The sequence below is a fragment of the Saccopteryx leptura genome, chromosome 1 (assembly GCF_036850995.1).
Source record: "Saccopteryx leptura isolate mSacLep1 chromosome 1, mSacLep1_pri_phased_curated, whole genome shotgun sequence".
Taxonomy (NCBI): Eukaryota; Metazoa; Chordata; class Mammalia; order Chiroptera; family Emballonuridae; genus Saccopteryx; species Saccopteryx leptura.
In genome coordinates this window covers 304,276,930-304,337,877 of record NC_089503.1, presented here as the reverse complement: position 1 = coordinate 304,337,877, position 60,948 = coordinate 304,276,930, and the positions used below count along the sequence as shown (strand labels likewise).

The following is a 60,948-nucleotide window of genomic DNA, read 5'->3' as shown; positions in this document are numbered from 1 at the left end:
TAAGTATTACATATTTTTAATATTTAAACTAAGATTTTAACATTATAGGGCTATGAAACAGTAAACAAAAAGGAGAATTGGCCCTAGCCGGTTGGCTCAGCGGTAGAGTATTGGCCTGGCGTGCAGGAGTCCCAGGTTCGATTCCCGGCCAGGGTACACAGGAGAGACGCCCATTTGCTTCTCCACCCCTCCCCCTCTCCTTCCTCTCTGTCTCTCTCTTCCCCTCCCGCAGCGAGGCTCCATTGGAGCAAAAATGGCCCGGGCGCTGGGGATGGCTCTATGGCCTCTGCCTCAGGCGCTAGAATGGCTCTGGACGCAACAGAGCTACGCCCCAGAGGGGCAAAGCATTGCCCCCTGGTGGGCATGCCAGGTGGATCCCGGTTGGGCGCATGCGGGAGTCTGTCTGACTGCCTCCCCTTTCCAGCTTCAGAAAAATGAAAAAAAAAAAAAAAAAAAGGAGAATTAACAAAAGACTTTTAAAATAATATATATTTTTAACATAGAAAATAATTTTTATACAATAACAGATTTTTGGTAAAAAAGGAAGTTTTTGTATTTGGCAGACTATATAATTTTATATGCCTTATTATTAGTACAAATTTAGTACAATTTATAATAAAAGGATTATAAACTGCTATTCTTAATGAACTATTGATTTTCAGAAAAAAATAAGGAATGGTCAAAATGTAGTTACTAATTTATGGCTATCTAGCTGGCAGAGAGATGCTAATTTTCTTTTTGACTTATAGAGCTTTACAACATTAAGTCATTATAAGGGTCGGGGTAGTAAATTTAAAGAACATAAATTTTCAAAATTTATTTTCTTTTTTTTTTTTCTTTTTTTAAATTTTTTTTTTTTAAGATTTTATTTATTCATTATAGAGAGGAGAGAGAGAGAGAGAGAGAGAGAGAGAGAGAGAGAGAAGGGGGGAGGAGCAGGAAGCATCAACTCCCATATGTACCTTGACCAGGAAAGCCCAGGGTTTTGAACCGGCAACCTCAGCGTTTCCAGGTTGACGCTTTATCCACTGCGCCACCACAGGTCAGACGCAAATTTATTTTCTTAACAGTGGGGTATTTTAGTTTGTATGAGGTCCTTAATTTTTTTAGAAACATAGTAATTCTATAACGTTTTTTTACAATTCTTGACTATTATGGCTAAAGCAATGGGTTTAGAAGGGGCAGTATTATCTAAATCTTCTCCTTTGGTCTGGCTCTAGGTAGGAGGTGGGGATTTCCCCAAGCCAAAGCATAGGAGGGCGGGGGCTGTAGCAAGGAGATGATAGCCTTTAGTTTATTGTGTTGTTAGTTTTTGCCTGACTAAGCAGTGGCGCAGCCCTTAAGTTAAGAAAGAAGTTTCTTTGTTATATATTATAAAGGAATCAGTCAGGGTGCCTGGGATTTTTGGTACCTAAGGGGGGGGGGGCAGGTTCCCAAAACTGTGAGGGGAGCTTGCAGCTCCTTTTTTTTTTTTTGGTTGCTTTTTGTGCAGCCAGTTGCAGCCTGGCTGCCTTTTTCCCCCTATTTCTGCTGCCATACTCGGCCGCATCCCGACTATGCCACCCACCTGTGGGTGCGTGCCAGTGATAGTATGCTAGACTGTCTGCGTTTTTTCTGGGTCTAGCAATTTTTGATTTGGCCAGTTTGCTTTTAAGTTGGCCATTTTAATTTATAGAGAGTTTTTAATGTATTTTTTTCATATTAATTTTTATTTTGTATATTTTAAATGGGTAAAATTTTAGGGGGTCAGTAGGTGGATAGTTGAATATTTGAAATTAGTTTTTATTTTATATTTTTAAAAGTATTTTCTTAGGTTTTTAGTTAGTTTTTATAATTTGTGGGCTTGTTTATGAATTTTTAAAAAAATTTTGTCTTCTGGCTTTAAGCCAGAAATTTTTAATTGACATTGCCTTTTCAAGGCTAAGTACTTCACACAAGAGGAGAGATAGGAGCTAATAGAAAAAGCAATTTCTTCAATGGGGAAGTCAGAGAACCTTAAAACTAGAGGTTTTGGATTCAAGAAAAGAGATCAATCTAGTGGGTCTGGAGAAGGTGGCTTCAAACCAGAAAATGTCATGAGAGATTTCTTTGATGAACAAAGAGAAGCTTTAGAACAGACAGTTTAGAGGTGTCTTAAAAAAATCCCAAGGCAGAACTGAATTTTTTACTAATGTTTTGGTCTTGGGGAATTTCAAATTGACTAGTCATAAACTGAAAAGCTAAAATTTAGTAAAGCAAAAGATTGTCTTATTTATTTTTGGAGGTCAGCATTTATACTTTTTAATTTTGCTGAATTTGGGGACTGGGGGTGTCTTCTGGGAAGTTGTTTGAGACCCACAGGAAAACTGGAGCCCTGGCACATCTTAGGGGGCACCTTTTTAGAGATTTAGTGGGGTCAGGCAACCCTTTGGAGAGGCCGACCGGTCCGGGTGTCTAGGACGTCTGAAGATGACTGATTGAACCTGATAAGCAAGAGAGATATTAATAGATTCCTCAGAAAGCCAGTTCCCTGGGTGGGGGTGTGCTGGCTACTTTAATTTGCACAGAGTGCGTAGTCTCCTGGAGCTAACAGTTGCTCCGTAGTCAGCAGCTTGTTCCTTGAAGTTCTGGAAATTATTCAAAAACATTGAAGCAGCGTATACTTAGCATACGAAGCAGACTGACCTATATTGACGGACTTGACGAGGTCTAGACTGAGAAAGACAATTAGACAACACTCCGCTGAGAATGTATAGACAGACAAAAAACAAATCTGGGATCATTGGCCACTGTTGTGTGCCAGGTTCTGGTTGCAGAGGTTATGCTGCGTTCAGCCCTGCTGCCGACCCCCTGGGGCATCCCAACCTGTCTGGATCCTGTTGTTTACCGGTAAGACCCTGTGCAGCTCAATATTCAATTGAGTGTCACCTCCTGCCTGGGGCTGAGGAATGTCCGGAACGTCCCTCAGAGATTTCTCCCAGGCAGACGCTTCCTTGGTTCCTCTGCTTCTGCCTGGGCTGAGGAATGTCCCTCAGAGATTTCCCCCAGCAGGTGCTTTTAAGGCTCTGATTATACCAGAAAAGTTTGGTAGATCCCAGATGAGCCCCCAAATGTTGTGGTGCACCTGCAACAAACCGGAACTGGAGCTCCAAACTGATGCAATTAATTTGAGTTTTATACACTGGGCAGTGGTCTGCCTGCTGCAGCTCTCCCCCTGAGCTCATCACTGTCCGTTGGGAGAGGTGCGGCAGCCACCTGCAACCATGAACATGAGTGGTAGGAAATGAATGGATTGTAATACATGAGAATGTTTTATATTTTTAATGTTATTATTATTTTTATTAAAGATTTATCTGCGAGCCAGATGCAGCCATCAAAAGAGCCACATCTGGCCTGACCAGGTGGTGGCGCAGTGGATAGAGCGTTGAACTGGGATGCAGAGGACCCAGATTCGAGACCCCGAGGTCACCAGCTTGAGCATGGGCTCATTTGGCTTGAGCAAAAAGCTCACCAGCTTGGACTCAAAGTCGCTGGCATGAGCAAGCGGTTACTCAGTCTGCTGAAGGCCCACAGACAAGGCACATGTGAGAAAGCAATCAATGAACAACTAAGGAGTCGCAACGAAAAACTAATGACTGATGCTTCTCATCTCTCTCCGTTCTTGTCTGTCTGTCCCTATCTATCCCTCTCTCTGACTCTCTCTCTCTGTCTCTGTAAAAAAAAAGAAAGAAAAAAGAGCCACATCTGGTTCGCGAGCCATAGGTTCCCGACCCCTGGTTTACATAATGTCTGTGGCTACCTTAAATTATTACAGGGGAGTTGATTAGTTGTAGCAGAGACTATATCGTACACAAAGGCTAAAATACTATTTGGATTTTTACAGAAGAGTTTGTTGACTACTTATTTACTCTAATCCAATGAGCCTTTATATTATGGGGCTTTATACACACTGTTCCCTCTGTCTGAAATGCTCTTTCCTCAGATCTTTTCATGGCTCAGTTCTTATTATCATTCTGGTTCCTGCTCACAGTCACCTTAGAGAGGCCTTCCCTGATCTCATTAGTTAGAATATTCAACCCTTCCCCAAACTCTACCAATTATGTGCTTACCTTGCTTTAGTTTTCCTCGTAGAATTTATTACTTCTTTCATTAGACTATAAGCTTTATGAGGGTACTCCTTGGTGCCTATAGAGGCTGCCTTATAATAGCACTTAAGAAATATTTGAATGAATAAATGTGTCATAGAGAACTACCACATCTTTCCATATAAAATAATTGTATTTATTGCCCATAAGTTATTGTATTAGAGGAACAATACTTGAATAAAAGAACAATATGTCTGATTCTTAGCATGATCTGTATAAGTGATATTTATGTGTCATTTACCTCCATGGTATTCCCTAACATATCAAACTGTGGAGTTACACAGGGCTAGAGAGCAAGAATGATTGAAAGTATTTAGATTTGTTTTCTAATTCTGTATTCCTTTCTGATTTCTTCTTAAACCTTAACTGAAATCCAATTGGCAGATACTAACATTGGTTATCTTTTTCACACTATAATCAACTTCTCCTGATCCCGTGAGTTCTGAACTTCTTGATCTGTCTACTAGAGAAACAATGTAGAACAGAAAAAAAGAAAGAGAGGTTTGGCATAAAAACATTAGTCATAGGTCAGCTCTAGCACTCACTAGCTATGTGACCTTAATAACATCACAAGATCTTGGCCTGACCTGTGGTGGCGCAGTGGATAAAGCGTCGACCTGGAACACTGAGGTCGCCAGTTCGAAACCCTAGGCTTGCCCAGTCAAGGCACATATGGGAGTTGATGCTTCCTGCTTCTCCCCCTCCTCTCTCTCCCCCCTTCTCTAAAATGAATAAATAAAAAATTAAAAAAAAACCCCACAAGATCTTAAACCTTGATTTCAGATATTTGCCTCACAAAGCAATGTATGTAAATAATAAATCCAAATTATTTAACATCTGCATGCCAATGTCTGATAATAGAAAATAGATATATTAGTCTCTGCCCCAATTTCCTGGCTCAGAGCTGCTAAAAACCTTGTAATTTCCTAAATGATAAGAACACTAGGAGCATCTATTGTTCTAGTATTCGTCTTTGACCCCATCCTTGACATAGAGCTCCTTTTAGGAGTAAAACCCTTGTAAATTCCTAATGATGAAAACACTAGGACCACCTTCTGTTACAATGAGGTGACTCTGGGAGGGCTCCTGGGTGGCACCTAGATGGGGGCTGGTCACCAGAAAAACCAAGTCATGTTTAGAAGCTTGGAATTTTTAGCCCTGCAGCCCATCCTCCAGAGAAGAGGGGTTGGATGTGAAGTTAATAATTGATCTTGTCTAATGAGGAAGCATCCATAAAATCACAATAGCATGAGATTCAGATAGCTTCCAGCCCAGTAAACAAATCCACACAGGGAGGGTGAAGTATCTCAACTCCATGGGGACAGAACCTCCTTCCAGATCTTGCCTTGCCCTCTGTAGCTCTTCATCTGGCTGTTCATCTGTACCCTTTATCATATCACAGCTGTCCTCCGGGACAACACCAATTTTTTATTAGATAATGCATAACGTACACGGGTTGTGTATGGCTCTCATGGAATTACATTTTAAAATATGTGGCGTTCATGGCTCTCTCAGGCAAAAAGATTCCCGACTCCTGATGTAAACAAATGGGCATGGTTGTGTTACAATGAAACTTTATTTACAAAAACAGGCAGAAACCATAAAAAGAAAAACAGATAAATTGGGCCTCACCAAAATTGAAAGCTTTTACTTGACAAAAGACCTGGGGAGATGATGAAATGACAGGTTACAAAGGAAGTATTTACAAACCGTATGTTGACAAGGTTAGACATAGGTGAGTGGAATAGAACTGAGAGTCCTGCAGTAGACCCCACATGTCCATGTTCAACTGATTTTCAACAAGAATGCCAACACAATCCAAAAGAAGCTTTTCAATAAATGATACAGAGAAAACTGGATAGCCATATACAAAAGAATGAAGTTTGATCCTTATCTCACACCATATACAAAAAATAACTAAAAAAAAATACAACAAAACCCCTGCCTGACCTGTGGTGGTTCAGTGCATAAAGTGTCAATCAACCTGGAATGCTAGGGTTGCTGGTTCAAATCCCTGGGCTTGCCTGGTCAAGGCACATATGGAAGTTGATGCTTTCTGCTCCTCCCTTCTCTCTCTCTCTTTATCTCTCTTTCTCCACCCTCTTTAAAAATGAATAAATAAAGTCTAAAAAACAACAACAAAAAACACCCCAAAATTTTAAAGTTAATTCAAAGTGATCAAAGGCCTAAATGAAAGTGCTAAAACTGTAAAACTCTTAGGAGAAAACATAGATGTAAATCTTTGTGATCCTGGGTTGCACAGCAGTTTCTTAGATATGGTACCAAAAATATAAACAACAAATAAAAAAATAGATATATTCAATTTAAGATTAAAACTTGAAAAAAAATTTTGAAGATTAAGAACTTGTATTTCAAAGGACACCATTAACAAAGTGAAAAGATAGGCCCTGGCTGGTTGGCTCAGTGGTAGAACATTAGCCCAGTGTATGAATGTCCCAGCTTCAATTCCCAGTTAGGGCACACAGGAGAAGCAGCCTTCTGCTTCTCCACCCTTCCCTGTCTCCCTTCTTTTTATCTCTCTCTTCCCCTCCCGCAGCCATGGCTCCACTGAAGCAAGTTGACTCGGGTGCTGAGGATGGCACCATGGCCTCCTCAGCCTGAGATGCTGAGGACCCTGGTTCAAAACCCTGAGGTCACTGGATTGAGCATGGGCTCATCCGGCTTGAGCATGGGGTCATATCTAGCACCTTAGTTGTTCATTGACTGCTTTCTCATATGTACCTTGACTGGGGGGCTACAGCAGAGCAAGTGACCCCTTGCTCAAACCGGCGATCTTTAGGCTCAAGCCAGTGACCATGGGTCATGTCTATGATCCCATGCTCAAGCCAGCGACCCTGTGCTCAAGCTGGATGAGCCCAAGCTCAAGCCAGTGACCTCGGGGTTTTGAACCTGGGTCTTCTGCACATTAGTCCAATGTTCTATCCACTGTGCCACCACCTGGTCAGGTGAGGGTGATCAGTTTTATCATATGTTTTTGAGTGGTTGAGTAAAAAAGAATAGAAAATTAATCATTGGATTTGGAAAGATGAAGTATGTTGATGACCTTGACCAGAGTGGTTCAAATAAACCAGGGTTCCCCAAACTACGGCCCGCGGGCCGCATGCGGCCCCCTGAGGCCATTTATCCGGCCCCCGCCACACTTCCGGAAGGGTCACCTCTTTCATTGGTGGTCAATGAGAGGAGCACATTGACCATCTCATTAGCCAAAAGCAGGCCCATAGTTCCCATTGAAATACTGGTCAGTTTGTTGATTTAAATTTACTTGTTCTTTATTTTAAATATTGTATTTGTTCCCATTTTGTTTTTTTACTTTAAAATAAGATATGTGCAGTGTGCATAGGGATTTGTTCATAGTTTTTTTTTATAGTCCGGCCCTCCAATGGTCTGAGGGACAGTGAACTGGCCCCCTGTGTAAAAAGTTTGGGGACCCCTGAAATAAACCAAGTAGCACAAAGCTTAACTGGAGAAAGTTTAATAGAGAATGGTTTAAGGAATTGGAGGAATTTTACTTTAAAGAGCATACAGATATAGGGTGCTCATCTTTAGAGGGACTTAAGATCAATAGAAGAATTATTTCTTTCATTTTTATTAAGGAGTGTGTGTGTGTGTGTGTGTGTGTGTGATAAGAATTTTTTTTTTAGTGAGAGGAGGGGAGGCAGAGACAGACTCCCACATGTGCTCTGACCAGAATCCACCTGGCAAGCCCACTAGGGAGTGATGCTCTGCCCATCTAGGGCCATTGCTTAGTTGCAACCAGAGCCATTTTTTTAGTGCCTGAGGTGGAGGCTGTAGAGCCATCTTCAGCGCCTGGAGCCAGCTCGCTCCAATTGATCCCTGGCTGCAGGAGGGGAGGAGGAGAGAGAGAGAGAGAAGCAAGAAGGGGAGGAGTGGAGAAGCAGATGGTTGCTTCTCCTGTGTGCCCTGGCCAAGATTGAACCCGGGACATCCACATGCTGGGCCAATGCTCTATCACTGAGCCAACTGGCAGGGCCTATAAGAATTTTTTATGGTGAAAAATGTACATTTAGAATCAGCCAGCTGGACTCAGTTTAGAAGATCTCAGTTTTGTTGACAACATCTAAAACATCATAGTCAGCAGCCAGTTGAACATATGCCTTCTCTCCATCAGGCCTGATTGGGGTGTTGATGTTGGCCACATCAATGTCATAGAGCTTCTTCACAGCCTGTTTGATGTGGTGCTTGTTGGTCTAGACATCCACAACAAACATAAGTGTGTTGTCTTTTGTCTTCTTCATGGCTGACTTGGTGGTCAGGGGGGATTTGATGACACAGGAGTCAAACTTGGTTCTCATGGGGAAGTTCTTTCGAGGGTTTTTGGGCTGCCTTCAGAACTGCAGTGTCCAGATGCCTACCACCACTGCTTTCTTGACTTTCAAAGCCTTAGCTTTGGCTTCAACTTTGGGAAAGGCATGGGGTTTCCTTCTTTGTTTTCAGCACTATTTTCATAAAAAGGCAAGAATTCTTGAAATGAACGCCTTGAGCCCTGGCTGGGTAGCTCAGTGTGGTTAGAGTGTCCTCCCCACACGCCAAAGTTGCAGATTCGATCCTCAGGGCACATACAAGACTCAACCAATGAATGCATAAGTAAGTGAAAAAACAAATATCAATAGATATTTATATATCTCCCTTCCTCTCTCTTTAACAGTCAATCAATCAGTCAAAGAAACACATTGATACCTTTCACTCTACTTAAGAAATAGAATCTTTTAAAATTTTTCCATTGATTGAGAGAGAGGGAGAGAGAAAGGGTGGGAAAGAAGAGAGGGAGAGAAGCATCAACTCATTGTTCCACTTAGTTGTGCACTCATTGGTTGCTTCTTTGTATGTGCCTTGACCAGGGATTGAGCCCACAACTACAGTGCTCTGGGAGGATGCTTTATTCACGGAGCCAGCCAGCCAGGGCCAAGAAATAGAATCTTATAGGTGTTCTAAGATTCTCTTTTAGATTATTACCATGCCAGAACTATACACTTCTCTGGATTTTATTTTTGTCTAAGAGGAATTCTTGTTAAGACATATGGTATGGATCTGGTAGAAAAATTTTGATGATATAAGGGAGATATCTTTAGGACAAAAATTTATTTTATTTTATTTTATTTTTACAGAGACAGAGAGAGAGTCAGAGAGATGGATAGATAGGGACAGACAGACAGGAACGGAGAGAAATGAGAAGCATCAATCATTAGTTTTTTGTTCTGACACCTTTGTTGTTCATTAATTGCTTTCTCATATGTGCCTTGACCAGGGGTCTTCAGCAGACCAAGTAACCCCTTGCTTGAGCCAGCGACCTTGGGTCCAAGCTGGTGAGCTTTGCTCAAACCAGATGAGTCCGCGCTCAAGCTGGCGACCTCGGGGTCTTGAACCTGGGTCCTCTGCATCCCAGTCTGACACTCTATCCACTGTTCTACTGCCTGGTCAGGCTTTTTTTTATTTATTTATTTTTTTAGGATAGAAACAGAGAGAGAGGGGGACAGATAGGGACAGACAGACAGGAAGGGAGAGAGAGATGAGAAACATCAAGTCTTCATTGCAGCATCTTAGTTGTTCATTGATTGCTTTCTCATATGTACCTTGACCAGGGGGCCTACAGCAGAGCGAGTGACCAAGCCAGCCAGCTTGGGCTCAAGCTGGTGACCTTAAGGTTTCAAACCTGGGTCCTTTATTTTATAGTATAGAAATTAAAGTCTTTAAGCCAATATACAAATAAGGAAGTCTCTGATACAAAGCCACTTATGTGAGGCATAAATGGGATTCCTCTAAAAGTACACCACCCCCTATCATGCAACAGTCAAGGATGTGGAGAAAAGCTTAGTTTTGAGAAGATCTTAGTATTAGAACGATGTTGAAAAGATCTTAGTATTAAATGGGTGGGAGCCTGACCTGTGGTGGTGCAATGGATAAAGTGGTTGACCTGGAATGCTGAGGACACCAGTTCGAGGCCCTGGCTGCCCTGGTCAAGACACATATGGGAGTTGATGCTTCCTGCTCCTCCCCCCTTCTCTCTCTCTCTCCTTTGTATTTTTCTGAAGCTGGAAAGGGGGAGGCAGTCAGACAAACTCCCACATGCGCCCGACCGGGATCCACCTGGCACGCCCACCAGGGGGTGATGCTCTGCCCCTCCAGGGCATCGCTCTGTCGCAACCAGCCACTCTAGTGCCTGGGGCAGAGGCCAAGGAGCCATCCCCAGCGCCCGGGCCATCTTTTGCTCCAATGGAGCCTCGGCTGCAGGAGGGGAAGAGAGAGACAGAGAGGAAGGAGAGGGGGACGGGTGGAGAAGCAGATGGGCGCTTCTCCTGTGTGCCCTGGCCAGGAATCGAACCCGGGACTTCTGCACACCAGGCCGATGCTCTACCACTGAGCTAACCAGCCAGGGCCCATTTAGAAATAAATTTTACTAAAATAATTAACAAATAAAAAACATAAATCAGCTCTTAAAAAAACTTTAACTTCCGCACGCCAGGCCGACGCTCTACCACTGAGCCAACCGGCCAGGGCTCTCTCCTTTCTAAGATGAATAAATGAAATCTTAAAGAAAAATTATATATATAAAAAAACCAGTTAAAAAAAAAAAAGAAAAAGTGCCTGACTGGGCGGTGGCCAGTGGATAGAGCATCAGACTGGAATGTGGAAAACCCAGGTTCAAGACCCCGAGGTCGCCAGCTTGAGTGTGGGCTCATCTGGTTTGAGCAAAGTTCACCAGCTTGGATCCAAGGTCGCTGGCTTGAGCAAGGGATTACTTGATCTGCTGAAGGCCCACGGTCAAGGCACATATTGAGAAAGCAATTAATGAGCAACTAAGGTGTCGCAATGAAAAACTGATGATTAATGCTTAAGACTAAGCCTTAGGCTATAAGGACTTTGCCATCTTACAGCCTGTCTCCCATACCCAATGCAAACTATAAGTGAGCAAATATATACATCATATTTACAAACTTATTTGACCTACAGGTGAAAAAGGAAAAGAAGATCATGGAAATTTGAGGAAAGGAAAAGGTGTGAAATTGTTTTCTTGGAGAATAGGGAGTAAATTGATTTAGAAAAGGGAGCAGTTCTGGGAGCCCACTTGAGATTATTATCTAAATTGAATGTGAGACCAGTTAACACATTTGTGGATTTTTCTCCAGCTGTTTATTTAATTATACAGTTAGTGAGGGCTGACAGATAAAATGGCTACTCAGCCACCATCTTTTTTTTTTATTCTTTTTCTTTTTAATATTTATTTATTTATTTATTTTGTGACAGAGACAGAGAGAGTCAGAGAGAGGGACAGACAGGAAGGAAAAGAGACGAGAAGCATCAATTCTTTATTGTGGCACTGTAAAGCCAGCGGCCAGGGCTGCCATCACAGCAGCCTGGCTGTAAAACCAGAAGCCACGGCCAGGGCCACCATCAGAGCAGCCGCCCGGCCCATGCAGGTTCGCATTGGATTTGGACAGTCGGTAAAGAAACAACGGAGCCAAAAGCTGATGGGCCATAGTCTTTAATTCTAGCTTGCACTCGGCGGGCAAGCAAAAACACAGTGGGCTCCAAAACCCACTCACATTCAGTGCTCACAAAGCTACTGACTTATCCGAGTTTCCTAGAATCAAAGGTTTCTAGCTCACCAGACTTATTCACCTCTGTTCCCCATCTCCTTCCTTCTCCAGCGTCAAACTGCACAAACTGGCCTCTCACTCAATACTCTGCCATCTTGGCTGCTTCTTCTGGCCACATGGCCTCTTTCTGCTCTCTGCTCTGCTCCCTCTGCTCTCTCATGCTAATCATCCCAGGAACCAAGAGAGCAAGCTCCCGTTCTGCCCCTATTTTATACTGTAGCTTCACAACCTTTAATCCGATATACAAAATAGGGAAGTCTCTAATACAAAGTCACTTCTCTGAGGCATGATTGGATTGTACCACCCCACATCAAAAAGGGTGGGAAAGGCTTAATCCCAAAACCAAGCCCCAGGCTACAATGATCCCCAACACACATTAATATCACCTGGGCAACGGCCTCACGTGGGCAGCGCCATTTTTAACAAAGTGAGCATAATACATTTTATCTGCCCAACAGGCACCTTAGTTGTTCTTTGATTGCTCTCTCATATGTGCCTTGACAGGGGGGGCTACAGCAGACTGAGTGACCCCTTGCTCGAGCCAGCGACCCTGAGCTCAAGCTGGTGAGCCTCGTCCAAATCAGATGAGCCCACACTCAAGCCGGCAACCTCGGCGTCTCGAACCTGAGTCCTCTGCATCCCAGTCCCTTGCTCCATCCACTCCGCTACCACCCGGTCAGGCGCCACCATTTTTCTTAAGAACAATGCAGGTCTGAAGGAGGAAGAAGGACTTGCCTGCTCAGTAATCCAGCTCAGACCTCCCTTGTAGCTGGATGCTGATAAGGGACGATTGGGTTAGGGTGCAGATAATTTTGAGGAACTGTGGTGCCACTCCCAACCACAAATAGAAGAAGTTATCTTGCAGCAGCCTTTGCCCAAGGCCCTTTGATGACAAATCTGTATCCCCTGCCCCATCCCTCCTTAGGGGCTGACACCATTTGCTTGTCTCAGCTCATCTGCACCCAGTTTTTAAAATGAAGTTTCCTTTTGGAACACACTAGCCTTATGTTTTTGGTTTGGCCCATGGTTTCTGCCTTTCAAGGGCAGGCAGAGTAAGTAGAATTGGATCTAGCCAAGGTTTGGGTTTTGCCAAGGAATGCAACAAGAGGGAAAGAAGTGCCAGGGAATTAATTGCAAGTTTATGCAAATGAGTGTTTAGAGTGATGGATCAAAGAATTTAAGTTGAGTGATGTAGAGCCAGGAGCCAAGGCCAGGGCCACCATCAGAGCAGCCCGGCTCATGCAGGTTCGCATTGGATTCGGACAGTTGGTAAAGAAACAATGGAGCCACAAACTGGTGGGCCATAGTCTTTAATCCTAGCTTGCACCCGGCGGGCAAGTAAAAACATACACTGGGCTCCAAAACCCACTCACATTCAGTGCTCACAAAGCCACTGACTTATCCGAGTTTCCTAGAATCAAAGGTTTCTAGCTCACCAGCCTTATTCTCCTCAGTTCCCCATCTCCTTCCTTATCCCAGATACAAACTCTGTACAAACTGGCATCTCACTTAGCACTCCACCATCTTGGCTGCTTCTCCTGGCCACATGGCCTCTTTCTGCTCTCTGCTCTGCTCCCTCTGCTCTCTCATGCTAATCATCCCAGGAACCAAGAGAGCAAGCTCTCGTTCTGCCCCCATTTTATAGTGTAGAAATCCAAACCTTTAATTCAATATACAAAACAGGGAAGTCTCTAATACAAAGTCACTTCTCTGAGGCATGATTGGATTGTGCCGCCCCACATCAAAACGGGTGGGAAAGGCCTAATTCCAAAACCAAGCCCCAGGCTACAAGGATTCTGCCTGCCCACAGAGACACACATTAATATCACCTGGGCAGCGCCATATTTAACAAAGTGAGCATAATATATTTTATCTGCCCAACAAGTGATATGGAAATTAAAAACTGAAGAAGGGTGATAGGCAGTGAAAAATTTATGTGGCTAATAACTTAGAGAGCCTACTTCTATCAAACTGTTGGAAAGGAGGTGTAAAGCCAGTAGCCACAGCCACCATCACAGCCACACAGCCTATGCAGGTTTGCATTGGATTCGGACAGACGGTAATGAAACAATGGAGCCATGAACTGGTGGGCCATTACCTTTAATCCCAGCTTGTACCCGGTGGGCAAGTAAAAACACACACTGGGCTCCAAAACCCACTCAGTCAGTGCTCACTTATCTGAGTTTCCTAGAATCAAAGGTTTCTAGCTCACCAGCCTTATTCACCTCTGTTCCTCATTTCCTTCTCTCTGCACAAACTGGCTTCTTCAGCATTCCTCCATCTTGGCTGCCTCCCCTCTCTTCCATGTGGCCTTACTCTGCTCTCCTACAGCATGGGCTCCTCCTAGAATGTAATCCCTCTTCTCCTGGAACAACGTGATCTCTCTTCCCTTTAAAAACTTTTGGCATGAAAGCCCTCCCCCAACACACATTAATACAATCACGCCCATCCCAAGCAATCACCTGGGCAACGGGCTTCCATGTGGGCAGTGCCATCTTTAACAAAGTGAGCATAATATATTTTATCTGCCCAACAGCAGGTGATGATCAGTGTGAGATGCAAGAAATAGAGGTTTTAGAAGGAGTGCAATTATTTTTAATGACCAGAGTGAGGATGTTGCCATGGGAATAAGTTATTGAGGTGAATTGGAAAATAAGATGGTTGGAAATGAGTGGACAAGAAACCGAGAGGCCAGTGTATGGGACAAATTGCTTCTATGGATGAGGAAGTCACCAAGAATGATAGCAGTAGGAATGATATAACTAGGAGAATAAATCAGGTTTTAAAATTTCCAGGGAGTGAGGGGCAGTGACCCAGGAGATCAGCAGATGATTGAAATATTCTGATGGTATATGCTTGAGCTGAGTTTTTGAGGAATAGTTTGGGATAGGCAATGAGAAGCTCCGTTGGAGATACAAATGAAATGCTGAGCCCACACTGTAGTAATTTTATTTTTTTAAAGATTTTATTTCTTGATTTTACAGAGAAAGGAAGGGGAAGCAAGAAATATCAACTCATAATTACTTCACTTTAACTTTTCATTGCTTGCTTGCCTTATGTGCCTTGACTGGGCAAGCCCAGGGTTTTGAACTAGTGACCTCAGCATTCCAGTTCAACACTTTATCCACTGTGCCACAAGTCAAACCACTGTAGTACTTTCAGAGAAGTGAGATATTCCAACTTGGAAGATCAGAAAGGGGAAAGATATTTTTAGCCAGAGAAAATGCTATTACCACTTGACTGGTGGTGGCACAGGGGATAGTGTCAACCTGGGATGCTGAGGTCCCAGGTTCAAAACCCCAAGGTTGCTGGCTTGAGCGTGGGGCTGCCGGCTTGAATGTGGGATCATTGAAATGATCCCAAGGAGCTTTGCACAGTGGTAGTATCATAGCCAATGAGATTTATCCGAGGCGCGATTATTGCTAATTGAAATGATCCCATGGTTGTTGGCTTGAAACCCAAGGTCATCGGCTTGAGCAACGGGTCACTGGCTGGGTTGGAGCCCCTCCACCCCTCACCCCGGGTCAAGGCAGGTATGAGAAGCAATCAATGAACAACTAAAGTGATGCAACTACGAGTTGATGCCTCTCATCTCTCTCCCTTCCTGTCTGTCTGTCTTGTAAAAAAGAGAGCTAAAAAGGAAGTTAATAAAGAAAAAATAAATGAAAAGGAAAAAAAAGGAAGGAAGGAAGAAAAAGAAAGAAAGAAAGAAAGAAAGAAAGAAAGAAAGAAAGAAAGAAAGAAAGAAAGAAAGAAAGAAAGAAAGAAAGAAAGAAAGAAAGAAAGAAAGAAAAAAAGAGGGAAACGTTATTACCAAAGAAGGAGAAGCTAACACTAGGTTCTGCGCATGTCCAGTGAATCCACCTTGGAGCCTGCTGCTGTTGCCGATAACATCCTGGGGTTGCCGGTTCTCTTTAGCAATGCGCCACTAGGTGGCGGTGCATATCTTTGAGGCATCCTTCCTCATACTGTGGGTTTGTGGTGGTTGGAAAAGAGACGGTCATAACTCTGGCTGAGGTTAGGCAAGTGAGGTGTGGATTGGTGTATTTAGTTAGGTGTAAAAGTGTTGTCATGGTTCCAGAAATGAAATGGCAAAACCCTCAAGAGCAGAGAATAAGTTTGAGAACATTTAGGCAAAAATAAGAAAGAAGATAAAAGGAAAGCTCAGGATAGGGGCATGATGGAGGTATAAGGCCAAAAGAAGGCCCTGGCCAGATCGCTCCGTTGGTTGGAGCATCGCCCAGAAGTCCAGAGGTTGCCATTTGATCCCCTGTCTGGGCACATACGGGAACATCCTGACTCTCTCTCTCTCTTTCTTCCTTCCTCTCTCACTAAAATCAATAAATATAATTAAAACAAACAAAAAGAAACTGCTGAAACAAGGAACCACAGAGAAAGGAAGAGATGTTATCTAAATTCTTGTAGGAAGTTAAGAGGGAAAGGTCAAAGATTTTTTTCTGAGTCTTTTGTTTCTTAAAAAGAACCAGCTTAAGCCTGACCCGTGGTGGCGCAGTGGATAAAGCGTCGACCTGGAAATGCTGAGGTCGCCGGTTCGAAACCCTGGGCTTGCCTGGTCAAGGCACATATGAGAGTTGATGCTTCCAGCTCCTCCCCCTTCTCTCTCTCTGTCTCTCCTCTCTCTCTCTCTCCCTCTCCTCTCAAAAAAAAAAAAAAAAAAAAAAAAAAAAAAAAAAAAAAACCAGCTTAAAATAACCCCCACAAAAGTCATACTTTGGGATGGCAAACCCTGCTTCCCCTCAGTACCCTTGTGCAAAGAAGAAGGTGCTCCCTGTCCTGGCTGAGGGGCAGGCCTGTCAGATGGATTGTGTGTGGGCTGTATTTCAGTCTCTACTTACCTGATGAAACTGCACAACTAGGTTTCAGCCTTCACATGGCCCTTAAACAGCACAACCACACACAAAGCTCTTATAGACTGTGTGTGTGTAAAAACCTCTGACTACAGATACAGCTTACTCAATTTGAAAATATATATATATATATAAATGAAATGACAAAGCCATCGCTCATGGGCAAGGTAGTAAGCTTGAATCAGACTTGCTTTCTCTCAGAAAATGTCTAATTTTTAAAACATTTCAAATAAAGTTAATATATGTCTCTGTGCCAACCATCTTACTTATTTCTAAAATATATAGACGCTATGGAACTTTGCTTAGTGTTTCTTTAGTTGATACTTTTAAAACTTTAAGAGTTTAGAACAATTAAGAGTTGTTTGGGCCCTGGCCGGTTGGCTCAGTGGTAGAGCGTCGGCCTGGCATGCGGAAGTCCCGGGTTCAATTCCCGGCCAGGGCACACAGGAGAGGCGCCCATCTGCTTCTCCACCCCTCCCCCTCTCCTTCCTCTCTGTCTCTCTTCCCCTCCCGCAGCCGAAGCTCCATTGGAGCAAAAGATGGCCCAGGCGCTGGGGATGGCTCCTTGGCCTCTGCCCCAGGCGCTAGAGTGGCTGGTTGCGACAGAGCGACGCCCCGGATGGGCAGAGCATCGCCCCCTGGTGGGCGTGCCGGGTGGATCCCAGTCGGGCGCATGCGGGAGTCTGTCTGACTGCCTCCCCGTTTCCAGCTTCAGAAAAATAAAAAAAACAAACAAAAAAAGAGTTGTTTGGGCCTGACCAGGTGGTGGCACAGTGGACAGAGCATCGAACTGGGACGTGGAGGACCCAGGTCCGAAACCCCGAGGTCGCCAGCATGAGAGCGGGCTCATCTGGCTTGAACATGGGTTCACCAGCTTGAGCGTGGGATCATAGACGTGAGTCCATGGTCACTGGCTTGAGCCCAAAGTCGCTGGCTTGAGCAAAGGGTCACTCGCTCTGCAGTAGCACCCCCCCCAGCCCCCCGTCAAGGCACATATGAGAATGCAATCACTGAACAACGAAGGTGCCGCAACAAAGAATTGATGCTTCTCATCTCTCTCCCTTCCTGTCTGTCTGTCCCTCTCTCTGACTCTCTCTCTCTGTCTCTGTCAAAAAAAAAAAAAAAGATTCATTTGGAAAAATTTTTTTAAAGTAAGTGAAAATTGGGAAGCAGGGAGGCAGAGACAGACTCCTGCATGCACTCTGATGGGCTCCACCTGGCTAGCCCCCTACAGGGTGATGCTCTGCTCATCTGAGGCTGCTGCTCCGTTGCTCAGCAACCGAGCTATTTCAGCACCTGCGGTGAGGCCATGGAGCCATCTGCAGCACCTAGAGCCAGATTGCTTGAACCATTTGAGCCATGGCTGTGGGAGGGGAGCAGAGAGAGAAAGAGAGAACGGGGAGGGAAAGGGGTGGAGAAGCAGATGGTCATTTCTCCTGCGTGCCTTGACCAGAAATCGAACCCAGGACTTCCACTTGCTGGGTCCACACTCTACTGCTGAGCCAACCAACCAGGGCATTTGGAAGCTTATTAACACAGATTTCTTGGTCCCATCCTGCAGAGATTCTGACTCAGCAGATTGGGGTGGAGCTGATAGTTTGCTTGTCTAACAAGCCCCCAGGAGATGCTGATGTTGCCCGTTCAGGGATGCTTACACTTTGAGTAGCACTGGATAAACTACGACGCCCCCCCTTTAATACTGAGCATCAGCACCATATATATCGGGATAGCACTCTGCCTCTGGAGCTATGCATTCTCCAGTTGTGCTTATTGCACCACAGTAAAAATTTAAGACTGGTTAGAGATTAGCTTTTCTTTTGCAAAATAGGAGAAAGTAGTAAAAAGAAAAGTGAGAAAGAAAAAGGAGCAAACCAGGCATATTTATAAGAAAAACAATTATAGGAAAGAAAATACATGAAAGTTTAAGATCTGAAAAATGACCCTGGCTGGATAGCTTGGTTGGTGAAAGTGCCATCTGGATATGCAGAGGTTGCCGGTTTGATCCCTGGTCAGGGTACATACAGAATCAGATTGATGTTTCTGTCTCCTTTTCTGCCCCTTCCTCCCTCTTTAAAAATAATACATTAATTTTTAGGAAAAGATCTGAAAAATTACTTCATTAAAAATGGATGAAGAACCTGACCTATGGTGGCGCAGTGGATAAAGCGTCAACCTGGAACAATGAGATCGCTGGTTCAAAACCCTGGGCTTGCCTGGTCAAGGCACATATGGGAGTTGGTGCTTCCTGTTTCTTCCCCACTTCTCTCTCTCTCTCTCTCTCTCTCTCTCTCTGAAATGAATTTTTAAAAAAATAAATGAAGAGAGCAGGAAGGCTGACTAGGTAGAGCATAAAGGATTTTTAGGGCAGTGAACCTACACTGTGTGATACTATAATAGTAGATATAAGTCATTATAACTCTTGTCCAAACCCACAGAATGTACACTACCAGGAGTAACTCCTAGTGTAGACTATGGACTTTGGGTGGTAATGATGTGCCAGGAAGGTTCATCAACTGTAACAACTAGGCCCTGGCCGGTTGGCTCAGCGGTAGAGCGTCGGCCTGGAGTGCAGGGGACCCAGGTTCGATTCCCGGCCAGGGCACATAGGAGAAGCGCCCATTTGCTTCTCCACCCCCCCCCCTCCTTCCTCTCTGTCTCTCTCTTCCCCTCCCACAGCCAAGGCTCCATTGGAGCAAAGATGGCCCGGGCGCTGGGGATGGCTCCTTGGCCTCTGCCCCAGGCGCTAGAGTGGCTCTGGTCACGGCAGAGCGACGCCCCGGAGGGGCAGAGCATCGCCCCCTGGTGGGCAGAGCGTCGCCTCTGGTGGGCATGCCGGGTGGATCCCGGTTGGGCACATGTGGGAGTCTATCTGACTGACTGTCTCTCCCCGTTTCCAGCTTCAGAAAAATACAAAAAACAAACAAACAAACAAAAAAAAACAACAAAAAAAAACTGTAACAACTATACCACTCTGGTGGGATGTTGGTAGTGGATTTAAAAAGATATTTAATAATAAAAAAAAACCAGTTTGAAAGCTATTGGATTAAAAATACATGTAACCAAAATTAGTCAAAATTTACATGTTAGATTTTACACTATAAATGTAAAATTCTGTGTGCAAAATGGTATGACATATATGTATATAATATATATTTTTTTTCAAATTTATTTCATGTTATTAGGCTGGTGCATTAAGGAGGAGCATTTTGTGGATTGGAAGAAACAATAGTAAATGTTTAGGGCAAGGAAGGCATCACAGCCGGAGGAAGGAGAATATGAAGCTGTTAGTGTATTCCATGACTTGTTTAGATTTCTTCTTATGGCCCCAACATTGCTAATAAAGCCATTTGGAGAACAAGGAGGGCCAGGCCTCAGGAAAAAAAAAATAGGAACTGAAATTGACCTAACTATCTTAAGAGGATGTAGAGACTGGTTGCCTAATGTCCAGGTTGGGTTTTAAGAGGTTACTCTGGAGAGTGCTGATGTCATTTTTCTGGGCAAATGACTCATTGATTTCTTAAGCTACACACAAAGTGAAATAAGTGCCTTTGAGGAAAGTCTGCCTGTAAGATTAGCATGACCTGTGGTTTAAGAATCCTCCCTTTCTACTTATATTGTGTGGGCTCAGCGCAATAATATCTTAGTATTTCAGTCTCCAAAGAACTTTCACTTTTTTGTTTTTAGTGAGAGAGAGACAGAGACAGAAAGGTAGAGAGATGAGAAACACCAGCTTATAGTTGCAGCACTTTATTTATTTATTTTTATTTATTCATTTTAGAGAAGAAAGACAGAGAGAAAGAGAAGGGAGGAGGAGCAGGAAACATCAACTCCCCTATGTGCCTTGACCAGACGAGCCCAGGGTTTTGAACCAGCGACCTCAGCATTTCAGGTCAACGCTTGATCCACTGCGCCACCACAGGTCAGGCTATAGTTGCAGCACTTTAATTGTTCATTGATTGCTTCTCATATGTGCCTTGACTGGGGGGCTCCAGCTAAGCCAGTGACCCCTTGCTCAAGCCAGCGAACTTGGGCTCGTGTCAGTGATCCTACACTCAAGCCAGAAACCTGGTGCTTAAGCTGGTGAACCCAGTATAAAGCCAGTTCTTTGTGCTAATGGAAGCTATTATATACCTAAACAATAATTTATGATTTTTTCAGTATCCTCTAATAGATTTCTAATTGTTTTTCATCCAATATTAAGTGGTTTTGTTTGCTTTTGCTTTTCATTTCTATGGCTAAGACATGGACAGCAGGGAAAATGCACCAGAAAGATGCTGGGTTACTGAGATTTAACTTTATTATGGACAGTCAACATTTGTATTGAAAACTATCAATATCATATTCCTTAACCTAGGGAGAAGGCAAAAAGTACTTTTATTAATATCTGATTTAATTCTCCTAACAGTATATGAGATGGGACAGAAATTGAGCTATCTCTGTTTAAGGTTGCCAGCTAAAGTAAGTTTTGATATAGGTATTTCGTAAACATTGCAAACAGCTCCCCCGACTCATGGGGTAGGCATTCCAAGATGCCCAGTGGATGCCTGGGACCACAGATAGTACCAAATCCTATGTATACTATGCTTTTTCCTAAACATATATGCCTATGATAAAGTGTAATTTATAAATTAAGCATAGTAAGAGATGAACAACAACTAATGATAAAATAGAACAATTATAGTAATATACTGATGTAGAAGTTATGTGAATGTCTCTCTCTCAAAATGAATCTGATAACTAGAGATCTATTAACTGGCTAACAGGCATGTAGCATATATAGCATGGATATACCAAACAAAAGGATGATTCATGCTCTGAGTGGGACTGAGTGGGATAGTGCGAGATTTCATCACACTACTCAGACTGGCAGGTATTTAAAACTTATGAATTGTCTATTTCTGGAATTTTTCATTTCATTATTTTGGACCTTAGTTTCCCATAGGCAACTGAAACTTAGGGAAGTGAAACCTTGAATAATGGGGGACACTCTCTTTATACTAAAAAATTGTTTATCTGAAATTCAAATTTAATGAATTTTTATTTTTGCTAAATCTGGCAACTATACTTGTTTCTTTTATCCCTCATATTAAGAATAAATTTTCTTCAAAACACATTGCACCACTTAAATTCCCTAGCTAATATTCTTTTGTCTTACTGATGATGGTTGTATCATAATAGGAGCCAAAAGTTAGCAGCAAAAGGTTGTTAATGTTTTGGGTAACTTTTACAGAAATCTACTGAAGGATATAGGAAGTCCTAGAAACCTAACTTTTAGTATTCTCAGATTATCTAAGTCTTGAGTCCTCAGTCCTGATTTTAATAAATATACTTAGTTCTCTTTAGAAATCAACCTTGTGAATAAACATGTTGGTGAAATCTTAAAGAATTAAAAAAAATTTAAAACCAAAAGGCTCTTGCCTGACTAAGTGGTGGCTCAGTGGATAGAGTATCAGAATGGGGCGCAGAGGACCCAGGTTCGAAACCCTGAGGTCACCAGCTTGAGCGCCGGCTCATCTGGCTTGTGCAAGGCTCACCAGCTTGAACCCAAAGTCACTGGCTTGAGCAAGGGGTCACTTTCTCTGCTGTAGTCCCCCGGTCAAGGCACATATGAGAAATCAATCAATGAACAACTAAGGTACCGCAACAAAGAATTGATGCTTCTCATCTCTCTCCTGTCCTGTCTGTCTGTCCCTATCTGTCCCCTCTCTCTGTCTCTCTCACCAAAACAAACAAACAAAAAAACCCAGAAAGCTTTTAGAGATTATCTAATTCTTAGAGTTTCTAGGATCTAACTCTAAATCTTTTTTGTGTGTGTGATTGATTTGGCAGGGGTGGAGCAAGAAGCATTTGTATGTGCCTTGACCAGGAAAACCCAAGGTATCTAGCCAGCAACCTCAGCATTCCAGATCTACGCTTTATGCACTGCACCATCACAGGCCAGGCTAACTCTGAATCTTAACCAAAAATCAGGATCTCCAGGCAATAAGAGGACTTTATAGATGGGGGTTCCTGTGCCAACTGTGGGAGAAAGTTAAGATGAACTTTCCTCACCTTTCCCTTCCTTCCTATGCTTGCTCCCAGACACCTTTTTTATTTTTTATGTTTTTTTTTATTCTTTTTTTTTTTCTTTTTGTATTTTTCTAAAGCTGGAAATGGTGAGGCAGTCAGACAGACTCCCGCATGCGCCCGACCAGGATCCACCTGGCATGCTCACCAGGAAGCGATGCTCTGCCCATCCGGGGGCGTCGCTCTGCTGCAACCAGAGCCATTCTAGCACCTGAGGCAGAGGCCACAGAGCCATTCTCAGCGCCCGGGGCAACTTTGCTCCAATGGAGCCTTGGCTGTGGGAGGGGAAGAGAGAGACAGAGAGGAAGGAGAGGGGGAGGGGTGGAGAAGCAGATGGGCGCTTCTCCTGTGTGCTTTGGCCGGGAATCGAACCCGGGACTCCCACACGCCAGACCGACGCTCTACCACTGAGCCAACCGGCCAGGGCCCTTTTTTATTTTTTTAACTTATTTATTTATTTATTTATTTTTTACAGGGACAGAGAGTCAGAGAGAGGGATAGACAGGGACAGACAGAAAGGAACGAAGAGAGATGAGAAGCATCAATTATCAGTTTTTCATTGTGAGACCTTAGTTGTTCATTGATTGCTTTCTCATATGTGCCTTGACCATGGGGCTACAGCAGACCGAGTAACTCCTTGCTCGAGCCAGTGACCTTGGGTCCAAGCTGGCGAGCTTTTGCTCAAACCAGGTGAACTCACGCTCAAGCTGGTGACCTCGGGGTCTTGAACCTGGGTCCTCTGCATTCCAGTCTGACGCTCTATCCACTGCGCCACCACCTGCTCAGGCTATTTTATTTTTTTAGATTTTATTTATTCATTTTTAGAAAGGAAAGGAAGAGAGAGAGAGAGAGAGAGAGAGAGAGAAGGAGGAGGAGCAGGAAGCATCAACTCCCATATGTGCCTTGACCAGGGAAGCCCAAGGTTTCGAGCCAGCAATCTCAGCGTTCCAAGTCAGTGCTTTATCCACTGCGCCACCACAGATCAGACAGACACCTCTTCTTGTCTGATTAACCATCATTCCAAATATCTTTTGTTCTTATATTATAAAGTGTTATATCTATGGCTCCAAAGTGGTGGTAATAAAAGTCAAGGAGAGAGAAAGTGATATGGAACAAAATTAGAGGGGGAAATGAACAAGCCCCAAACATGCGGAAAGCCCCTTAGTGAAAATGGTAGTTTTCCAACATGGGAGAAAGAGAGGGAAAGGTCAGTCCACACAGGCTTCTTGCAGTGGATAAACACAAGCTTATTCTTGTAAAACCAATAGAATCCAAGGTCAAGAATGTGAAAGAGGAGCAAATGCCAAGTTAGTCAGTACCTGATGTTCTAATGAATACGTAACCTTGCTTTTGTTCTGGAGAAACAGAGGTTAGCTGAAATATTTTCTAAATGACTCTCCTACAAAAAGGGCCACCAGCTGGTAGAAAGGCACGTCTCCATAATCAGATAGCACATATCTAGAAGTCTAGCAGTGGCTTTAAGCCATAACAATATAATATCTTTCTGTGAGTATACAGAGAACTGTGCCAAGAGAGCCCAATAGAGAGTAGTTTATCAATAAATGTTTACTGAAAGAACAGGTTAGTTCTGTATTATTTTTCCAGCTTTGTCCCAGTTATTTCTGTCTCATTTTTTCCATCTGTGGTTTAGGATAAGTAAAATCAAACGAGAAATCATAATATCTGACCAGGTGTTGGTGCAGTGGATAGCGTGTTGGCCTGGGACACAGAGGATCCAGGTTTGAAATCTCGAGGTTGCTGGCTTGAGCCTGGCTCATCCGGCTTGAGCACGGGCTCACCAGCTTGAGCATGGGGTTGCTGGATTGAGTGTGGAATCATAGACATGACCCCATGGTTGCTGGCTTGAAGCCCAAGGTCGCTGGCTTGAGCCCAAGGTCTCTGGTTTGAGTAAGGGATCACTGGCTTGGCTGCAGCCCCCCAGTCAAGGCACATATGTGAAGCAATTAATGAACAACTAAGGTGCTGCAACGAAGAACTGATGCTTCTCATCTCTCTCCCTTCCTGTCTGTCTGTCCCTATCTGTCTCTCTCTCTATCTCTCTCGCTAAAAAAAAAGAAAAAGAAAACCATACTTGCCTCTAAAGGAAATTTACTTGAAAACAGAAGTTTATGTTAGATGTATTTTTTAAGTTCTTTTGATACCTGATATTCTGAGCCCACTGCCAGTACAATTCAAGTAATTGTCACCTGTTAAATGTATAAAGCCTCTAACTAGTTTTAGTACAGTCAGTCAATTCCAATTTGTTTATGTTATTTATGTGTTTAACCTACATGTTCTCTGCTGTACTCTGAATAAAGTTCAAACTCCTTAACCTGGCATATTAGGCCATTTGTGATGTGATCCCTGCTTACTCCCTTGCTTCTTCTCACCTCTAAACTTCAGCTATGCTGAAAGTTTTGCAGGAGTAAGCCTTTTCTCACACAGCCTAGAAGACTCTTTTATCTCCCTACCTTCACTTTTGTCAGCGCAACTTTGTACTACTAACCCTTCAGGTCTTTCTCAATTTACCTTTGCAAAGAGGAAGCTTTCCCGGACACTACCACACCCTTTCCTCCTGCCTGAATTTTGTTTCTCACCCCAAGTCCCCACCCCCAACCGGTGCAAGACAGGAAGTTGTGCAGTGCCAGGTTACCAAGGAGCACTACTATTCACGTCAACTCGGATGTGAATGTTAATCTAGGGTGTGCCAATGCCATCTGCACAATGTTAAGTGGTGTCCCCTAAGCCTCCGACGCTTCTGCTAATACTCTGTACTGATATTGACCATTATTCTCCCCTGTAGAACTGTAACCTTTATAATTCTAGGCCCTCTACTGAGTGCTGGAAGAAAACAAAGAAAAACTAAAGGAATGAATGTTTGTACTTAACTGTAATACATAACAAGTTTATGGTTAGACTATAATAGAATTGTAAAAAAAAAAAGTTACTCTGTAAATATTCAGGGCAATTTAATTATTTCTAGGGATTGGAAAGAGTGCAAGTAGAGGGACATTTGAGCTGGACCTTGAAGCTATGGCCATAGGCAGAAAAGGTAAATAACCATATTTCTTTCTTTTTTTACAGGGACAGAGAGAGAGAGTCAGATAGGGACAGACAGACAGGAACGCAGAGAGATGAGAAGCATCAATCATCAGTTTTTTGTTGCAACACTTTAGTTGTTACATTGATTGCTTTCTCATATGTGCCTTGACCGCAGGCCTTCAGCAGACTGAGTAACCCCTTGCTCCAGCCAGTGACCTTGGGTCCAAGCTGGTGAGCTTTTTGCGCAAGTCAGATGAGTCCATGCTCAAGCTGGCGACCTCGGGGTCTCGAACCTGGGTCCTCCGCATCCCAGTCTGACGCTCTATCCACTGCGCCACCACCTGGTCAGGCAGCAAATAACCATATTTCAAGCAGAAGAAATCATAGTAAAGAGTCTAGAGGTAATCTGTGTGACCAGATTAGATAGGCATGAATGAGGAGGATGAAAATTAAGGTAAATTGTGTAATATCTGGAGCGCTTTATTAAGCAATATAAGTTTTACTCTGTAGGCAGCAAATTATTGAAGAGTTTTGAGCATAATGATGACATAATCACATCTGTGTTTTAAAATATTTTTCACTGAAAAAAAAATATTTTTCACTGTTATTTTTTACTATAAAACAAAGCATGCTTTGGCCCTGGCTGGTTGGCTCAGTGGTAGAGCATCGGCCTGGCGTGCAGAAGTCCCGGGTTCGATTCCCGGCCAGGGCACACAGGAGAAGCACCCATCTGCTTCTCTACCCCTCCCCCTCTCCTTCCTCTCTGTCTCTCTCTTCCCCTCCCACAGACAAGGCTCCATTGGAGCAAAGTTGGCCCGGGCGTTGAGGATGGCTCCATGGCCTCTGCCTCAGGCACTAGAATGGCTCTGGTTGCAACAGAGCGATGCCCCAGATGGGCAGAGCATCATCCCCTGGTGGGCATGCCGGGTGGATCCCGGTTGGGCGCATGCAGGAGTCTGTCTGACTGCTTCCCCGTTTCCAGCTTCAGAAAAATACAAAAAAAAAAAAAACCCAAACCCCCAAAACATGCTTATTCTTTCTTTTTTTTTTTTGTATTTTTCCGAAGCTGGAAATGGGGAGAGACAGTCAGACAGACTCCCGCATGCGCCCGACCGGGATCCACCCGGTATGCCCACCAGGGGAGAGGCTCTGCCCACCAGGGGGCGATGCTCTGCCCCTCCGGGGCATCGTTCCGTCGTGACCAGAGCCACTCCAGCGCCCGGGGCAGAGGCCAAGGAGCCATCCCCAGCGCCCGGGCCATCCCTGCTCCAATGGAGCCTTGCTGCGGGAGGGGAAGAGAGAGAGAGGAAGGAGAGGGAGAGGGATGGAGAAGCAGATGGGCGCTTCTCCTATGTGCCCTGGCCGGGAATCAAACCCGGGACCCCCACATGCCAGGCCGAGGCTCCACCACTGAGCCAACCGGCCAGGGCCCATGCTTATTCTTTCTTAACGAATTTATTCCAGGCCCTGGCCAGGTTTCTCAGTGGTTAGACTATTGTCATGATAAACCAAGGTTGCAGGTTCAATTCCCAGTCAGGGTGCGTACACACATACACACACACACACACACACACACACACACACACACACACACACACATCCAGAGAAACATGTCATATAAAGTGAAAGGACTCTATAATCCCACTCACTAGAGTTAACTACAGTGTGTCCATAAAGTCATGGTGCACTTTTGACCGGTCACAGGAAAGCAACAAAAGATGATAGAAATGTGAAATCTGCACCAAATGAAAGGAAAACTCTCCCAGTTTCATACCTATTCAGTGCAGTTCAATGTGGGCTCACGCACAGATATTTTAGGGCTCCTTAGGTAGCTATCCCGTATAGCCTCTACAGACTCGTTACTGACTGATGGCCTACCAGAACGGGTTTCTCCACCAAACTGCCGGTTTCCTTCAACTGCTTATCCCACCGAGTAATGTTATTCCTATGTGGTGGCACTTCCTTATAAACGCACCGATATTCACGTTGCACTTTGGTCACAGATTCGAATTTAGTGAGCCACAGAACACACTGGGACTTTCCTCTGTACCGTCCACATCTGGACTGGCATGACCGCGGGCTGCTCTGCTGTATACATGGTGTTACGTCATCATCTGTGCATGCACACATGCTGCCACATCATCCTACAGAAACTGGAAGGTACTGTACCATAGTTTTTCAAACCATACTTTTGGCTATTGCCTTTTTAAAATTAATGGTGAGTATCTTCTGTGAAAAGGAAGATCACACAAACATCAACTACAGCAAAAAGAACATATGTAAATATACTTCATTAATTAATAATCAACTTAGAAATAGTCCTATTTTTACCTATGATTGGACAAATTAAAAAGAATGATCAGCCTGACCAGGCGATGGCGCAGTGGATAGAGCGTCAGCTTGGGATGTGGAGGACCCAGGTTTGAGACCCCGAGGTTGCCAGCTTAAGCTCAGGCTCATCTGGTTTGAGCAAAACTCATCAGCTTGGACCCAAGGTCGCTGACTTGAGCAAGGGGTTACTCGGTCTGCTGAAGGCCTATGGTCAAGGCACATATGAGAAAGCAATCAATGAACAACTAAGGTGTTGCAACAAAAAACTGATATCGATACTTCTCATCTCTCTCCATTCCTGTCTGTCTGTCCCTATCTATCCCTCTCTCTGACTCTGTCTCTGTAAAAAAAAAAAAAAGAATGATCAAAATTCAGTTTTGGGCCTGACCTGTGATGGTACAGTGGATAAAGTATCAGCCTGAAACGTTGAAGTTGGAAACCCTGGGTTTGCCTAATCAAGACACATATGGGAGTTGATATTTCCTGCTTCTCCCCCCTTTCTCTCTCTCTCCTTCTCTCTCTCTCTAAAGATGACTAAATAAAATCTAAAAAAAAAATTTGTTTTAAAGATTCAGTTTTTGTAGGGATATAACAACAACAAAAAAAGACTCTTTAGGCCCTGGCCGGTTGGCTCAGTGGTAGAACATCGGCCTGGCGTGCAGGAGTCCCGAGTTTGATTCCTGGCCAGAGCACACAGGAGAAGCGCCCATCTGCTTCTCCACCCCTCCCCCTCTCCTTCCTCTCTGTCTCTCTCTTCCGTTCCCAAAGCCAAGGCTCCCCAAGGCTCCACTGGAGCAAAGTTGGCCCGGATGCTGAGGATGGCTCCATGGCCTCTGCCTCAGGCGCTAGAATGGCTCTGGTCGCAACAGAGCAACGCCCCAGATGGGCAGAGCATCACCCCCTAGTGGGCATGCCGGGTGGATCCCGGTCGGGCGCATGCGGGAGTCTGTCTGACTGCCTCCCCGTTTCCAACTTAAGAAAAATACAAGAAAAAAAAAGAAAAAAAAAAGACTCTTTACACAATTGGTAGGAATAAAAATTAGTACTTTAGGAGATAAAAATCTGTCATTTTTTTCAATATTTAAAATATAAGTACCTTTGAAGTAGCAATTCTGTATCTAATTTTTCCCATAAAATGCTCTCAGAAGTTCACAAGGGTAAATGCAAAACAATATTTATTTTGACATTATTTGTAATAGCAAAGCAACCTCTGTGGACAATAAGTTATGGTGCCCCTATCATACTGGGGACCAACCAGTGTGCAGCATATGTAAAAGCACTGATATAAAACAATGTCCGCCCTGGCCGGTTGGCTCAGTGGTAGAGCGTCGGCCTGGTGTGCGGAAGTCCCAGGTTCGATTCCCGGCCAGGGCACACAGGAGAAGCACCCATCTACTTCTCCACCCCTGCCCCTCTCCTTCCTCTCTGTCTCTCTCTTCCCCTCCCGCAGCCAAGGCTCCATTGGAACAAAGATGGCCAGGGTGCTGAGGATGGCTCTGTGGCCTCTGCCTCAGGCGCTAGAGTGGCTCTGGTCACAACAGATCGATGCCCCGGATGGGCAGAGCATTGCCCCCTGGTGAGCATGCCGGGTGGATCCCGGTCGGGCGCATGTGGGAGTCTGTCTGACTGCCTCCCCGTTTCCAGCTTCAGAAAAATACAAAAAAATAAAAATAAAACAATGTCCATGATTTATTGTTGAGTGAAAAATCACAGTGCTGGAATTATGTATATATTTATATTATGCCATTTACAAAATTATACAGGTAAGCCTGACCTGTGGTGGCTCAGTGGATAAAGCATTGACTTCGAACCCTGAGGTCACAGGTTTGAAACCCCGGGCTTGCCTGGTCAAGGCACATATGGAGTTGATGCTCCCTGCTCCCCCCACCCTCTCTTTCTTCTTCTCTAAAATGAGTAAGAAATAAAGTCTTAAAATTTTTTTTTAAAATTATACAGGTATATGAGCAGAATGCATGTGTGTGTATTCATACAACAGAATGCATGTATATGCACTCATGTAACGCATGTGGTCATATATGTGTATACACCCTCAAAGGTTTTAGCCATGCTTCATCTTGAAATTAAACAGCAATGCAGTAACTGTCTTTAACTTTTTGCATTTGTGTATTTTTTCACATTTTATGATTAACATATATAATTTTTTGAATATATAGTAAAGAAATATATACTTAGACATGCTTTCAAGTCAATATATATAGTTATATTTCATTCTTTTTAATACTATATAGTATTTCATTATATGACTACACTACTTATTCATGTTACATTATTGAGAACCCTCTTACTCTACAGCTGGCACTGGCAAGGCAGTAGAGAAAACACCAGCACTTAAAATAGAAATGAACAGAGATGGACTTTCTTTAGGAAAGCTGGTTAGGGAAGGCTTTTCTCAGGTGTGACACTGAACCTAGGACAAAGCTAAGGTTGTTCAGTACAAAAAAGCTTGGTGTTTCTTTTTTTTCTTTTTTAAAATTCGATAAAAATAAATTTATTATTAATTTTAATGGGGTGACATTGATAAATCAGGGTACATATGTTCAGAGAAAACATCTCTAGGTTATTTTGACATTTGATTATGTTGCATACCCATCACTCAAAGTCAAATTGTCTTCTATCTGGTTTTCTTTGTGCCCCTCCCCTCCCCCTCTTGCCTCCCAAGCTTGGTGTTTCTTGAGGAATTGGAAAAAATATGAACTGGTTGCACCTGGTAAATAAGAGAAAGTAATAATGCAAAAGTGAGATTGTAGATAACATTTTGAAAATCAAATTCCCATAGACATTTATGCTGTTTATGAATTTTTCCTATGACATAATGTTATGATAATCATCTTTGTACTTTTATCTGTATATACTGTAGCAGTATTTTGTAGCATCCATGCATAATAGAAATTATGGGTCAAGAAGTATGACTACTGCCTGACCAGGTGATGGCACAGTGGATAGAGCATCAAACTGGAAAGCAGAAGACCCGGGTTCGAAACCCAAGGCCGCGGACTTAAGCAAGGAGTCACTCGCTCTGCTGTAGCCCCTCAGTCAAGGCACATATGAGAAAGCAATCAATGAACAATGAAGGTGCTGCAAAGAAGAATTGATGCTTCTCGTCTCTCTCCCTTCCTGTCTGTCCCTGTCTGTCCCTCTCTCTGTCTGTCTGTCTCTCTGTCACAAAAAACGTATGACTACTTAAGTTTTAATAGATATTGTCAAGCTACCTTCAAAAAGGTCTACAATTTTACATTCATGTCAAATGTCAATTTTCTAAAACTCAAATGAAGCTTGAGTATTGTCAGTCTTCATAATTTTTACCGATCTCTGTAGAATGCAAAATATTTTTTTCTTTTCGTTTGTTGTTAGTTTAGATGTCTTCATTTGGGCCATTACTGATTTTTCTTATACGAATGCTTATTCCTATGCTTGCTCTATTTTTATCTTTTATTGTTCATTTTTCTACCACGCTAAAAGAGCTCTTTGTACATTATGAAAATTAAGTCTTTGTCATATATGTTGCACGTATTTATATTTTGCCATTTTTCAAAATTTTGATGATGTTTCTTTATAATAAAAAGTTTTAATTTTATATGATTGTATTTATAAGTTTTATCCTTTATAATTCACATGTTCCATGTTTTGCTTAGAACAGATCTGTATAAAAGACAACTATTGTGATGTAAAGGTACATCCTAGAGGAAGAGGGTTAGGGAAATCAAAGAAAATAAGACCAGTTACTCACTATAAATTGAGGCAGTAGCTTTGAGCATAAGGAATAGAAGACAGATTTGAGAGACTTTTAAAAAATATAACAACTTGCCTGACCAGGCGGTGGCGCAGTAAATAGTGTCGGACTGGGACACGGAGGACCAGGGTTCAAAACCCCGACGTCCCTGGCTTGAGCGCGGGCTCATCTGATTTGAGCAAGGTTCGCCAGCTTGAGCCCAAGGTCACTGGCTTGAGCAAGGGGTTACTCGGTCTGCTTTAGCCCCCTGGTCAAGGCACATATGATAAAGCAATCAGTGAGCAACTGAGATGCCACAGAGAAGAATTGATGCTTCTTATCTCTGACCCTTCTTTCTGTCTGTCTGTCCCTATCTGTCCCTCTCTCTGTTTATCTCTGTCTCTGTCACACACACACACACACACACAAATATATATATATTTATATATATATATAACAACTTCATTAAAATATAGTTCACATACTATACAATTCACTTAAAGTGTTACAATTCAAGGTTTTTAAGTATATCTATAGAGATGTGCAAGCATTAATTAATTTTAGAACATATTGTCACCTCAAAAATCCCTATAACCATTTGCAGTTATTCTGCATTCTTCCTTAACAGCCTCCCAGCCCTTGGCAAATACTAAACTACTTTCTGTCTCCATAGATTTGCCTATTCTGGAAATTTCATGAATACAATCATAAAATATGTGACCTTTTGTGATTGGCCTCTTTCACTTAGTGTCTCAAGATTCATCCATGTTGTTGCATGTATTGTACTTCCTTGTTTTTCATGAAGAAATAATATTTCATTGTATGATGATTATACTGCATTGGTTTATCCATTGATCAATTGATGAACATTTGCTTTTTTCAGTTTTTGGCTATTATGAATAATGCTGCTATGAACATTCTCATTCAAATTTTTGTGTGGACATAGGTTTTCAGTTGTCCTTGGTGTACACATTCGAGTGAAATTGCTTGGTCATATGATAAATCTTAATTTCTAAAGAACTATCAAATTATTTTTCAAAGCACTACATAATTTCACAACAGCAATGTACGAGGGTTCTTATTTCTTTATATCTTCTCCAACAGCAATTGTTATGTATCTTTTTTATTACAGTCATTCTAGTGAGTGCAAATAGGTATTGCATTATGCCTTCAATTTGTATTTTCTTAATAATTAAAGATACTAAGCATATTTTTTGCTTATTGGTCATTGGTATATATATTTTAGAAATGTGGCTATTCAAATCCTTCACCTATGTTTTAATTGGATTGTCTTTTTATGAGTTATAAATTCTTATGTATTCTGGGTATGTCTTTTATTCAGACATATAAGTTATGTATATTTTCTCACATTGTATAAGTTGGCTTTTCATTTTTTTGATGGTAGTCTGTGAAACAAAAGTTTTATCTAATTTTTCTTTTGTTATTTATACTTTTATTTTTTCAGAGACAGAGTCAGAGAGAGGGATAGACAGGGACAGACAGACAGGAACAAAGAGATGAGAAGCATCAATCATTAGTTTTTTGTTGCATGTTGCAACACCTTAGCTGTTCATTGATTGCTTTCTCATATGTGCCTTGACCTCAGACCTTCAGCAGACCAAGTAACCCCTTGCTCGAGCCAGCGACCTTGGGTCCAAGCTGGTGAGCTTTTGCTTAAACCAGATGAGCCCGCGCTCAAGCTGGTGACCTTGGGGTCTTGAAACTGGGTCCTTTGCATCCCAGTCCGACATGCTATCCACTGCGCCATCGCCTAGTCAGGCTGTTATTTGTACTCTTGATGTCATATCACAAAAGGCTTCGTCTAACTCAAGTCAGAAAAATTTAAATTTAGGTCTGTGAACCATTTTGAGGTAATTTTTATGTATGGTGTGAGGAAAAGGTTCAGCTTCACTCTTATGCTTGAAGATATCCAGTTGTCACACAGCAGCATTTTCAAAACAAGAGTTGATCTTGTCAATACCGAGTCTAGTATTGAGGAACATTTTTTGTTATTATTATTTTTATTTATTCATTTTAGAGGAGACAGAAAAAGAGAAAGAGAGAGAGAGAGAGAGAGAAAGAGAGAGAGAGAGAGAAGGGTGGGGAGGAGCAGGAAGCACCAACTCCCATATGTGCCTTGACCAGGCAAGCCCAGGGTTTTGAACTGGCGACCTCAGCATTCCAGATCGATGCTTTACCCACTGCGCCACCACAGGTTAGGCGAGGAACATTTTTTGGATGCAGACTGAAAGGACTTGACAAGCTAGAAGGTGAAGGAAATAGAAGAACCAGAAGTTTTAGTTAAGAACTAGATAATTTTTTTTTTTAGCATGCGCTCACACGAGAGGGGCGGTGGAGGGAAAGACACTGACAGGCACAGACAGGCTGGAAAGGACAGAGATAAGAAGCATCAGTTCTTTATTGTGGCCTGACCAGGCAGTGGCACAGTGGATGGAGTGTAGGACTGGGATGCAGAGGACCCAGGTTCAAGACCCTGAGGTTGCCAGCTTGAGCGCGGCATCATCTGGTTTGAGCAAAGCTCACCAGCTTGGACCCAAAGTCACTGGCTTGAGCAAGGGGTCACTCGGTCTGCTGTAGCCCTCTGGTCAAGGTACATATGAGAAATCAATCAATGAACAACTAAGGAACCAAAACGAAGAATTGATGTTTCTCATCTCTCTCCCTTCCTGTCTGTCCCTATCTGTCCCTCTCTCTGACTCTCTTTGTCTCTGTCACACACACACACACACACACAAAAACAATCTTCATTGTGGCATCTTAGTTGTTCATTGATTGTTTTCTCAGATGTGCCTTGACCAGGGGGCTCCAGAAGAACGAGTGACCCCTTGCTCAAACCAGCGACCGTGGGGTCATGTCTATGATCCCACTCAAGCCGCAACCCTGTGCTCAAGGTGGTGAGCCTGTGCTCAAGCCAGTGACCTCAGATTTTCAAACCTGGGTCCTCAGCATCCCAGGCTGATGTTCTATCCACTGTGCTACACTCCTGGTCAGGTAGGAGCTAGATAATTATTAATGCCATTAACCAAAGTGGGCAACTCAATTAGAGGAGGAAGAGCTGAAATAGCTTTGGAAGATCAGTTTTGGGCATTTAAGCTTGAGGTACTTACAGAATATCTATGTTGAGATTCATAGCAGACAACTGTAAATTTGATTTGAAATTCAAAAGAATGTTTAGGTTAGTCTCTACAGAATTAGAAATTTCCTCCCTTGGTGGAAAGGTTATGACCACTGCAAATCTGGTCAAAGATCAATTTATCACTTAAGAGTTGTTTATTGTGCCCTGGTGATGCTCTAACCAACTGGAAGTGCCGAGGTTGCTGGCTTGATCCCCGATCAGGGCACATACAGGAACAGATAGGTGTTCTTGTCTCTCTCCCTATCTCTCTTGCTAAAATCAAGTAATAAAAATTAATTTAAAAAATTAAGGCCCTGGCTGGTTGGCTCAGTGGTAGAGCGTCGGCCTGGTGTGCGGGAGTCCTGGGTTTGATTCCCGGCCAGGGCACACAGGAGAAGCGCCAATCTGCTTCTCCACCCCTCCCCCTCTCCTTCCTCTCTGTCTCTCCCTTCCCCTCCCACAGCCGAGGCTCCACTGGAGCAAGGTTTGCCCGGGCGCTGAGGATGGCTCTGTGGCCTCTGCCTCAGGCGCTAGAATGGCTCTGATTGTGGCAGAGCAAAGCCCCAAGATGGGCAGAGCATTGCCCCCTGGGGGGCATGCCGGGTGGATCCCGGTCAGGCGCATGCGGGAGTCTGACTGCCTCCCAGTTTACAGCTTTGGAAAAATACAAAAAATAAAATAAAATAAAATAAAATAAAAATTAAATAGTCATTCACTGAGGCGAGAGAACCAATGAAAAAAGGATAAAATTAGAAGTTAGAAAAGTTGAAGACTATCAGAGAATGGCTTGGAAACCAAGAAAGATTAACAGGGTTTATTAACAGCTTCATATGATGAACAGAGGTTGAATTGGATAATAGCAAAGAGGTCACTGATTATGCAATTAGGCCACCCTAATTGCATGTCTTTTGCAGCTGAAGCTTTACTAGAGAAGTTGCAATGGAACGCGGGAAAGAATGGAAAGAGCATGAGAAGGGCAGAGTGCTTCTCTTTTTCTTGAATTCTGGCTCAATGCTAAAACATTTAATACAGTTGAGATAAGCCTGGAATGTTGTAGCAAGACTTTCCAAAGATTAGGAAATAAAAGAAGAAAAAGAGAATATTGTGAGAGTTAAGAGAAATAACGATTTCTCTTTTAGTTCACTAAAGAGCTGCCTTCTTTCTTAATTTTTCCATTGATTTGAGAGAGAGAGAGAGAGCAGGGGGAAGAGAGAGGGAGAAGGACAGGGAGAGAGAGAGAGAGAGAGAGAGAGAGAGAGAGAGAAGCATCAACTGGTTGTTCCACTTAGTTATTCCATTTAATTGTGCACTAATTGATTGCTTCTCATTTGTTCCCTGACCAGGATTTAAACCCGTGACCTCAGCACACCAGAAGGAGGTTCTGTTCACTGAGCAACCCAGCCAGGGCCACAGCTCCCTTCTTAAAAAGCTCTTGGTCTAATTGCATTCGTCAAGGCCAACTTTACCTTGTACCTCTTGGGTAGGTCTTCACACACACATCTATACTCAAAGTCTAAGAGTGCCTGACTGGTAGTGGTGCAGTAGATAGAGCATCAGTCTGGGATGCTTGAGGTTCCAGGTTTGAAACCCTGAGGTCACCAGCTTGAATGTGGGCTCATCTAGGTTGGGGTTGCCAATTTGAGCGTGGGATCATAGACATGACCCCATGGTCACTGGCTTGAGCCCAAAGTCACTTGGTTTGAGCAAGGGATCACTGGCTTGGCTGGAGCATCCCAGTCAAGGCACATATAAGAAGTAATCAATGAACAATTAAAGTGATACAACTATGAGTTAATGTTCTCATCTCTCTCCCTCTCTCTTTCTCACTCCTTCACATACACACAAAAAGTCTTAGGAAGCTGGATCTAGTTTTCTTATACATATGTGTAGGAATTCTGGTTTCTTTTTGTGGACCCACCTTTATTTCTACAGACATAAGAATGTCCACTTTTTTCAGGGAAACTATACCCTTTCACAAGGATGTGACTATATTGGAGAATAATCATTATTTCAAAAAAAATTAAGAATTCCAGTCAGGTTTATTCATGGGATGCATGGATGGTTCAATATCTGTAAATCAATCCTAAACAAAAAGAAGGATAAGAATTGTATGATTATCTCAATAGATATAGGGTTGGCTTTAGCCAGGTGGTTACTTTGTCATGGCAGAAAACTAATCAATAGATGCAGAAAAAGCATTTGACAAAATTTTATCCATAATGATAAAATCTCTCAACAAAAAGATAGGGAAAACATATCTTAACATTATAAAGGCCAAAAATGACAAACCTACTGCTAACATCATACTCAACAGTGAAAAATTGAAAGTTTTGTTGTTGTTGGGTTTTTTTGTTTGTTTGTTTGTTTTTATTGATTTGAGAGAGAGGAAAGCAGAGAGACACCCACACAAACATTGATCTATTTCTGTATGTGCCCTGACTGGGGATCAAACCAGCAACCTTTGCATATCAAGATGGTGCTCTAGCCTGACCAGGCGGTGGCACAGTGGATAGAGCATCAGACTGGGATGCGGAGGACCCAGGTTCGAGACCCTGAGGTCACCAGCTTGAGCGCGGGCTCATCTGGTTTGAGCAAGGCTCACCAGCTTGAACACAAGGTTGCTGGCACAAGCAAGGGGTCACTCTGTCTCCTGTAGCCCCTCGGTCAAGGCACATATGAGAAAGCAATCAATGAACAACTAAGTGCCACAACGAAAAACTGATGATTGATGCTTCTTCTTTTTTTTTTTTTTTTTTATTCATTTTAGAGAGGAGAGGGAGAGACAGAGAGAGAGAGAGAAGGGGGGGAGGAGCTGGAAGCATCAACTCCCATATGTGCCTTGACCAGGCAAGCCCAGGATTTCAAACGGGCGACCTCAGCATTTCCAGGTCGACGCTTTATCCACTGCGCCACCACAGGTCAGGCTGATTGATGCTTCTTATCTCTCTTCGTTCCTGTTGTCCCTATCCATCCCTCTCTGACTCTCACTCTGTCTCTGTAAAAAAATAAAAATAAAAATAAAAGATGATGCTCTAACCCAGTGGTCCCCAACCTTTTTTAGGCCACAGACCGGTTTAATGTCAGAAAATATTTTCACGGACCGGCCTTTACGGTGGGACAGATATGTATCATGTGACCGAGACAAGTGTCAAGAGTGAATCTTAGATGAATGTAACAGAGGTAATCTGGTCATTTTTAAAAAATAAAACATCGTTCAGACTTAAATATAAATAAAACGGAAATAAGCCTGACCTCTGGTGGCTCAGTGGATAAAACATTGACCTGGAATGCTGAGGTTGCTGGTTCAAATCCCTGGGCTTGCCTGGTCAAGGCACATACAGGAAGCAACTACTATAAGTTGATGTTCCTGTTCTCTCTCTCTCTCCCCCCCCCTTTAAAAAAAATTAATAAAATAAAAAAAAATTTAAAAAAAACAAACAAAAAAAACCCCCGGAAATAATGTAAGTTATCTATTCTTCCTCTGTGGACCGGTACCAAATGGCCCACGGACCGGTACCGGTCCACGGCCCGGGGGCTTGGGGACCACTGATCTAACCAACCCAAGCTATACGACCAGAGCTGAAAGCTTTTTTTTTTTTTTTTAGATTTTATTTATTGATTTGATTTTAGAGAAAGGAGAGAAAGAGAAAGGCAGGGATGTGGGAGGAGCAGGAAGCATCAACTTGTAGTTGCACCTTGTATGTGCCTTGACCACACAAGCCCGAGGTTTTGAACTGGCAACCTCAGTGCTCCATTTCTACACTCTATCCACTGCACCACCACAGGACAGGCTGAAAGCTTTTTCTTTGAGATCAGGAGCAAGTCAAGAATCCCTACTCTCACAACTTTTATTTGGCACTATATTGGAAGTTCTAGCCATAACAATCAGACTAGAAAAAAAAGACAAAAGGGCTTGACTGGTAGTGGCACAGTGGATAGAACATTGACCTGGGACATTGAGGTCCCAGGTTTGAAACCCCATAGTCACCAACTTGAGTGTGAGCTCATCTAGTCTGAGCACAGGTTCACCAGCTTGAGTGTGGGGTCGCCAGCTTGAGTATGGCAGCTTCAACATGATCTGACAGTCACTGGCTTGAACCCAAAGGTCATTGGCTCAAAGCCCCAGGTTGCTGGCTAGAGCAAGGGGTCCCTGGCTTGGTTGGAACCCCCCAGTCAAGGCATGTATGAGAAACAGTCAATGAACAAATAAAGTACTACAACTACAAGTTGATGCTTCTCATCTCTCTCCCTTCCTGTCTGTCTCTGTGTTTCTGTCTCTCTCATGCTAAAGAAAAAAGAGAGAGAATGAGAATAAAATACTTAAGAATAAATGTAACCAAGGAAATGAAAGACCTGTACTCTGAAAACTATAAGACATTGATGAAAGAAATTTTTTTGGGGGGGTGTTTGGGTTTGTTTGTTTGTTTGTTATACAGAGACAGAGAGAGAGTCAGAGAGAGGGATAGATAGGGACAGATGGACAGGAACGGAGAGAGATGAGAAGCATCAATCATTAGTATTTCGTTGTGACACCTTAGTTGTTCATTGATTGCTTTCTCATATGTGCCTTGACCGGGGGCCTTCAGCAGACCAAGTAACCCTGGGTCCAAGCTGGTGAGCTTTGCTCAAACCAGATGAGCCAGTGCTCAAGCTGGCGACCTTGAGGTCTCGAACCTGGGCCCTTCCGCATCCCAGTCCAATGATCTATCCACTGCGCCACCGCTTAGTCAGGCTGATGAAAGAAATTGAACAAGAGACAAAGAACTAGAACAAATAAGCCTAATATTTATATAGAACCACAAAAGACCCCAAATAGCCAAAGCAATCTTGAAATGAAGAGCAAAGTTGTAGATATTATGTGCCCAGATTCAGACTATACTACAAAGCTGTAGTAATCAAAACAGTATGGGCCATAAGAAAAGATGAAATACTGCCATTTGCAACAACATGGATGAACCTTGAGAATATTATGCTAAGCAAAATAAGTCAGTCAGAAAGCACTAAGAACTATATGATTTCACTCATACGTAGGATATAAAACTGAAACTCATAGATTCAGACAACAGTATGGTGGTTACCAGAGAAAAGGGAGTGGGGAGCTAGTAAAGAGTAAAAGGGGCCCTGGCCGGTTGGCAGCGGTAGAGAGTCGGCCTGGCGTGCGGGGGACCCGGGTTCGATTCCCGGCCAGGACACATAGGAGAAGCGCCCATTTGCTTCTCCATCCCCCACCCCCCCCTCCTTCCTCTCTGTCTCTCTCTTCCCCTCCCGCAGCCAAGGCTCCATTGGAGCAAAGATGGCCCGGGCGCTGGGGATGGCTCCTTGACCTCTGCCCCAGGCGCTAGAGTGGCTCTGGTTGCGGCAGAGCCATGCCCCGGAGGGGAAGAGCATCGCCCCCTGGTGGGCAGAGCGTCGCCCCTGGTGGGCATGCCGGGTGGATCCTGGTCGGGCGCATGTGGGAGTCTGTCTGACTGTCTCTCCCCGTTTCCAGCTTCAGAAAAATACAAAAAAAAAAAAAAAAAGAGTAAAAGGGACCATAAATGGTCTGACTTTGGGTAGTAGGCACAAAATGCAATATAGAGATCAAATATCATAGAAATGTACACTTGAAGCCTATATGATCCTATTAACCAATGTCACCCACCCCTCTAAAAATAACAAATTTTTCAATAAAGTAAAATTAAAAACCCAGTATAGTACTGGTGCAAAAACAGACATATAGCTTCAATGGAACAGAATAGACAGTCACAAATAAGTCCACACTTATATGCTCAATTAATCTATGACAAAAGAGTCAAGAATATACATTGAGGTAAAAACAATCTCTTCAACAAATGGTGATAGGAAAATTGAACCACTTTCTCAAACCATATACAAAAATAAATTCAAAATAGATTAAAGACTTAAATTTAAGACCAGAAACTGTTTAAGTCCTGGAAGAAAAAACTCTTTGAAGTCATTCTCAGCAACATTTTTTGGGGTATTGTAGGAATATGCTGTGAAGAATTAGAGACAGCAAGATGCCCTAGGGCAAAAGCCCTGAGTGGATGAGAGGCCAGGGGCCTCTCTGACCCGTACTGGAAACAGTGCGTGCTGGAAACAGCAAAACAGCAGAATAAGATTCAGTAACAGAAAATGTTTATGCTCTCAGAACAGAGATTAGAAGTCAGCATGTTCCTTGTCCTTTACTTTACCCCCTGAAAACTTCTGCTGTCTGTTTCCTTGAGTCATTTGTACTGGCTAATAAATATCTAAGTAAGGCTGGGATGGGCTTCAGTTCTTCGGTCTGCTGACCAGGGCTGTTGACTCCCCTCTGCCCCTCAGAGCATTTCATCTGGTCTCTGAGTAGTTCATTGTTGCCATAACAGGATATGTCTCCTAGGACAAAGGCAAGAAAAAAATTTAATGGGAGTATATCAAACAAAAAAGCTTTTGCACTGCAAAAGAAATCATCATCAAAATGAAAAAGCAATCTACTGCATAGGAGAATATGTTCTCCAATAATATATCTGATAAAGGGTTACTATCTAAAATATATATCTATAAAGAACTCAAGCAACTTATAGTGACATTGCCTGACCTGTGGTGGCACAGTGGATAAAGCGTCAACCTGGAACGCTGAGGTCACCAGTTCAAAACCCTGAGCTTGCCTGTCAAGGCACATATGGGAGTTGATGTTTCCTGCTCCTTCCCCCTTCTCTCTCTATCTTTCTTTCTCTCTCTCTCTAAAAATATATAAATAAATAAATAAATAAATAAATAAATATCTAAAAAAGAAACTTATAGTGACATTAAATATATGGGACAAATATGTCAGTAGACAAGGTCCCTGTTGTAATAGGAACAGATGATAACCAAAGAATTCCAGATAGTGATAAGAGCTATGAAAAATATTAACTTAGGGAAATGTGATAAATGGTGGGAGCATAGAAAGGCAACATAGAGAGGCTGACAAGGAGGCCTCTCTGAGGAAGTGGCTTTGAGCTCAGACCTGAATGACAAGAAGGAATCAGGCATTTGAACATTTCATGTAGACATCTCCAAGCAGACCCTGTATCAGAGATGAACCTGATACAATAGAGACAGACAAATACCTGTGTGGCTGGAACTTAGTAAATCAAGGGAATAGTGATAGACAATAAGGCAGGAAAGAGAGATCAAGGCCAGATACTGTGATGGTTTTGATTGTGATATTGTGATTTATAGTCAGATTCATCTGACCAAAATGTATTTCTCCTTTATATTTGGTCTTTGTCCATGATTCTTAACTCACAACTCTCTGAGCTCTTGGAATTTGGTAAGTGTTGAAAGCAAAAACAAAAAAAGGGAGGGGGGTCTTTGTTATATTAACGAAGTGACCTTTGGAAAGCAGTTAATGATGAGGTTTGGAGAGCTTCCTGATTGGTAAACATGTGGAGATGCCTCCGGGAGAATGGCACACCTGGCGAGGGAATGGTAGCTCCACACCCCTTCCCACCTACCATGTCTTATGAACCTCTTTCATCTGGCTGTTTCTGAGGTATATCCTTTGACAATAAAGCAGTGGTCTAGTAGGTAACATGTTTCTCTGAGTTCTGTGAGCCATTTTAACAAATTAATCAAACCCAAGGAGGGAGTTGCAAGAAACTCTGATTTATAGCTTTATAGTCATTCAGAAGTACAGGTGACAACCTGGACTAGTGATTGGCATTCTGAGTTGGAGGAGGTCATTGGAATCTCCCATCTGTGGCCAGTTGTTCAGACCTGCAGGTAACCTGGGTTTGCATCTGGCATCTGAAGTATGTGGGTGGGGGAGCAATCTGGTAGGACTGAGCCCTTAACCTGTGGAATCTGATGCTATCTCTGGATAGTGTCAGCAAATTGTTTGTTGATGTGGGGGAACTCCTCCCCCCCAACACACACTAGAAAGTTCTTATAAACCACATTGAGATGTTTATAAATGTAATATAAATGTGATGGCCATTTTCATCTGGGGTTACTGAAAAATACATCCTTTCGGAAGCACATTAAATATTTGAATAAAGTTCTTATGTTCTCCTCTAATGTCTTCTTCACTAAGCTAAATAACCCTAGTTCTCCTAGCTACCTGACATGACCTTGTTTCCAGGTATGTCCTCATCCTAGTCATATCTTTTTTTTTTTTTTTTTTTTTTTTTTTTTACAGAGACAGAGAGAGAGTCAGAGAGAGGGACAGACAGACAGTCAGGAACAAAGAGAGATGAGAAGCATTAATCATCAGTTTTTCCTTGCGACACCTTAGTTGTTCATTGATTGCTTTCTCATATGTGCCTTGACTGTGGGCCTTCCCACAGCAGACCGAGTAACCCTTTGCTCAGACCAGCAACCTTGGATCCAAGCTGGTGAGCTTTGCTCAAACCAGATGAGCCCGTGTTCAAACTGGCAACCTCGGGGTCTCGAACCTGGGTCCTCCGCATCCCAGTTTGATGTTCTATCCACTGCACCACTGCCCGGTCAGGCAGTCATATCTTTTTTGAAGTAGGCTGCCAAAGACTAAAGTGATCTGAATAATACACTCAAATGTAGAATAGTACCCCTCTGTTGTATTTTTTCCCCCAGAAATACGGTCACTTTTTATAATTTGTGTTTTCTTTCTTGCTGCTTTTAGTGTGTTAGGGTGCCTGCCTGTAGCATACAATATCTCTTCTAATTTTTATTTTATCTGTTGTTAGTTTGGAAATCAAACAACCAGCTTATATTCTGTATCAAATATTGAAATTGTGATTTGCATGTTTGGAATATCTTATAATAATAAATTAAAAAGAGAGAGAATGTGTATGTTTTCTGAGAGGAACCCATAGAGCCCTTCTCTGAGAAAAGCTTTGCACTCTAGTGAGGAAATCTTTTTTTCTTATTTTGTTTTTTCTAACGTATATTCAAAATTAGTGAGTTTTTCAAGTAGTTGAGTTCCAGATGGGTTAGGTATTTCAGTCTTTTACACAAGGCTCTCGTTAGAGATTTTCTCAGTCTAAGGCAGTTGTTCTCAACCAGCAGTGATTTTGTTTCCAGGGACATTTGGCAATTTCTGAAGACATATTTGGTTGCCCTGATTTATGGCAAAAAGAATGCTACTGGCATTTGTGGGTAGAGGCTAGGGATGCTGCTAAGCATCTTATAATTCATAGGACAAGCCCCAGTAACAAAAAATCATCTGGCCCAAATGTCAATGAGTACCTACATTTAGAAACTCTAAACTATTTTCTGATTTTGTTTTTGTATTTCCCTGATTTTGTTTACTACCCTTATTGGAAAAAAAGTAAGTAAAATCTTGTGTGAGAAAATTGATGTGATTTAAACTTAATGAATTAGGGGGGAATAAATGGTGATGGATAGAGACTTGACTTGGGGGGTTGAATACACAATGCAGTGTACAGAAGGTGTGCTGCAGAATTGTACACCTGAAACCTATATAATTTTGTTAACCAGTGTTCACCCCAATAAATTCAATAAATAAATAAATAAACAATGAATTAATTACTGCTCTCTCCTTTTATTTCATGCCAATCATGTGTTAATAATCTTTCTAGAATTTAATGGGAAAGTAATAAAATACTAATTTTTTTCCCATAAGAAAATGTTATGGTTCTAATATTCTGTCACATCTCCCAATCTCCATAATTTTTAGAATATTAACAATGTTCAGCAATCAGGTTTGGACAATGTAAAGCCAGAAGCCACGGCCACCATCAAAGCCGCCCGGCCCATGCAGGTTCGCATTGGTTTCGGACAGTCGGTAAAGAAACAACGGAGCCACAAACTGGTGGGCCATAGTCTTTAATTCTAGCTTGCACCCGGCGGGCAAGTAAAAACACACACACACTGGGCTCCAAAACCCACTCACATTCAGTGCTCACAAAGCCACTGACTTATCCGAGTTTCCTAGAATCAAAGGTTTCTAGCTCACCAGCCTTATTCACCTTTGTTCCCCATCTCCTTCCTTATCCCAGATACAAACTCTGTACAAACTGTTCTCTCACTCAGCACTCCGCCATCTTGGCTGCTTCTCCTGGCCACATGGCCTCTTTTTGCTCTCTGCTCTGCTCCCTCTGCTCTCTCTTCTAATGATAATCCCAGGAACCAAGAGAGCAAACTCGTTCTGCCCCTATTTTATACTGTAGCTATCCAAACCCTTAATCCAATATACAGAATAGGGAAGTCTCTAATACAAAGTCACTTCTCTGAGGCATGATTGGATTGTACCACCCCACATCAAAATGGGTGGGAAAGGCTTAACCCCAAAACCAAGCCCCAGGCTACAAGGATTCTGCCTGCCTTTAGCCCACCCCAACACACGTTAATATCACCTGGGCAACGGCCTCCTCGTGGGCAGTGCTATTTTTAACAAAGTGAGCATAATACATTTTATCTGCCCAACAGACATTATTTTCTTTCTTTTTAAAAAAATTTCTATTTATTAATTTTAGTGAGAGAGAAAGGGAGAGGAGAGGGGGGAGAGAGAGAGAGAGAGAGAAGCATCAATCTGTTTCTGCATGTGCCCTGAGCAGGGATATTTTTAAATGCTTTTATTTAAAGCAAAATTATACTCTTGTCTCATTCTTTTTTCTGTTATTTGGTTTCTCCTCCCTATAGTTTGTTCATTCTTTCAATTGAAAGGCCATGTTCCTTGAGAAGAAGAAGAATCTGCTTTCCTTCTGTCATCTCTTAATATTAGATAATACAATGCAAGTTGATTAGATGCTTTGTTCTTCTTATCATGCAGCTGCCTCTGTGAGACATGCAGCTATTTTGGGATGTGGCCGTCCTAATAATGTTCTGTAGTTCATTATGTGTGAGATAGGTGGAGGCAGAAGCCACTGTCCAATCACTGGTTGTACTTGAAGGTAGAGGTGTGGGGGACAAAGAAGAATGCTGTTGACTGCACGTCCTTCTTGGTGGGAACATATGAGTCTTTTCCCCGGGGCTGTTTTATGTCTTTGTCTTGACTGCAGCTGTCAAGATCAAAGAGGAAATAATGGGGCAGTAAATAGCTTCATTCTTAGGGTACCTGAAAAGAGCAGGTTCTGCTAGGGATTGAAGTGAAAGAGGGAAAACAAATTCTTTCCTCAGCCAGACCCAGAAACAGCAACGAGGTAGGTCTTTTCAGATGCTTCTGATTTTTCACATTCCAACTGTGAATCCACCCAGAATCTGGGGGTGAAAACAATCCTTCCCCAATACCTTTATGTTTAGAATAAAGAGTCGTTAATTCATTCAAATATTTATTTATGTATCAGGCATATGAATGAACCACAGAAAGTCTCCAAAAATTTGGAAATTTCAAGTATGTATTTGCAAGAAGAATGATAAGTGAATATCTAATTAGTACTGAAAATTTTTATGTAATTTTTCACCTTACTTGCATAGAGTAATGATTGCGTTACATGCATGAATCACTAAGTATTTGTATAGGCAGAGTATTTGTGGGAACCCTTGAAATTGCAGAGAATAAAACAGCTAGGTTCCAGCCAGACCTGTGGTGGTACAATGGATAAAGCATTGACCTAGAATGCTAAAGTCCCAGGTTCGAAACCCTGGGCTTGTCCATTCTGGGCACATATGAGAAGCAACTATGAGTTGATGCTTCCCGCTCTTCCCCAACCCCTGTTTCTCTCTCTAAAATCAATAAATAAAAATCTTAAAACAAACCAAACAACAACTCAGTTTCTTCTTTTTCAGCCCTAAGATCACCTTTCAGAACAAGACAATGACTTAAAATTAGCATAGTGTGAGTCCCTGGCTGGTTGGCTCAGTGGTAGAGCGTCGGCCTGGCGTGCAGAAGTCCCGGGTTTGATTCCCGGCCAGGGCACACAGGAGAGGCGCCCATCTGCTTCTCCACCCCTCCCCCTCTCCTTCCTCTCTGTCTCTCTCTTCCCCTCCTGCAGCCGAGGCTCCATTGGAGCAAAAGTTGGCCCGGGCGCTGGGGATGGCTCCTTGGCCTCTGCCCCAGGCGCTACAGTGGCTCTGGTTGCGACATCGCCTCCTGGTGGGCGTGCCGGGTGGATCCCGGTCGAGCGCATGCGGAAGTCTGTCTGACTGCCTCCCCATTTCCAGCTTCAGAAAAATACAAAAAAAAAAAAAAAAAAAAAAAAATTAGCATAGTGTGTAGCACAGCAAGTCAATACCATAGTCTAAGCTAATACCTGAGGTTTTTTTTTTAACTTTTAGCCTTGTTTTTGTTCCAAAAATAGAAGTGAGAGAAGATTATTTGCAGGAAACCCTTCCCACCATTGTACTAAGTTGATTTCTACCCAGAAAGCTTTCTAACTGAAGCAATGCATTAAACAGTGAAGTGAAGCACCAGAGGTTGAGGTTCAAGGTTGAGCTTGAGGGAAGCTATGGAAAAGGGAGGTTAATAAAAGCACAAAAGAGGGAGAACATTTTGGTTAGGGCAAAGCATGTAAAATAAAAGTGATGCATTTGGTTATCTCTGGAGTAAAGGTGGTACATTGGTGCTATTAAAAAAAAAAGCAATAAGATTTTACTCCACTCCCTACCTTAGGGCTCTCACTTCAAGTAGCAGATATGGTGTTCAAAGACTTCGGCAGCTTAGCCTGAACTTGCTTTTCCAGTATTAGCTCTTACTAGACTCCTATGAGTACACTACTCTTCAACTAAGCTGGACAAATCACTATTCCCCAACCTTCTCACCACCATATGTTTGCCCAGGCCACTCCATTTCTCTGAAATGCCCTTCTCTAATTTCTGCCTCTTATTCTACCCATATTTCAAGATCCATTCCAAATTTTAACCTCATGACGCCTTTCTGGATTGTTCCTACATGAATAAAGTCTCTTCCTTCTTTGGCTTTCCTTAGCACTTTCTGTGAAAAAAAAATTTATTTTTTCTGAAGTGAGAAATGGGGAGGCAGAAAGACAGACTCCAGCACGTGCCTGACCGGGATCCACTGGGCATGCCCACTAGGGGGTGATGCTCTGCCCATCTGGGGCATTGCTCCACTGCAACCAGAGCCATTCTAGCATCTGAGGCAGAGGCCATGGAGCCATCTTCAGCACCCAGGCCAACCTTGCTCTAGTGGAGCCTGGGCTGTGGGAAGGGAAGAGAGAGACAGAGAGAAAGGAGAGGGGGAAAGGTGCCCTGGCCAGGAATCAAACCCAGGACTTCCACACGCTGGGTTGATGATGCTCTACAGCTGAGCCAACTGGCCAGAGCCTCTATGCATTTTGTAGGCTCTCAATACATTTAAAATTTTCTCAATATTGCCTTTTTAAAAACTCATTAAAATGTTTCTGCATTTAAAAAGCTGTGGTTTCTTATTGCTTTTATTAGATGTTATCCAAAGATTGAGAGATTTAAGTAAGAGTGCAGCTAATGGGCAAAAACAGAATTGTAAGAAACAAAGTTTCTGGCTAGGATGTGAAGACAAGTAGAACTTTCGGTCAAGGCAGATATTGGAACAGAGAATGGAGTAGACGGAAGGAGATATTAAGATGGTGATTTATAACCTGAGGGAAATGGAAAGAAAAGAAAAGCCTGACCTGTGGTGGCACAGTGGATAAAATATCAACTTGGAATGCTGAAGTTGCTGGTTTGAAACCCCAGGCTTGCCTGGTCAAGGCACATATGGGAAGTTGATGCTTTCTGTTCCCCCGCTTCTTTTTCTTTCTCTCCCCTCTCTAAAATAAATAAATAAAATATTTTTTTAAAAGAAAGAAAAGAATAAAGAACAAAAAAGAGAAGGGATTGTATAAATTTTGAGGTACAAGTATTGAAGAGTTGGAAGGAGAAATAGTCAAGAGATTAAAAGGTTTGTGTCTAAGGAAGCTTCCTTTGGTTTTCTTTGAAAGGTTCCTTTCCTTGCACTCCAGAAAACCACAGGCAAGCAAGGTAGTGGAAAGCAATACAGAAGTATTGCTCTTTAAAACCTTCCACTGGTCCCTTCCTTAGAAAGAGGAGTGACTCAGGGAAACATTTGAGGATAAATAAACATTTCCTTCAAACTTTGTTTTTAGCAAGATTCTGCCTGCAAAAGCATTTTGAAAGCCTGATCCCTGGCATATGTCTTAAGTTTGGCTTAAACAAACTCTTATAAAAATTCAAAAGATAAAAAATATTGCCCTGGTCAGATAGCTTGGTTGGCTGGAGCATCCTCCTGAAGCGCAGAGATTCAGTCTGAAGCTGCTTTCTCCAGAATCCTGTATGATCCAGTTCAACACCTGACTGTACCTCTTCCAGTGTCTCTCTATATATTTCAAGTCCCTGGGTTTCTCTCTGTCTGCTGCTTTCGTACCTCTTCTACTCTGTTCCCCTAACTGTGGGCAATGTGTCTACATCTATTTCTCTAAGGTGTTTATAGCATTTTATCACTTGAGTAGTTCTTTTGACCGTGTCAAGTCTCATCTATGTCTGTGCCTTTTCCAAGCTTTAGTCTTTGATTTTTATCTCTGCATTTTCTTCCATTCTGCTTCTGTCACTGTTTTTCTTTACCAGCTGGTTAATATGATTTCATCCCCATGGCAACCACTCTCTGGGGAAGAATGAAGGGAAGTAGAAGGATGAGAGAGCCTAGAATAGATGGACAATGAGACACTGGATTAGAGTTAGAGAGTGACCTTTGGGATTGAGTCCTAAAACAGAGTACAGACAAACTATGTAGATGGATGCCAGCCAAGTCACACAAAACCCTAAGGGAACCCAAATCGGGAGCCCAAATCCAGTCCCTGCTAGCAAAACTCATTCAGCAAATCCCTTCTGTTTTATATCAATCTGTCGTCTGTTTTTCTCTCCATGATCCAGATTAACTATTTTTTCTTCTGTTTCTAGACCTCATGATTCTTATATATTTATGGTTTCTGATGTACTTTGGAAAGTGATTTCTTAAAGATTCATGAATAGTCACATTGGGACCACTCTGATCTGTCTTTCACTGTATTGTAGTACTGACTAGGATTTGTTCTGGACACCATAATTTAAGTGATAATAAAGAACACTTTGAATGGTTGTAGAAAAGGACAAAAAAATCAACTATGAAAGGATATTGTGCACTCTTTTAGGACCAGAATGCTAGACAAGAGAGTCAATAAGTGAGAAAGAAGGTGTTTACCAACAATGGAATTTGTTTTACCTAGGGAAAGTTTACTGAGTGAGGTAATGGGATCACTCTGCCCCAGGGTCTTTAAAACCAGCAGGTAACCATATATCAGTAAAGGAATTTGGCTTTAAAGATCCGTGCTTCTTAAACTTTGGCTCTCTTTTCACACTTCAACCTGGAGAGCTTTCAGAGCTTCTGATTCTTTTGGTCTGGGGTTGGGGGAATGGGTGCTGGTGGAGGCAATATAAATTTGCACCCTTGGGCTTCTGATGTAAATTCCTAGAGTTCTGTCCTTTGAAACCAATTTAATAAGCCCTTTACTGAGGAAGTCCTGAAAAACTGCCCTGGCCAGGAATCCAGGGATCTTCAGTCTCTCAAAGACAACAGCTATGGCTATAAACTTATAGTTGGGAACTTCCTTATAGAGTTTGTCCATATTGCTTTGTCAAACAAGACTAGGTTATTGAGTTTGTCCCCAACTTTGCCTTTGGGCCACTTCCTTTTGGCCTTGCCCCCAGATTTGTTACTGGATCTTTGTCTTTCTTGGCTGACTTTTCAGCATCTTTTTTCTGTCATTTTTGGTGACATAGTAAAGTTTAGAAAGCAGCTGCTATCACTGCACCCTCTCTAAAATGTCGGACAAAAAGTGAATTTGCATTCCTAACAGGCTCCCTGGGGATGCTCTGCTGCTGGTTCACAGACCACAATTTGAGTAGACTAGTCTAGAAAATTTGCGAAGTCAGGAATACAGTTGACATATATAGGACATAAATATTTGGCTATTCCTTTGTTCTTTGATTAAAAATATCTTTTTCTTTGGGAATGGAAGAGCATGAATGAGCTAAATCAAAGGTTTTGTCATTCTCAAGCCATGATATCCACTGACTCTTCTTTGTTCTGTAGAGTGAACAACCATTCCAGTTTGCCTAGGGCCTTTTAGTGCTAAAACTGGGACAGTCCAGGGCAAACTGGACAATAGGGTGACCTCTCTATTTTCATGAGGCCAGTAAACTAAGAGGAATGTAAAAGAAAAAATGAACTTGACTAGGAATCAGAATATGTGGTTTCTAGTTCTAATTCACAACTTACTAAGTTATGACTTTAACTTGGGCATTAAATCCTCTTACAAGTTTCAGTTTCTATACTTGTAAGATGGAGATCGTATTATCTACTTACATCACAATAAATGTTTGAGGATTAACTGAAACAATGATATAAAATATTTTTATTAAAACACCATACATATATTAAGACAAAGACATTTGTTTTTATTTATAATTTATTATAGATTGCCAAAAAATAGCAACCTAGCAACCTTATTCCTAAGTATACACCCAAGAGAAAAGAATTCACACACATGGCAAATGACAAGAATGTTTATAATAGCTCAGAATTGAAAACAATAATGTGTGTATCAGCAGGACAATGCGTAAACAAATTTTGGCATATCCATAAGTGGAATGCTACTCAGCGATAACAAAGAATGAACCACTGATACATGTACATAACATTAATACTTATACACACTATGTTGAGTAAAAAAAAAAAATCCTAGCACAAGAATACATACTATAATTTCAGTAACATATTGATCAAGAACAATAAAATTAATTGGTGGTGATAGAAGTCAGTATAATGGTTCCTTCTGGGGAGAGGGGCCATAACTAGAATAGACATAATGAAATCTTCTGGTGAGCTAGAAGTATTCTGGACTCTGGATCTCTATCTGGTTAATCTTTATACAGGTGAATACAGATGTTAATATTCATCCAGCTATCCACTAACATTAGTGCATTTTCATTTGCTTTACTGTACATATACTTCAGTAAAAAATAGAAAATAAAGAAAAACACAAAAAGAATATAGAACTCACTCTCATTTCTAACACTACTAAAAGACAAATTCTGTTTTTTGAAATGTTTCCATTCTAACAGCCCCAGCACTATTAAAGAGACTCCATTTGGTAATGTGAGCATCTGATATGTGGCTCTCGAGGTTCTCCGCTCATTCAGAGTTGGTGCTCAGATATCTGGTTTTCTAGACTTAAGCAACGTATGACTGTAAGGGGAAATGGAAACCCTGTGTCACTGGTTCAGGAAGAGGCGCAGGTTTACATCAACATTGCAACAAATCTTTTTTCTTTCTTCCTTTTCTTATTTTTCATTGTTCTGCCCTTTTGCCTCTTCCTCTTCGATTGATTTCTTACCCTCCCCTTGCACGGCATACCTTTTAGGGAGGGGAGCCTTCAAATTTTCTTCATCTCTCCTCAGTAGCCTACTTTCCCTTCTTTTCTAATGTGACACTTTTCCTCATGAGTCTTTTTCCAGGGTCTCACATCCTGTCCCCTGCCCAAGGAGCCTTCCAGTAGCTTTTACAGCTGCATTCTCAGACTTCTATGGACCTGTTTCTGAAACAGTGCCTGTGACATTCCCACACTTGTTAGAGCATGCCCCTTCCCAGGCCTCCAGGAAATCCCTGTTTCAGTCATTTCCCACCAAGCGTTCTCAGTGGCTACTTAGGGTCTACTGTGTGTTAATCACCCTTGACCTTCCTTAGGAAAACAAAACCAAACATTTATTTTTCAAGAAGGATTAGTCACATGACCAAGTAGTCTGAGGGAATTATCAGATATAAGTGTAAGGAGAACAGAAAGTCTGAGTTGTATTATATACACTTTTACTTTAAACTGAGAGGCTCTGGTTCCTTATTTGTGTAAAGACATCAGTGTTTGTTTCATAGAGGGCACTTAGTAAATAGCTGCCAATATATAAAAAGAATGACTGCATGAGAACAAAACTACGAGGTGTTATGGAAAAATGACGGTAACATCAGCAAGGATCAGGGTGCTGAGGGAACTTTTTGAAAAGGAGCGAATCTATGGGGTGGTGGTTGCACGGGTGTGTGTATCTAGTTGTCACCTGTACACCTAAAATGCACAAATAAATTTTATTGTATATATTTTATTTAACAAAATAAATTAACTTTAAAAAACAGAATCGGGGTGCTGCAGGTGCATATGAAGGGGAAGATTTCATCAAGATCGGCGGCCGTGTGGAAGGGTGAAATGTGGAATGAAATGTGGAAAAGAGAAGAGGGGAGAAAAAAGAGAAGAGAAGGTAAAATCTGTGGCTAACCACACATGTCTGTCCCGGCAGTAAGGTGGGTGCTGGCTGACACTGCCGAGTGGTGCTTTTAGTGGGGATGTTTGAGGATTACTTGCATAGAACAAAGATCTGCCCTTAAGGCAACCCTTGTTTAACCTTTCGCATCTCCGCAGAGATGCCTCGGATTCCAGGAAATTGCGACTTTCCCCGTCCAATTAGACGAGCGCTCTAGCTGGCTCTTCTCAGCATCTGGCCCCAGTGGAGGCGAGGAGGCGGCGGGGCGGATGACAGGCTAGTCTAGCAGCATGAGCAATGCCTTTCCGTCCCTGTCGGAGACGTGCAGAGTGGCACGGCCCGCGACAAGCTTGCATCCTGTCCCCGCCCTAACCTAGGGATCCCCCGCCCAGGCTCTGAGCCTGCGGGCTGCATACTCTCAGCTCAGTCCAGACCCTGCATTCTCACGTGCACACTGTTTTTTCTTTCCTATGGACTTTCGGTCTCTACCTTGGGCCAGTTTTAGCTGAGGAAGGAGAGATGCAAAAGAAAAGAATGAAAGTGATAAGGAATAGAGGGATTATCATAAAAAGACTGAAAAAGACTGAGTGGAGTACGAGGGAGGAGAACGAGGCGACTTGGAAACTGGATAGAGGGATGGATGTGCGCGAAAAGAAGAGGGAGGAAGTTCAGTTAGTGGGCAGGGCTGGTGAGGAGAAAAGCGATTATTTTGAACCAATGAGGAGGCCGATAAAGACCCAGCTTGACCGTGAGTGGAGGGGCGGTAAGAATTAATGGAGGCCTTCGAAAAGAGAATAAACTTGTATAGGGAAATGGAGGAAAAGCCAGTTGCTGGCAAATAGGGAGCTGTCTTGCGTGTTGCTTGCCGTGACAGAAGAGGTGTCTGACACAAGAAACCGGTGGAAACCAGGAAGCGGGGGATGTAAACCAAGCACTCTCCCTGCCTCATTTTCCTTACTGTTGAATGTGAATGAAATTCTCTGTGGAGTTTATCTTTCTTTCCTGTTTTGCACTAGGGAGAAAAACAAGAGCCACATTTTTAAAACAAGGTGATTTATGTATCATGGCATTCTATTTGTGTGTTGTGTTTTTATTATGCACGTGGTAGTGCCCCTTCCTGCCACTTAGTATAAGCTTTTGAAGACTTTGAGTTGACACAGTCAGTGTATATGTCTTTAAAGCAGCATCTGACATATTGTAGAAAGTTAGTCATTAGAAAATTCAAGCCTGACCTGTGGTGGTGCAGTGGATAAAGCGTCCACCTGGAACGCTGAGATCCCACATTCGAAACTCTGGGCTTGCCTGGTCAAGGCACATATGGGAGTTGATGCTTTCTGCTCCTTCCCCTTCTCTCTCTCTCTTTGTCTCCCCCTCTTTCTGTCGTGCTCTCTCCCCTCACTAAAATGAATAAATTTAAAAATATTTAAAGAAAATTCAAGCATGCTCTACTCTACACACACTGACTGTGCCACATTAAAACCTGAATTTTTCAAGAAATGAATTAATACAATCATTTTTATTATGAAATTATGCAGGGCTTTAAAATTATGTAGAGTTTCACCTTATTTTTTTTTACAAATCTCTCATAGTATATTAAAAAATATGACAGCATCTAGCAGTGATAGAAATCAGTAAATGTAGCCCTCTGCCAGATAGCTCCGCATGGTCTGGAAGCCAGTTCTATCCTGGGTCAGGGCACATACTAGAACAGATCAATGTTCCTCTCTCTCCCCCCCCCCCCTCCCTTCCGCCTTCCCTCCCTCCCTCTCTTTCCTTTCTCCTTTTCTCTCTCTCTAAAATCAATAAAAATTAAAAAAATCAGGCCCTGGCCGGTTGGCTCAGTGGTAGAGCGTCGGCCTGGCGTGTGGGGGACCCGGGTTCGATTCCCGGCCAGGGCACATAGGAGAAGCGCCCATTTGCTTCTCCACCCCCCCCCCCCTCCTTCCTCTCTGTCTCTCTCTTCCCCTCCCGCAGCTAAGGCTCCATTGGAGCAAGGATGGCCTGGGCGCTGGGGATGGCTCTGTGGCCTCTGCCTCAGGCGCTAGAGTGGCTCTGGTCGAGGCAGAGCAACGCCCCAGAGGGGCAGAGCATCGTCCCCTGGTGGGCAGAGCTTCGCCCCTGGTGGGCATGCCAGGTGGATCCCGGTCGGACGCATGCGGGAGTCTGTCTGACTGTCTCTCCCCGTTTCCAGCTTCAGAAGAAAAATAAATAAATAAATAAATAAATAAATAAATAAATAAATCAGTAAGTGTAGAATAAACAAATTAATTATCTATGGCTTAATGTATTTTGTTTATAATGACTTATTCAGGGATCTAGTTTTACTGAGGTCCTTATTCCTCTGCTATTATTCTCTACATCCATCACTTCATTATATAGATGGGGGATGGTGGGGGTAACCTGGCTCCAGTTTCCATTCCTAACTTTTGAGACTTCCATTCTTCAATCGTTAAAAGGAATATTAGAAGGTAAGGAAATCCCTGGCAAAGTCTACCTATCAGTGATATTGTATACTTCAACCATCCTTACAGCCCTCTTATGTCATCTTGCTGGTTATATAAAATGCAATGTGTCTGCCACCTTTGGGGGGGGGTAACAGAAAATGACCATGGAACTAAGGAAGACTGGATTTGAAAATTAGCCATCAACCCGTCTTTCACTAGCTACTTCTCTAATCTAGTTCTGAGATTTCCTCTCCCTAATAATTTAGAGAGCAGCACTATGGTCAAGGTGGCCACTAGGGATTAAGGTGTTACAATAATGTTTCTAGATAAGTAAAATTAACTAAGTGAACCTATCCGCCCTCTGTGAACCTAGGGAATCAGTTTGAGAGGGCAGTGGTAAGTTTTTCTACACTGGTAAGTTTTTCTCCCATTCCCTATTACATGGAGTGAGAGAAATTCCTATTTTCCAGTCTCTGCCTTTTTGCATTTCCATCTTGGGAGACCCACATTTTTGCATTTGCTAACAAGAAATGCTCAGAGATTTTTACTTCTCAAGATGTCTGCATCCCACCCAAATGGTTTCCATGCCTTCTCTCTTTACTGGCTGCTCCTGCTACACCACCCCCTTCCATCCCTTCCCCTGCCTTGTGCCTAAAATCATCCGCTGTCTAACTCAGGAGTTGGCAAAATTTAAAGGGTCAAAGACTAAATATTTTAGGCCTTGCAGGCCATACAGTCTCAGTCATAACTATTCAGCTCTGCCATTGTAATGCAAAAGCAGCCATGGACAACATGTAAATGAGTGAGCATGGCTTTGTGCCAATAAAACTTTACTTATGGTCTCTGAAATTTGAATTTCTTGTAATCTTTACGAGTAACAAAATATTTTTTTCCCAACTAATTAAAAATTTAAAAAACTATTTGTAGTTTATGAGTGCTATAAAATCAAATGTTGAGTGCTATAAAATCAAAAAAAAAGTGTTAGGCTACCTAAATCTATTATTCCTAAAGGAGACTGCTTCTTTTCATATTTGGATATGAAATTTGGACGATAATGATGACTGATAGAGAAAAAAATGACTCATTTGAAATATGGTGTCAGAGGAAAGCTTTACAAATACCCTGGACTGCCAGAAAAACAAACAAGTGGGTCCTAGAGCAAATTAAGCCTGAAACATCTCTGGAGGCAAAAATGACAAAACTGAGGTTGTCCTACTTTAGGCACATTATGAGAAGGCAGGGTTCTTTGGAGAAGATGATAATGCTGGGAAAATAAAAGGCAGCAGGAAAAGAGGAGACCAAATATGAGACGGATTGACTCCATAAAAGAAGCCACAGGCATGCGTCTCCAAGAGCTGAGAGGCTGTTGAAGACAGGACATTCCTCACAGAGTCGCCAGGAGTCAGAGCCAACTCAACAGCTTTTATTAATTGATTGATTTTTTTTTTTTTTTTAGAGAGAGAGGAAGAAAAGGAGAGAGGGAGAGAAACATCAATTTGTTGTTCCACTCATTTATGCATTCATTGGTTGATTCTTTGTGTCCTGACCGGGGATCTGACCCGCAACCTTGGCATATGGGGATGACACTCTAGCCAACTGAGCTGCCTGGCCAGGGCAACGCACACATTTCTTGCTTACAGTTTAGCACTGGTAGGTAGCTTTTCTTCTCTCATGAAGCCTCTTTTCCCTACCATCCTCATCTCCCCTCCACCTGGGATGGTCTTCTTTCTATAGCCTGAGAATAAGAATCTTTACTGAACAAGTGGGATGACTTTTTTCTACAACTCTTGAATAGCATTTTATCATCTGCCTCTACATTTATTGCACGCCAATATCCTGTTTATGACCACTTGCTTTAAAAAGAAGAGAAAGAAAAGGCTCCATCTCTAGGAAGAAAAGATACGGGGTGGGGATAGGGAAACACTGGCTATCTCAGATAACTTGTTTTTAACCTACTTTGACTCTATCTTTCTCTTAATCTACAGCACTATAGTGTAATACAGTCAGATAACTAGTTCTACCCCAAACCATGGGTCCTTGAGCAACCTACTTATAGATTTCTCATGGTTACTTAGGATAAAAATACTAAATTTAAACTGTTAAGTGTAAATAAGATAACATGATAAGAACCTGGCATTTAATTAAAACAGTTTCAATTTATTAAGAACCTATTATTACTGCTACTACAGAGAAGAATATTTCTGTGATGATTTGTTTGAAAACTTCACAGGTAATTGCAGACTTTTTGAAAAGTTTTAAGGGTCTTAAAAAGAATGGGCGAGCTATACTTTAATACAGTAACTTCTTTATCTCTGAGCATATATAGTCAAATATAAAATTAAATAGGTGAGTTTGCTGCTTTCTTTTTTTTTTTTAAATTTGACAAATACTTGTATGACATAATATATACCAACATTATTTTAAGTACTATGCACATAATGACTGGTTTAGTTTAATCATCATAACTTTTATGAAGAAGATAGACTCTATCTTTACCTTTGTTTTACAGATGAGGAAATGGTAGCACGGTGAGGCTAAAGGACTTTCTCAGGATCACACGTAAGTGGTAAAGCTAAGATTCAAACCCAGATGTCTGGCTCCAGAATATGTGCTTTTAGTTACACTTGCTTAAAATATTTTAAAAATAGAAATAAAAAGTAAAAATGTATGTGTAACCCCAACCCGTTTGATAGGTCTTACGCAAGCAGGGAATAGATTTCTCCTACCACCTTTCCCACAGTCTCCTCAGTATCTAAAACTGGGCCTAGCGACATAGTAGACCTATATGAATGTAGGAATGAATTAACCCAGACCTATCGCCCATCGTGAATTTTTCAGGCTCTGTGTCTTTCTCCTTCACTGCTGCTGTCAGTGTGTTGATCTGTTGATGCCTTTTCATAGCATTAAGAAGGAGAGGGAACAGGCCAAAGACTATCAAGCTGGAGGGGAGGAAAAATAATTTCCCTTCTATTTTTCTAAATTCTTCCAGCTGGTCTAATAATCCTATAACTGTTTAGTGTTCAAATGTTTGGAGGTTGCACACATGAAACAGAGTAACAGAGAAAATAACCAACCTTATTACATGCATGTGAGAGTCCCATAAGAATATGGGGCCCATTAGGGAGGATAAGTGATGATGGAGGGAGACTTGACTTGGGGTAGTGAACACACAATACGATATACAGATGATGTGTTGTGGAATTGTGCACCTGAAACTTGTATAATTTTGTTAACCGGTGTCAGTCCAATAAATTCAATAAAAAATAAATAAATAAATAAAAACTGAACAGACCCTCAAATAAAAAAAAAAGAATGATTAGTCAAATTGGAGAATGTTCAGATTATAGTATTACAAAAACAGATCTTAAGCTGTCATAAAAAAAACCCATCTTTTTAATAAACCCATGTGTATGGGTTTATAATATATATATATATCCTGCTACTAACACTAAATAAAGCAAAATGTTAATATGGCAAAAAAAAAAAAAAAAAAGAAATAAAAAAAAAGAATATGGGCTCCGGCCCAGGACAGATAAAGCAGTTAAGGTTTCTATGCCTTCTTGAGCTAAGGAGAAGGGGGACAGTTATGGTTTAGGACTTCAAAGTTGGGGGAGGAAGGCAATTCACATGGATAGAAAAGCAAATGTTTGTAGGTAAATGTTTGCTGGGCCATCTTTAACAATGGGACACAGAGAGGACTTTGGTCAAACAGGCCTTGCAAGCTTTCTCCCTATCTCCCACACACTAGTTTATATTGAACTATAGTTATCTGTGATGATAGCTCCCTTCCTCATAGGGGGTGCAGGAATCTATCTAAAAATTTTTAGGCAGTAAGGGGGGAGGTGAAAGGTTTTTCCTGGGTCTTTCCAAATCACCAGCTTAAAATAATATCCCAAAGGGCATATTTTGGGGTGGCAAACTCTGCTTCTCTTTGAAGCTAAGGCCCCAAACCCTTTCTGTCATTTGTCAAGATTTTAATGGATTATCTTTTTCCTCTTAATTTTGTAAAAACATGTGTAAATTTGTTTATTTCTAATTAGCTTAAAACAGCTGTTTACAAAAAATAAAAGATAAAACAGCTATTTATATGTAATTGAAATTAAATTGGATTAATAAGTCCAGCTGGAACCTACTATTTAAAGAATTTAGATTGTGATTGTAATCATGTAATTTCCCAACATTGGAACACTAATCAGTTAGAGGATTATAGGGTCAGGCCATCAAAGTCAACACTTGTTGCACACATTTTTGAAATAGGTTTGTAGGCATTCAATAAGTTTGCATACAGCCATGCAAGAAGCACTCAGGATTTTACACACCCATGAGACTGAAGTCAAATAAGAACCTAGAACCAAGGAGCAGGAAAAAAAAAAAACCACACAAGAGAATAAGGGAGACAAAGACATTGCTTGCATCCCTAGGTAGCAGTATAATTAAAACACATTCCGTGGGTGGGGAGGAGGAGGGAGTAGCAGAAGAATGAAGGGACCAGAGCCTTTGAGTCAGCTCTGAGTGATGGAACTGGTCGCTTTGGAGATTTGGCTGACGCTCTACAAAGCACGTCTGCACTTGCCTACGCAGCCCCTTAACAGGCGGGGCTACCCTACGGTCGACACAAACCAGAAGAGATTCTTTGGTTTCTGGGCCCGCCTCATCCAAATATTTCTGTGACTGCCCCATTTTGAGACTGAAAACGAGAAAGCCTAAGGTTTGGGTTATTTGCGAGAAAGATGCATAAATTAGGAAAGCTGCCTTTTTTTTTTTTTTTTTTTCACTACAGAGAAAGATGACATGGCACTTAGATGTGAAGCACAAATAGAAAACAGAATTATTACAAGTACAGTGGCAGGAACACTGTGTGGCACGTGGTGGGCATTCCATAAAATGTGTTGAATGCATGTAGCTGGACAGTTTTGAAAAGAACACATGATTCTTCATTTAGCTTGAGAGAGCTGAGCCCCGCTGCTTAACATTTCTTCCTCTTCAAGTTACTACAAGCAAATGCTAAAATATTACAGTGACCACTTGAATGAGTAAGTGTGAAATATTTTAAGGCTTTCTTAGCTATGCCCAGTTCTGAGGGTATGATGTACTTCTTTCTAAAGCACCCTAATAATAAGTAGCTCTATTCCTGCACTTTGAAAGGACTGCTTTCTCTTATCCTCCCCCCTGCTAGAAGAAAATTAGAGCCCCTGGCTTGAAAAAAAAAACTTGTTCTTTGTGATTCTACTTGTAGTGCAGGCCATCTCTAAGAGTGGGCAGAGAAGCAGTGTGAAAGCAGACAATGCTTGTAGTTTTCACACTACAGGTCCTCTGTTGATGACCCAGAAGCTGTCAGAATCTTCGTCTCTTCCAGCACCCCCATGGTTTGGTGGCTCCTTTGGCTG

The 60,948-nt window shown here is 42.3% G+C and overlaps 1 non-coding gene and 2 pseudogenes across 1 annotated transcript; 2 read left to right on the top strand and 1 right to left on the bottom strand.

Annotated features, from left to right (window-relative positions):
* Nucleotides 1-8,194: 8,194 nt before the first annotated feature.
* LOC136388390 (large ribosomal subunit protein uL23-like) lies at nt 8,195-27,848 on the bottom strand (annotated as a pseudogene).
* Nucleotides 15,127-15,194, top strand: LOC136390154 (U4 spliceosomal RNA; annotated as a pseudogene).
* On the top strand, nt 16,996-17,071 carry TRNAA-GGC (transfer RNA alanine (anticodon GGC)). Its single transcript has one exon. It is a non-coding gene; the product is annotated as a tRNA-Ala (tRNA).
* Nucleotides 27,849-60,948: the final 33,100 nt, after the last annotated feature.